This window comes from Cynocephalus volans, chromosome 2 (assembly GCF_027409185.1).
Source record: "Cynocephalus volans isolate mCynVol1 chromosome 2, mCynVol1.pri, whole genome shotgun sequence".
NCBI classification, from domain to species: Eukaryota; Metazoa; Chordata; class Mammalia; order Dermoptera; family Cynocephalidae; genus Cynocephalus; species Cynocephalus volans.
Genome location: NC_084461.1, coordinates 161123537 through 161184484, shown reverse-complemented (window position 1 = coordinate 161184484; position 60948 = coordinate 161123537). Strand labels below are relative to the sequence as shown.

The 60948-nt window shown below is 36.7% G+C and overlaps 1 protein-coding gene across 2 annotated transcripts; it reads right to left on the bottom strand.

The window, feature by feature from the left end:
* Positions 1–12153: 12153 nt before the first annotated feature.
* Positions 12154–54841, bottom strand: GCC2 (GRIP and coiled-coil domain containing 2). Of its 2 annotated transcripts, XM_063086391.1 has the most exons (23): positions 54786–54841; positions 54355–54411; positions 53226–53310; positions 51859–51926; positions 47602–47706; positions 44550–46949; positions 43594–43666; positions 41195–41295; positions 40987–41085; positions 36766–36885; positions 36157–36321; positions 35598–35702; positions 34788–34950; positions 27632–27732; positions 27460–27537; positions 26656–26793; positions 25660–25781; positions 24116–24292; positions 21354–21571; positions 19320–19514; positions 18159–18313; positions 16085–16286; positions 12154–12224 (listed from the first exon to the last, which is right to left on the bottom strand). In XM_063086391.1, exons 1-23 carry the CDS (start codon positions 54789–54791, stop codon positions 12154–12156), a joined length of 5004 nt encoding a protein of 1667 aa, XP_062942461.1. In that variant the 5' UTR covers positions 54792–54841. The 2 variants fall into 2 exon arrangements, with proteins under 2 accessions (XP_062942461.1, XP_062942462.1); XM_063086392.1 differs by lacking the exons at positions 12154–12224; positions 16085–16286; positions 18159–18313 and having other exon boundaries at positions 19326–19514; positions 21350–21571.
* Between the last annotated feature and the right edge of the window lie 6107 nt (positions 54842–60948).

The following is a 60948-nucleotide window of genomic DNA, read 5'->3' as shown; positions in this document are numbered from 1 at the left end:
AGGGGACCTGAACACTCCACTGTCAATATTAGACAGATCATCTAGGCAAAGAATCAGTAGAGAAACACAAGATCTAAACAATACTCTAGACCAATTGGAATTGGCAGATATCTACAGAACATTCCACCCAACAACCTCAGAATATTCATTCTTCTCAGCAGCACATGGATCATTCTCCAGGATAGATCACATATTAGGTCACAAATCAAGTCTCAATAAATTCAAAAAAATTGGAATTATCCCATGTATCTTCTCAGACCACAATGGATTAAAACTAGAAATTAATAACAAACGAAACTCTGGAAACTATACAAACACATGGAAATTAAACAGCATTCTACTTAACGACATATGGGTCCAAGAAGAAATCAAGCAGGAAATCAAAAAGTTTATTGAAACTAATGAAAACAATGATACATCATACCAAAACCTGTGGGATACTGCAAAAGCAGTATTGAGGGGAAAATTTATTGCATTAAATGCTCACTTCAGAAGAATGGAAAGATGGCAAGTGAACAACCTAACACTTCACCTTAAAGAACTAGAAAAACAAGAACAATCCAATCCTAAAGTTAGCAGACGGAAAGAAATCATTAAGATCAGAGCAGAACTGAATGAAATTGAAAACCAAAAAACAATTCAAAAGATCAACGAATCAAAAAGTTGGTTTTTTGAAAAGATAAATAAAATTGACAAACCATTAGCATGGCTAACAAAAAAAAGAAGAGAGAAGACTCAAATAACAAAAATTAGAAATGAAAAAGGCGATATTACAACTGATTCATCTGAAATACTAGGAATCATTCGAGACTACTATAAACAACTATACGCCAACAAATTTGAAAATCTGGAGGAAATGGATATATTTCTGGACACACACAAGCTCCCAAAACTGAACCGTGAAGACGTAGAAAATTTGAACAGACCAATAACAATAAAGGAGATTGAAGCTGTTATCAGAAGGCTCCCAACAAAGAAAAGCCCAGGACCAGATGGATTCACAGCAGAATTTTACCAAACATTCAAAGAGGAATTGACACCGATTCTTTACAAACTATTCCAAAAGATTGAAACGGACGCAAATCTCCCAAACTCATTCTATGAAGCAAACATCATCCTGATACCAAAACCAGGTAAAGATATAACCAAAAAAGAAAATTACAGGCCGATATCCTTGATGAATATAGATGCAAAAATCCTCACTAAAATACTAGCAAACAGAATACAGCAACACATACGAAAAATTATTCATTACGATCAAGTGGGATTCATCCCAGGGATGCAAGGTTGGTTCAACATACGCAAATCAATAAATGTGATACACCATATTAATAAACTCAAACACAAGGACCATATGATCATCTCTATAGATGCTGAAAAAGCATTTGATAAAGTTCAGCACTCATTCATGACAAAGACCCTCTATAAGTTAGGTATAGAGGGAAAGTATCTCAACATAATTAAAGCCATATATGCCAAACCCACTGCCAATATCATCCTGAATGGGGAAAAGCTGAAAGCTTTTCCTTTAAGAACAGGCACTAGACAAGGATGCCCACTCTCACCACTCCTATTCAACATAGTGTTGGAAGTACTAGCCAGAGCAATCAGAGAAGAGAAGGAAATAAAGGGCATCCAGATTGGAAAAGATGAAGTCAAACTGTCCCTGTTTGCAGATGACATGATCCTATATATCGAACAGCCTAAAACCTCTACAAAAAAACTCTTGGAATTGATAAATGATTTCAGCACAGTAGCAGGATACAAAATCAACACACAAAAATCAGTAGCATTTCTTTTCTCCAATAGTGAACATGCAGAAGGAGAAATCAAGAAAGCCTGCCCATTTACAATAGCCACCAAAAAAATAAAATACTTAGGAATTGAGTTAACCAAGGAGGTGAAAAATCTCTATCATGAGAACTACAAGCCACTGCTGAGAGAAATTAGAGAGGATACAAGAAGATGGAAAGATATTCCATGCTCTTGGATTGGAAGAATCAACATAGTGAAAATGTCCATACTACCCAAAGTGATATACAAATTCAATGCAATCCCCATCAAAATTCCAAAGACATTTTTCTCAGAAATGGAAAAAACTATTCAGACATTTATATGGAACAATAAAAGACCACGAATAGCCAAAGCAATGCTCAGCAAAAAAAATAAAGCTGGAGGCATAACACTACCTGACTTTAAGCTATACTACAAAGCTATAATAACCAAAACAGTATGGTACTGGCATAAAAACAGACACACTGACCAATGGAATAGAATAGAGAATCCAGAAATCAACCCTCACACTTACTGCCATCTGATCTTTGACAAAGGCACCAAGCCTATTCACTGGGGAAGGGACTGCCTCTTCAGCAAGTGGTGCTGGGATAACTGGATATCGACATGCAGGAGAATGAAACTAGATCCATACCTCTCACCGTATACTAAAATCAACTCAAAATGGATTAAGGATTTAAATATACACCCTGAGACAATAAAACTTCTTAAAGAAAACATAGGGGAAACACTTCAGGAAATAGGACTGGGCACAGACTTCATGAATACGACCCCAAAAGCACGGGCAACCAAAGGAAAAATAAACAAATGGGATTATATCAAACTAAAAAGCTTCTGCACAGCAAAAGAAACAATTAAAAGAGTTAAAAGACAACCAACAGAGTGGGAGAAAATATTTGCAAAATATACATCTGACAAAGGATTAATATCCAGAATATATAAGGAACTCAAACAACTTTACAAGAAGAAAACAAGCAACCCAATTAAAAAATGGGCAAAAGAGCTAAGTAGGCATTTCTCTAAGGAAGATATCCAAATGGCCAACAGACATATGAAAAAATGCTCAACATCACTCAGCATTCGGGAAATGCAAATCAAAACCACATTGAGATACCATCTAACCCCAGTTAGGATGGCTAAAATCCAAAAGACTATGAACGATAAATGCTGGCGAGGCTGCGGAGAAAAAGGAACTCTCATACATTGTTGGTGGGACTGCAAAATGGTGCAGCCTCTATGGAAAATGGTATGGAGGTTCCTTAAACAATTGCAGATAGATCTACCATACGACCCAGCCATCCCACTGTTGGGAATATACCCAGAGGAATGGAAATCATCAAGTCGAAGGTATACCTGTTCCCCAATGTTCATCGCAGCACTCTTTACAATAGCCAAGAGTTGGAACCAGCCCAAATGCCCATCATCAGATGAGTGGATACGGAAAATGTGGTACATCTACACAATGGAATACTACTCAGCTATAAAAACGAATGAAATACTGCCATTTGCAACAACATGGATGGACCTTGAGAGAATTATATTAAGTGAAACAAGTCAGGCACAGAAAGAGAAATACCACATGTTCTCACTTATTGGTGGGAGCTAAAAATTAATATATAAATTCACACACACACATACACACATACACACACAAACCGGGGGGGGGGAAGAAGATATAACAACCACAATTATTTGAAGTTGATACAACAAACAAACAGAAAGGACATGGTTGGGGGGGAGGGGGGGAGGGAGAAGGGAGGGAGGTTTTGGTGATGGGGAGCATTAATCAGCTACAATGTATATCGACAAAATAAAATTTAAAAAAAAAAAAAAAAAAAAAAAAAAAAAAAAGAATTTCTTTTTCTATATTTTCTTTTATTTTCAGGGACTAATTAAATTCTGGGCTTCCTAGATTATAATCTTTCTCTCTCTCTCTCTTTAATAGCTTCTTTTCTTTGTCCACTTTGTTCTTATCTTTTTTTTTTTTTTTTTTTTTTTGTGGCAGCTGGCCAATATGGGGATCCAAACCCCTGACCTTGGTGTTACAATACTGCACTCTAACCAACTGAGCCAACCGGCCAGCCTGTTCTAATTTTTTCATTGCTCATTTTCATTAGCAAGCTGATCTTGTTTCATGTATGCAACATTTTCTCACCTCTCTGAGAATATGTTTTTTAAAGTTTTCTTTTGCATCTTGAGAGCTTTTTTTTTTAACTGAATTATCTCAAATATTTGATTATATTTAGCTATCCCTTCCTATGTGAGAATTGGACATTAGAAAGAGAATTGTCAGTTTTGTGTTGGTGGGCAGGGTTTCTTGAATAGTGCACTAACTCTGGGATGATAGCAGTAAACAGGTCTTTTCATTAGGGAATCTCCAAATGTCAGCATCTGTTGGTGTTTTCTCTGGGACTGTTCAGTTTCTCAAGAATAGGATCCTGTGGTCAGAGCAACAGGGCCAGTTGTGGGTTTCTCGGAACAGAGCAGGAGCTGGAGTGATGTGGGGAACAGACAGCTGCTTCCCTCCCCCCCTTCAATGTGTGACATTCCCTTAACCCCCTGTTTTAAATACAGAGTTTTATTTCCCCTTTCTGCTGTATCTGGTACTCTAAACAGACTTGTAACCAACTCCCCTGTTTCCAGCTCCCTCCACCCCCCAACTCCCACCATACCTGATGCCTCCAGTTCTTAGGCCTTTATTGTGTTCTCTATATTTCAAAGTGTTTTCTCTTTCCTATCTCTCATTTCCTGCACTCTGCTGTGTTAATTACCTACTCCTCGATCAAAAAACTGTAGCTACCTTATTCTGAAGCTGTTTTATTTCTTATTCTTTTTCCTGTAGGTTTATGCCTTTTTAATTTTCATTTCAGTAGGCCATTAGGAGAAAGGGCATTCAATACACCATATCAAGCCCTGTTAATATAGTTTATATTAACAATGTTAAATAAATTACTTTGAAATTCATTGATTCAATTACTTTAATTCTGGACTGATCTAGAACTAGTGAATTTACATACTATGTGATCAAGAGGTGATAATTATTGCCTACTACTTTTCACAGAAGTTTTGGTCAACTTAAAAATATTATTTGAGAAATAAATAATGTTAACTTCTGCTCATCGAAAAACTGAAAAGGACAGTGAAGAGACAAATTAGGAACGGGAGAAAATATTTTCATCTCCTCTGACAAAGGATTACTATCTAATATCTAGCAGTTGTCATGAATCAATTGAAAAGGCAACCAAACCAGTATAAAAATAGGCAACAGAATACATGAACAGGCATTTCATGGACTAGGAAACAAAAATGGTTAATAACATAGGAAAAAGTGCTCAACTTCATTAGTAATTAGGAAGAATGTAATTTAAAACCATAGGAAAATTATAAATTAAAACCAGTTAAGATTCTCTGCACCAGACTGGCAAAAATTAAAAAGTAAAATAATATCAATTGTTGATGAAATGGTGGAGCAACAGGAACTCTCAGATACCATTGGTCAAAATATAAATTGATACTACCAACCCATCTGGCATTATCTTGTAAAGTTCAACACATGTATACACCATTATCCAGAATCTCCACTCCTATACTCTATACTCTTGTACATAAGAACCGCAAAACATGTAGAATAATGTTCATGGCAACATTGTAGTAAGAACAAAAAAAGTAGAAACAACCAAAATAACCATTGATAGATGGGATAAATTGTGGTATATTCATAACATGGAATACTACATAGCAATGAAAACAAATGAACTACAGCTTTATGCACCAATACGAATGAGTTAAATAATATAACATCGATTTAGAAAGCAAGTCAGATGAAAATCCAGAATATAATTCAAATTTTATAAAGCTCAAAAACAAGAAAACAATACATATAAATGTGTAGGAATGACTAGTAGTAAATTCAGGATACTGGCTATATATGGGAGTCTTGAGGCGGTCATAATCTGGGAGAGGGTCACAGGGAGCTTCAAAGGTACTGGTATCGCTTTATTTTTTAAGCTGAGTGGTGGGTACTTGTGAGTTCATTAAATTATTCTTCATTATGCATACATGCTATATTCACTGTTTTGTATGCATGATTGTTCACAACTAAAGATAAATGAAAGAAAAAATCACCACAATCTTATCTTTCCTGGTAACAATAACCTGTAGATTGATTCGATGGCTGGTATAGCTTTATTTCTACCCAGGTTGCTCAGGCGGATGTGCAGGTGGAGGAATGCTCAGACGATCTTGTTACTTCACATTCTCTCACCATCTTTGCAGTTCCTGTATTGGCAGAGTGGCATTGACACTTATCTTCCAAGCTGGGACTCTTTGGAGAGTGAAAGTGGGTGCTCTTAGTCATTATGTGAGAACCATTATGTGTAAAACCTCTGTTGTCCCGGGCAAGATAGGATGCTGATCACTTAAAAAGTCTCCTTTAAAAAAATGCATTTTGATGATATACATTTATCTCAGTTAATAGTTTTTGGGCCTAAAAATGTTTACAAAGACATTTCAATGAGAGCTATATCCATGTTCAGCAATAGTCATAACAGTGGGCTAAGTCTGGAAATCTGGTTTCTAGTCCCAGCTATAGGAAGGTATAAAGTTGTAAAAAATAAGTTATTATTAAGGGTATAACGCAGGTAAACATCGCACTCATTTACTGATTAATTCAGTCATTTACTCATGAACTACGTTTATTTAGTGCTATGTGCAATTCACTGAGGTCAGGACAAGGGACAAAAGGTGTGGAAAACCTTTTTGCAGGCTGAGAAAGTAGAAAGATAATGTTGGTGTGCCTATTTTGTGCTGGGTTTTATGTCAGCTAATGACTCATAACTATGTAATTTGTTATCTCCCTTTTACAGATAAAGAAACGGGGCCTCAGAGCAGTCAAGAATAGCTCACTCTATCAGTCATTGAAGCAGAAATTGTGTCCCGGTCTGTCTGAGTTAAGAGTTCAAACTCTTATCATCATACTGTGGTCCAGAACATCCAGTATTCACTTTCAAACCATGTGTACAAAGTTTACTATGAAGAAACAGGACATTGTGTGGAATTCAGTGCACTTGAATCTCAAGTCCCTGGAACTCTCACCCCATGATTGTTTTATCTCTGCATGCCAGCTTACCTTTCATTTTGCTCTCTGTTGAGGCTGGCTTTCTCTGCTCTTTCTGGAGATTTCAAATCTCCCATGTTCATATTACAATTTCAGTCACAGGAAGATGCCAACTTGATTCTGGTTCCAAATTCATATTCCTGAGAGAATCTGACTAGGCTCAGGTCAGGGCTCTGTGTCTGTTCAGTAGATTATGGCTGGGCCTACTGGCCCCTTTGTATGGGGGTGGGGCAAAAGTTCCCAGAGTGAGGTGGGGGTGGAGGGGATGGTTGTCATCTCAAATGCTAGGCAGACGTCTGGAGTGGGTAACCACTACATCTGTTCAGAGTGAGCCATCCTTGAAGGGAAACCTCCATTATTGAAACTTAGAACCACATTCAGTAGTTTATTCACGTGAATTTTTTTTTTTTAAAGTAACAGTTTGGAGGTCACAATTTCATTCTTTTTTATGTAATCACATTTTGAGTACAGGTGAAAAAGATTTTCTTCCTACATATAACTTATACATAAATAACCAAATGCTTTTTAATACCCATGGATGAGCATTAGCTCAAAAACAGCTCAAAACTGTATCAAGTTATTTTCTTTGCTGTGTATTACTTTTGAAGCAACATCTGATTTTCAGATACCAATGCAAAATACAAGTTTTCAACCAAGTTGAGAGACTACGTTGCAAATTAATCTTCTGTGAGCATTTTTTTTACATTATGCCATTCACCAAATACCAAAGTGTATCTGTGTGGGAACCTTTACACCCTCCATACTATATATTTTCAACTATGTCATAAGCTAACATGGGGTATAAAAAGAACACAAAGTACTGTATGCCTTTAGTAAGACAGCTTTGCTAGTAGTTCAAACTTCTGCCAAAGTTTGTTTCAAGAAATGTAATTCTCAGTCTCATACTGTCTGGAGCACAAGCAAAACTCACTGTGTACAAGAGATGCTCAGAAGAGTTCTGGAACTTAAGAGATGTTCCCACTCCTCAGGATCTGCACATATCCGGCTCTTAAGAAACCAAAGAGTGGGTTTCTGGTCAAGATGGCAGAATAGACAGTCCCCAGCGTCACTCTCTCCCACAAATCAACCAATTTACAATTACTAAAAAGCAGTGACAGTCAAACTGGGGCTGCTAGAGTTCAGGGGAAGAGGAGAAGAGACCTACAGAGTTCACGAAGGCAGGAGAAGCCACGACGAGAGAAAGAAAGGACTGCTCCTACCATTTTGAATCCCAGCCACTTCAAGGCTGGCCCTGGTGAGTACATGGAGCAAGAGCTGGCAAAAGCCACAGCTAGCTGTGCCCTTCCTATGAAGTTGCTTGGAGGTGGCAGGCGAGAAGGAGGCCTTGGTGGCCCTCAGGCCAGCAAGAACACTAACAGGGCTCCTATGGACCCACACAAGAGTGAGGAGATACAACTGAAAAAAGGAGCCACTCAGAGGCCAGTGAGTTATCACAAGGGACTAGCGCACAGCCTGTCCCATGGGAAGTGTTTGGAGTGTTGACAGTGGGGGAGATGGGCCCACTGATGGAACACTGGGACTCAGCACAGACAGCTGATCTGCCCTCCAATCAGCACAGGACCACTCAGTGAAGACTGGTCAGGAATACACAACACAGGTGTACTATACTTCACGAGATCCAGAAGCACACACAAATTCAACCATTAAAAGCTGAGCTGCACAAAAAGCCTTCCCCAGGGAATCAGCAGCAAAGCAGCAATTTAGCTCAACCACAGAGCTCAAGTGCTGGTCCCCACAGGAAGTTCCCCCATTTCAGAAGTAAGCAAAGGACAACCAATTAGCTCCAGTGCAGAGTATAAGTGGTGGGAACAGTGAATAATCCAACAAAGAACTGAAAGAAAAAACAAAGTACCCACAGATCAGAGACAAAGTTTGATATGAATTAGTACAGGTCTCACTTTATCAAAGAACACCTATAACACCTAGAAAGAACAGAAGCCCCCTGGGCCCGCAAGCCAGGGAGTGGGGAGGGCCGGGAGCCTCAGCCACGCCCCCAAACATCCACAACCAGCCCAGCAATGACCACCAAGCCACTGCAGGAAGTGCTCTGGGCCCCCGAGCTTGGGTGTTGGGGGGCCGAGGGCTTTGGCCACACCTCCCAACATCTGCATTCAGCCCAGCAACAACCAAGCCACCACTGGAAGCCCCCTGGTCTCCCCTTCAGGAATGAGGGGGGTGCCATGGGCCTCAACCATGATCCCCCTCCTTCCTTCTCCCACCCTATTTCCTTCCCCCTTCTCCCCCTCCCCTTCCCACTCAACTGCTCCACATCATCTTAGAATGTTAAAACAGATGGAGCTGGAGACTGACCCCTCCTCCCACAATCAGGCATGCCACCACTGCCACAGGCCCACCTGGCATCCTGAGGCATGGAGCTGTGGACCAACTCCTCCTCCCACAACCAGGCACACTGCTGCCGCTGCCACTGGGCCTGCCCAGGATCCCGAGGCATTGAGCTGGGGACAACTCCTCCTCCTGCATCCAGGCACACCACCACTGCCATGGGACTGCCCGGTGTCCTGAGGCATGGATCAGGGGGGATGACTCCTCCTCCTGCAACCAGGCAAGGAGCACACCAAAAACACCACTTCCATGTGACCACAGCCACAATAGCCACAGCTGCTGCAAAACTGGTTTGACACCACAATCACCATGCAGATGGCCAGCCAGTCACTTGAGTGCATTCACCAGTGGAGACCAAAGAAGAGGATGTCTCTCTCCACAAAGCCCATTCTAGAGTGATCGAAGAAGCATCTACTCTGCGATAATAGTGGGGGCTCCAAATACACCTCTCAGCACTGGACAGATCAACTAGGCAACAAATGAACACAGTTAACTGTTACTCTTTCAGAAGGAGAAATCTAGGGTTATCAGAGGTGAGAGTGGGGAGAGAGAGGTGGATGCGGAGATATTGGACAAGGGGCATAAAGAATAACTATGATTTGTAATAATATATATGCTAATAATATTGATTTGATCAACATATGTCAAATGTTAACCCCCCAAAATTTGTATAATCAATTATGATTCAGTAAAACAAACAAACAAAAAACCCAAGGAGTGATGCATGCACTGTCCACCCCCACCCCCGGCCAGGGCTCGAGAGCTATTTCTCACCAGAAGCCCCTCTTGGCCTGGCTGCCATGTCCATTCCTTTCCAGCGTTGGCTTGGTTCCTCCTTCTTATGGTACCTGTCTCTCTCTGCTCTGCTCCTCCCCATTTCTTAGTCCAAATTCCCAAAGAAGTTAATGACTTCTACCCCTAAGTGAACAAAGCCCCTCATCTAGGCCACCCTTAGGTTGCCTGCCATAGACAGGCACCTGCTTCTTGTGGAATCAACTATCTTTCCCAAAGAAAAGGCCCAGTGTTGCTTCCAGTTTCAGCTGGAAGGAGGGTGTCACACATGGTAGGCACCATGGTCTAATTGGCCTGCACCAAAAGGTCAGTCTACATTCTCTCAAGTACCTAATAGGTCCCAACTGTGAAAAGACAGTAATAATGGAGTTTGCAATTCCAATTAATGAGTTAAAACCCCAAAGAGACAGTATCTAACAGAAAGAGTAGTCATAAAAATATAATATACAGTTAAACATGTTTAATAGATATTAAAATAATCATTACATTTCCTCTCATTGCTGTAACCATGAAATAATGTTTTGTAACCAAAGTAGTAATTTTTTTTTATCATGCACAAAAGGTATTTTTTATTATATTCGTAAGTAGAGACTATATTTCACAAGTTTATATAGACTTCAAAAGGTCTCAACTTAAAGAGAGGTGAAATTTATGTAAATACTTTTATAGTTACATTGTATGCTGCTGGCATACTCGTATTCACAGTTTATAAAGTAAAAATAATTTTTTAAAGACAGCTCTGAAATAGATGCATTTTCATTAATACATTTGCTAGTTAGGTCTGTTCTTCTATGACAGGAAAAAAGACATTTTTAAAGAACAAACTCAACCTGTCAGCAGCAAATTTCAGTTACAACTAAACTGGAAACCAATGTTCTGAGTAATCAAAATACAAAGTCAGTTCCCCAGCTGAGAGTGAAAATTAAGAGTGTAAACTGCAAGGCTTAAGAGAACTTCAGAGAGCATACTGTGCAGTGATTTATTAACAAATATTAAAAATAGAGTTCTCAAATATATGATTTTCTTAAGAACAATTTTTATCTAGTCAATAAAATACATTCAGAGGCATCAAAGGCAAGTAACACGACCATCTAGGGTTATTCACAACAACTGTGAAAGTGTAGCACTGATGTACAACGTGTCTTTCTAAAATCCTTTCCATGAAAAGTTTATGGAAGGACATTATCTGCTGAAACACTGGAAGCACCAGTCTCACATTTAGATACAATGCAGTAACTGTTCTGACAGCTTCTCACTTGGGGAGATGGAGAGAATTCTCAAGACACATAGCTTGCGAGCAGAGGTGCCGTAACAAGAGCCTGGAGAGACACTATGTGATCCTCCCAACTAAGGTGGTGTTACAGCAGCCAGGACTAGGGCTTCTGACAACATAATGAGTTTTGAGATACTCAAAAGAAGAGAGAAAGAAAGAAAGAAAGAAAAAAAAAAAAAAAGAACAGTTCATTTTAAAGCAAATAACTAAACAGTTTAAAGAAAACAACTAAACAAATTGTGTTTCAGCTTAGCCTCATAATTAACTGCATATTCACTTCATAGTCCCGTAATAAACATGTCGACTTTACCAAGAAAGCATCTTCCTTCATATTTTAATTACCAAATTTTCTCAACAATTTATAACCAATAACAATCTGTTTGCAGGTCTGATGTTGCAATAAACAATCTTGAAACATTATTTTAAAAGCCTAAATCCTAGCTGGTATGATACCAAAATTTCATTTAACTTCAAAATTCACAGTACTGCCTAGGAACAGGTAGGTCCTGAGGTTCCAGAGAAGGGGAGTGAATTCATTCTTCACGTTTTCATCCTGGCAGCATGCACGAGAGTTCACAGAAACTGTGGTCTCTGTGGTGCTGAGTTAGAGGGTGGTGGACTGCTGTCCACTTCAAGCTGTTGTACTTTTACTTCATGCTGAGACTTTTTAAATATATCTGTAATATTATGTACAAATATATGTAGATGTGAACAAATATACACACTTTCTGACAAAAGAACGACAGTAATATACATAAACCATTTTTGCCAAATGGATTCTATTTGGTAAATAAAGAATTTTCTTTATATCAACCTATCGAAGTCCAGACCAACTATGCAGATAGGACGCCCATCTGGAAGAACGAGAAGCATTTTCTTCTTCACCTTGGAAAAGTTAAAAAAAAAACAAAACAGCCAGTATTAAATATTTCAATGTGAAATCTATATTCTAGAATGTCTAAGCAAATAATGTCTTTTTCACTGATTAGATGCCATCTTTTAGACACATAAGATACTTTTCTAAATACCTCTTTTTTAAGGATAGGATACTGGATTTTCTCTGTTGAGCCAATTTAACGGCTACTTTTATGTTTTATATTTTAACTTTAAAACAGTGATATACAACATAAAAGCAATCTAGAAGTTAGCCTTCAAATGGCTTACTTTTAAAAATCTGGCTATGAAAACTATGCAGAAATGATTCTCTAAAAATAATGTTATAGGAAAAAAAAACCATTTTATTTTTATTTCAGGAGCTAATACAGTCAGACACATCAATACTCATGCATATACACCAAGTTTTAAGAAACAATTCTTACCCTTACTAGATTCAATATATTCTGATGTTTGTCTTATTTTTTATTTTTAAAAAATATTGTGGATGTGACCAACCAAATTAATTTTACCATTCACTAATGGGTAGCAACCTGAACGAAAAATACCACAATAAACTTTACACAGAACTGGTGATCATAAACAGTGCTTTGAAGGAGATGAAGGAGGTAGGAGGTACTTGTGTTGTCTGCTCCGACAGCCCCATCCCTTTCACTGCCAGGAAAAAGTGGACCTCAGACTCTCTCTCCTAGCATCCTGTGTGACAAAATGTCCCTGGTATGGCCAGTCAGGCCTAGGGCCCATATCTGTAATATGGTGACAACTTTCCTCTGCTGGTCTTTCTTTTTTGCATCTCAGACCTTCAACCTAGGAAATTTTCCTTTTGCCTGAAGTACATCACTAAGAATTTCCAATAGAGGCAAATTCTTAAAGTTTCTGTTTTATCAGAAAAGATCTTGAAAAATACTCTTATAGGTTGGCAGTTACTTCTTTTAGCACACTGAAAATAGCATACCAATGCTGTTGACAAGTCCACTGTGTGTCTGTTACTCTTTTAAAAGGTAAGCAATGTGTTTTCTTTCTCTAGCTGCTTTTGAGATTTCTGGTTTTTTTTTTTTTTTGGGCAGTTTCACTTTTCTGTGAATAGAAGTAGATTTCTTTTCTTTCTTTTTTTTTTTTTTATCCTGCTTGAAGTTTTATTGGTTTTTTGAATCTGTAGATGGATATCCTTCATCAGTTCTGGAAAATTTTCAGCCATTCTCTTCACATATTGTCTCGGCCCTTTCTTTCTCTCTCTTCTCCTTTTAAAACTTCAATTACTAAATGTACATTTGATGCCTTCATTCTATCCTCTATGTCTTTTACTCACTCTTCTGTTTCATCTTTGTTTCTTCATGTTGAATGAATTCTGCATAATCCCTTCTAACCTATCTTCAGGTTTACTCACCTCTCTTAAGCCATATCTCAATCTGCTGCTAAACTATGACTGTTTTTAATTTTTACAAGTTCTCTTTTATTTACTCACATAGATAAGATATAAGAAGTAAGTGACCTTTAAAGGGCAAACTAATTTAAGTATAATAATTGAAATCTTCCTAAATATTTATAGGACTTAGCAAAAGCATGTCTTAGGAGTTCTGGATTTCTAATGACCTTCTGTATATAGCTTCTATGAAATTATTTTTAAAAATCTCTGTTATTAGGACCCCAGGGCTAGTCTCTTTTACATCTTTTAATCAATGAACCCTCAACTTATAGGAACCACACTTGGGTGTTAGCAGCATCCACATTACATTAAACACACTGGGCTTTTAAAAGAGGACCATTAAACATGCTAAATATTTTGAGTTCACATCATTGTTCTACTGAAAAGCTATGTTTTAATTTAAAAATACACATATACTTCTTAAAGTCCTGGCTAATTTTACAATTAAAAATAGGGTTAGTTTTGATAGAATAAATTAAAAACAGTTTATAAAAGCAAATTTATAATTTGGGATAGTATATTGCTAAAAATACACATGATGTATTCTTATTCTGGATCTTGTGACATAAATTCTATTGAGGTTATGGTAATGGACCCTACAGTTTGCAGAATTGAGATTACTATCAGTATTGAGAACATTCCTCCCTCATCATTAGAAAGACATATTGTAAGAAAACAGATTCAAAGAAATTATCTATACTACTTATGAAGTATTTATGCAAAAAAATTAAATATAAATCTTATCGGGACTATAGATCAGGGGTTCTCAAGGTATGGTCCCCAGACCAGGAATATCAGCATCAACTTGTTAAAAATGCAAAATCTTGGGTCAGAAACTGAAGTGGGGTACAGCAATCTGAGTTTTAATAGGTGTATCAGATGACTCTGATGCCTACTCAATTTTGAAGACCACTCTAAATCTATCCATCAGTTTAGTTAGGATTTACAGGAGATAGAGGAACATATTAAAAAGCACCAAAAAGGCAAGGTCAGTCAGTCAAAGGTGGGACATCTAGACATTTTGGGCCTACTGATGTGAAGTCTTCAAAAATACACAATACTACCTGTAAGGTATTTTGCCCCCCACTCCATCTAATTACACATGAATCTAATTGGAGATCTAACTTCCTATTTATAGGCGATACTGGAACAAGTTCAATGCCCCCTTGAACTGCCAAATCTAGAATATAGGACTGCTATAGGACAAACAACCAGTTCTTCCCATTAGTAAATGGCATATTTAAAAAAGGAACATGGGAGGATGGCCGGCTAGTGCGGGTGATTAGAGGGTGGGGCTAGTAATACCAAGGTCCAGAGTTCGATCCCTGTACCAGCCAGCCACCAAAAATAAACAAATAAATTAATTTAATTAAATAAAATTAAAAAATAAAATAAATAAAAAAAGAACATGGGATTGTTACAGCTAAACAAATATCGAAACAAAGCTTAAGGAACATCAACCTAATGCAATGTATGAGCCCTATTTGGGATACTGTAAAAATACACTTCTGATAACCTGGGAACAATGAATATGAACTAGGTAGAGATAAAAGAGGAATCTAATAAACACCGAGGTATTCATTGGGGAAATGATATGATATGTGGAATTTCCTTTAAAATCTCTAGCTCCACCCTACCCCTGCCAAAAGAATGACCATGAGCTGAAAATTGTTAGAGGTGGGTGACAGCTACAGGGGAGATTACAGTATTTTTCTGTGCATGCTTGAAGATATCAGCAATAAAAACATTTAAAAACTAAAACAAAAATAAAACCATGATTCTTAAGATGCAATTTGAAATCAGATAACTACAGCACCTGTATGTGAAGCATTTCAAAGGAGTTTATGACATTACAGTACTGAATCTATTTGACTTGAAAATATAAAATCTCTCCATAGGATAGTTTTAAAGCTGCATTCGCTTGGAAGTGGACTGCTGGATTTGGACCAAGTGTTGGGTCATATGACTCTGTTGTCCCTAGACTGTTTGGGATTTGAGGGGGGAAGAGGGATGAATAAAGTAGGAGAGGAACAAGCCAATACATGTGTAAAAAAAAAAAAAAAAAAGTAAAACCACATAAAACAAAACCACATGCAACTCAACACAAGAACATGACACCAGGACACAAATCCAATTTTCAAAGAGCTAGAAGATCAAACTAAGCATTGCATTATATTTTGCTGAATGTTAAAATTATATAAATGTACTATTGTTGCCACTAAATGTTAAGAAGCCAGTTTTTCAAATCTAGTCACAGGCTACACATATGACAGAATCAATCCAAATGAACAAACTTAAAAGTTACGATTTCAAAAGTCATAGTGTCAAGATAAAGATCACAAGCACACATACAGACAAATTCTCAACCACAAGCCCAGCAGCGGGTATAAGTCACATGACACAGGTCTAGGCTTCTTTCACCCACCTTGAGCAATTGCAGCAAGTTTTCCTTTTTCTTCAGGGCTGAGCTGCAACATTGTATCTATAACAGGAAGGAGCCTCTCCCTTTCACTACCTGGTTTTAGGAAAATGAACTGTAGCAAGACATTCTTCAAGTATTCCAAGTTAGCTACAGACTTTTCTCGCTCTTGATTTCTTTCCAATCTTCTTATTTCACTTTTGAGAAGCTGGTGTTGAAGAAATAAGTTAAAAATAGGGTTTAGAAACTTCTGGTTAAACATGACAGACTGAACACGTGCATTTTTCTTCTCTTCTCTCTTAATCCCCTCTACCCCCATCACCAATGACAACAAAGGAGGAAGTAGGAGAAGAAAGAAGAGATGAGAGATATCAAGAAATTCCAAGACAACAGGAAGCTGATGAGGTGGAAGTGACTCAGTGCAGCAGCACAGCAGGTACCACTGACAAGAGAAGAAGGTGCATCCTGTGCAAGTACCAAGAGGCTCCTGCCTCAGAAGCCTGGGGTACCACAGAAACTTGGGGCTGAATGCTGGGGGACTGATGGAAAGTCTAGACAAGGAGCAACTGGAGCCACAGGCTAGCACCATGATATTTCCTTGACCTTCATCTCTCTATAGAAACTGACCCAGTGGGACTTGGGGCTCTGGGATAACGGACACACTGTGAGGAGGGTCTGAAAATAGGGGCTGAAGTGAACATCTGTAGCCTTCATTAACCCCTGCTTGCTCCCAGAGCCCCAGGCAGTTACAATGCCCACAGTGAACAGCACTTAACCAAAACAAGAGTTGAGTTCAGGGTACAGTGAAAGTTCAGGAACATAAGACAATATAAAATACTATCAGAAAAATGGGCCAAACGGTCATAGGATGTTAGAGTCTCTGATGAAGATTTCTGGGTTGAAACAAAGCTGTAGCTTTTGTTATATTTTCATCATTTTAGGTTAGTCCAGGAAAGTTAGCTCTTTCCTAAAACTTAGGGTCATTTTGAAAAGTGACAATTAAGTCTAAGAAACCATGTATGCGAGCATAAAGTTGTGGAAATATATCATCTAAATAAGTCACTTAGGTTCAATGGGATAGTTAGTGATTTGTTACATGTGATAATGTTCTGACTAGTGGGAAAATGTTATTTTATATGGTTGCATACTGAAGTATTTAGTGGTGGGATGTCATGACATATACTGTAAATAACTGAGTAATTCTGCATTAAAAAATTAATTTGACAAGGACAGCTAGTGGCCCTGCAGAGGCAGGACAGATCTGTTTGCAGCAGCAAGTGCAGGGGCAAAAAGCATGTGCTTTTCAGGCAGACATGAGTTTGAATTTTGCTCCACCATTTACCAGTTTCAATTTTTCTCTCATGCAGTGATTATGAGGATTAAATAAGATAATATACATAAAGCCCAGGGCCCAGTTCTTAAGAACTGCTCAATAAGTAGTATGACTGTGTCCTGACAGGTGATTTATCACTGAGCCAGGGTAGAAATGTGTCATTTGAGCAATCCTCAGCTGCGCCACTACATCCCTACCTGTTCCTGGTGTCGACTTTCAACAGGAAAAACTTCCCATGCCACTTTGCCATCTCCACCTACAAACTGCATTGAGTAGTTCAGTGCTACAAGCATGAGCTGAAGGATCTGAACTAGACATGTTCCACTGTTTATCTTTAGAATTTAAGGACCCATACCTATTTTTTATTTAAGCATATGTGGAACAATGACTTGTGAACATCTCTCTAATTTCTAAATCTATTATGGTTTCTTAGTAAAAGGAGGAATTAGAGCTGGCCAGTTATCTCAGTTGATTATAGCGCAGCCTCATAACACCAAGGTCAAAGGTTCAGATCCCTGAATTGGCCAGCTGCCAAAAAAAAAAAAAAAAAGGGAATAAAAACAGTTTTTATATAATAAATATGAAAGAAATTAATATTTCTCTCTGTCAAGAATCGAACATAAAGAATCAAGATCTCAGGATGGATCTGAAATGTGAATTTTTTAACTTGGGTGCATGTATATGGAGGGTCAAGAAAACAGAATTGGTGCAGGGTATCTTCACAGTGGCCAGGTTTTCTGACCTCACCTTAATTTGATCCATAAGGATTGCATTGGTTGCCTCCGTTTCCCGAAGCAGGAGGTTCAAGTGATCCACACTTTTTGTGGTTGAACTGAGCTCCTGAACCAATTCTTCTTTGGTAAATTCAGTATGCCACAAAGGAGGCTCTGCAAGATGTTGCTCTAAGAATTAATTTTCAAAATCAGAGATTACAGATTGATTCTAAATAACAAAAATACCTAATTTTTAAATGTCTTAGTGATCCTGTATAGGTCCACTCCCTTTGCCACTCATCTACTCAATATACCTCAATTAAAAGGTTACATGTTGAATGTAACAAACATAATAAAGAATCTCTGTTATAAAGCATTTAACCTAATTGAATACAAGCCCTATGATCCCAATTCTGAAATTTGTCAGGCTTGCATTTTTAGACCATTCTATTAGTTTCATTAACACATTCTCTTCCCATCTTTAGTGTTCCAAGAACTTATGAAGCATTAACATTTACTCATCACTTATATCGTGGACCCTCATAAGAATCTTCTATGAGGTAGGGTAGATATCATTACTCAAATTTTACAGATGAGGGAACAGGCTCAGAGTTGACAAGTAATTTTGGCAAATATCACACAGCTAAGTCTGAATCTGCAGTCTGCTGCTGCTCTATCGTGATGCCTCTGTGGTACCACTTGACTTTGCCTGAAGGACCATGACTTGCAGTTTCCATCCCTCATGGTCAACCACCATAGACACAAATGGTTCTTACTCCAGGTGATCCCGAAACTTCAGAAAAACGACAGATCCCCCCTGAATTATGAACGGTAATATTCATTACAGGTGAGAATAAAATATACCAAAACTTTATTTAATAAGGCACATTTAGCATTACTTCATCAAGAGAAATAAACTGAAACTGTCCTGGAAGGATGAGGGAATAGTTTATCCTACTTTCTATCTAATACCACTATAGAACTTCCAACCATTGACTTCTGGCTCAAACCTAGGGCAGAGCTAGCATTTTGTTTTAAAAAGGATTTGCTTCATACTGCAGGAAAGTTTTCCATTTCAACAGGTGGTGGAATACTAAAAGAAACTTTACTGGAGTGGCTCAAAGAAGCAAATATAATTTATTAATTAAACAAGACAACAAAATTAAATAAGAAAAACATATTTAGAGTAACATACCAAGTTTAGTTTCAGGAGAATTAAGAAGTTGCTCCAAAGACTGTGTGTGCGTGCTGGCAGAAGACACTGATTCAGTGTCAGTTGTCTCCATCCCTTCTCCCTCTTCCCGGGTTACAGCATGCATGTCTACAAGTGGGAGGTCTGTGTTTCTTCTTTCTCGAAGGTTTTTCAAAGGTTGGTGGGAAGAAGCTGGGCCTAATAAATTTTTTTTAAAGGGTAAGTACTGTTCAGAATCGATGGATTCAGCCTTAACAAAGATACACAATAAAATTAAAATGATCCTGGGTATGGTGAATGATAACTTACAGAAATTAAATAACTAGACGTAAATGGTGTATCAAGAAAGAATTGCTAAAACAATCCTAAAAATTTAGTCATTGAACTTTTAAACACTTTAGTCCTTTCAGCAGAAGCTATACATTAATTGCTACTAGCTAGCTAAGACAAACTGTTAGATAACACAAAGCTCACATTATAGTACTACTTATTTTTATTATTAACTTAAGGTAGAGGATTATATTGTTGCTAAACATGGTAGAAATTCTAAAACTAGACTCTAGCCATTCTTGTGAATTATGTATTTCAGATTGCTGCATACTTTCTAGCACAACACACTTGCTTCAAGTCTGCTCAGTGGACATCCTCCATCACTGCCTGTACACCTTCTGCTGGATCCTAACACTGCCCACTCACACCAACAGTGTTCATCTACAGGAAGAGCCCAGCATTCAGTACAAATAACTAATCGATCACATTACTGGGCAAAGCTTTCCTGTTTGCTGACACAGAACTATAAAGTTTATAAAAACACTTTCAAATACATTACTGATCTGAAAAAATCTGAAGTGCAGAGAAATCTACTGACTCTGCCCAAGGTCTCATAGCTGAGTTAGGGACCAGAATTCTAACCCATATTTTTAAACTTCAAATTTCATTTATTTTCCATTTTATGAAGTTCCTCCCCTGTTCTTTCAAACCTTAGTTAGCCTTCCTGATTGCCCTTCCTGGGTTTCTGACAGTTTGCTAACTGCTTATTCCACTGCTGATTCCTCAACTACAATCTCTTGTGAAACTTGTTTTTCCCCAGCTGATTTTTGGTGACTCTTGGCATATGTTAAATTCTCTTGAAGTTGTTTTCTGACCTTGACAAGTGACTCATACTTCCGTTGTTCAGTGACAATGTCCAGTGATATTGGTGTGGTTGAACTAAAACTCTAACTAGTCAGAAATTTGAAAGGGAAAAAGCTGTACTGGCCATGCAATTCTACAAGTTCAGTGCTACTTGAGTGTGTTTAAGCCCCTTGCTTTATCTCTAATGTTTCTACTTAAAAAATAGATACATTTGATTACTAACCACGGAGAATACCAAACAGATCCAGTGAATACCAGAATTAGGATGCATGTTATGAGACTAACAGAGTTACGTTTAAGAGAAAAAGGAATACTACGGGGGTGAGGGAAGAAGATATAACAACCACAATTACTTGAAGTTGATATGACAAGCAAACAGAAAGGACATTGTTGGGTGGGAGGGAGGAGATGGAGGAGATGGAGGAGAGGGAGGAGAGGGAGGAGGGAGGGAGGTTTTGGTAAGGGGCAACAATAATCAACTACAATGTATATCGACAAAATAAAATTAAAAAAAAAAAAAAGAGAGAGAGAAAAAGGAATACTCCTTTACATGGAGGGTAATAAATATACGAAGATCAGTATGGTAAGAGGTTATAAAGGCTGCTGTAAGTATAATCAAGAAGGTTCAGGACTGGCTGGATAGCTCAGCGGGTTAGAGTGTGGTGCTGAGGGTTTGATCCCTGTATCAGCCAGCCGCCCCCACAATCACACACTCACACGCAAAATGAAGGGTTCAAAATAGTTCAAATATTTTTCCAGTAAGCAAATTCAAAATTCATTAGTTATAGAACTGACATTGACTGACACCTAGAAAATTGTCTACTTTCTTATGAATTTGTGAAAGAATGTATTCAAGAGATATAAATACACGAAGAACTAATATTTCCGTGGGTACATACATACTTCTTGTGGTTGGTTCATTCTTAAGCTGGAAGAGCTGAACTTCGACCTTTGAGAGCTGCTGCTGTAAAGTCTCAACTGTCTTTCTGTGTTCTTCCTGCAAATGTCGCACTTGATCTCGGAAGCTGTTACGAAGGACTTCATTCTGAGAGGTTAGCTGACTCACAGTCTGTGTGTGCTCAGACTTCATCACCATGTTCTCTGATTGCACTGAACACAACCTGAAGGGTGAGCAGAACTTAGTTCATATAACATATTTCAACTTTATCTGCTGACTCAGATTTTCTCAGCTGGGTCCTGCAAGAGAATTGGCCCTAAGACATTTACTGAATGTACGAATCAACTTCTCTCCTATGCATTCATAAGATACTAGTTGTGTAACAGCCTGGGGAGAACTGACATGGGCTGTTATCAAATTGTTTTCTGTGTTCCACAGTTCTGACGAACCTCAGTTGAGAAACTGTTGTGTGATTCAGAGGAGGAACTTTTTTCATGGTTCCTCAGAAAATAAGACTATATTTAGAGCATAAAATAATTATACTTTTAATTAGTCCAGTTCTTCAGGTCTGGAGAAGTATCTGGAGAGGTACCACTTATGTGGTAGCTCACAAAATTGTAAGATTAATCTATCTTTTTTCTCTATTACCCTGAAAACATGAAAAAGAACACTTTTATTTCATAAAAAAGTTTTAAAGGAAAGTACCCATTTTTGTCAATTAACATGAAACACTTAAACACAAAGACTTGGTTTACTATAACTATTTCCAAATCTGCTGCATACTGGAATCGCTGGGGCATTTAGTGTTCATGTTACAGCCACTGAATTAGAATCTCCAGTGGTGGTCCTAGGAACTGTGACTTTTATGTAGTCAACGTGACACTAGCTGGTGGACCTACAGTTTGAGAACCACTACATTTAATGGTTTACTTGTAGTTTTGGCGCTTTATATATATGGTTTTGGTTAAAAAAAAAATAACACGTCCTTTTTACACGAGGGATCCATAAATCCTATCATAAAAATTCAAACAATATGGAAGCAGTTAGAGAAAAAAGTGAAAGCCCCCCCCCTTTTTTACTCTCTCCCACCCCTGGCAGCATAAAACCCCAATTCCAGAGATAAACAAACATTTTAACAGTTTGGTGTGTAACTTTCTAAGATATTTATTCAACCCATAACAGATATGCACACCACACATAAGGTTTAAAATAGGATTTAGTGGCTGAAGGGAGAAATGCAATAAAAATATCTTAGGTTTTAGGAAGGTATCTTTATTGCCAAGTTCATATTGATTAATGGGTCCAGAGAATGTTAGTGTGTATACATTTTTCTGCAAATGTTTTGTTCAAACAATATCTACAAAGGAAGTAAAGGAAGAATCATTGGCAGTCACAACAATTTTCTAAGGAGGCTAAAAGTTACACTTTAGAGCTAGGGTAAGGCTTCTAATTTTCAGGCAGTATCAATGACTCTTCTGAATTTACCTCCTTGAAAGCTAGATGCCTGAACCCTCCCATCTGGAATAGGAATGACTGTGCTGATAAAAGTTCACTGTTCTATCCCAGTGGTTAACGGGGTATGTACATTAGCTGAGCACTCTGGGTAATGCAGATATTAACTGCTTGGCCTGATTATCACATTTCTCTGGACCCATTTTTACAATCTCATACAGAGAAAGTGTGAATATCAAAACATTTTAAAAAGTAGAGAATATATAAAGAAAAGGCTATTTTTCATATTAGGGCATAGATAGTAACAATACCATTAGTTTTTAATATTTCTGAATAAGAGTCCTAAAAACCTAAAATGCCGTGAACAGTTTCTCGTACTTAGAAGAGTGACTGGCACACAGTAAGTGCACAAAAAATAATTTACTGAATGACTGAATTACTTTAGAGGTATCAATTGTACTTTATTTGTTTTACCAATTTAATTTGCAATAACTTTTATGGAGTAAAGAATAAGTGTTGCAAATTTCTGATGTAAATATCAAGTAAGCATCACTACATATAAGCTAATCTCATGGTAAAAAATTGGTAGAGCTTTCCTGAAACTTTTAGTTTACATGATTAATATATACATTACACTGTTAAAGACAGTGTAAGCCAAGAAAATCCAAGTGCTTTCACTTTTCAGGTTGGCATAAGATTAAATATATAAGTGTACCTGAGATGTATAAAGTATCTTAATACCCTTGATGAATAGAATTCAGTGAAGAATTCTTTTCCTGAGTGTGAACTACAAGTCATATTACCACCCAATTTCCTCATTACAGAAGTTCAAAGTTTCTCGTTCATAATAATCTATTTATTCTGCTGATAGTCCTAATGTCTATTTAAAGTATTGTAATGATTAACAAAATCTGACAAGTCGAAGACAGAGCTGTAAAGATAAGTTGTATATTGTTTTTCAGTCAGCAGCTATTAGAATGTTTTCCCCTAGAGGAAGAAAGATGCTTATAATTTGACACCTGGGTTGGAAAGTAGAGTTTTGTTTTGTTTTGTTTTTTAAAGAAATATCCTGGAGATATAGAATATTGGATGAGCAGGTAAACATTAAAATTTAAGTGTGTTCTTAAAAACGCTAAATATAAATGCAATCCAAAGGGGAAGCTTTAAGGTACAAAAAGCAAAGGTGCCAAGCATTTAGTAACGTCTATTTCTTATGTTCAAATCTGTATTTACCCAAGGAGCAACACATCAGGAGTCCAACAAAGAATACACAGCTGCCTGGTACAAACAGGGCTAGTGCCGCCAGCAGTCTTACCTTTCCCGGAGTTCTGCCTCTTTGGACACAGTTTCCTGCAGCATCTTGTTGTGCCTTTCTAGCAGAGTGTCATGTTCACACTGTAATGTGTGAAGTTCAGATACACTGATCTGTAAGTTATTTTGGCTATCTTGTAATTTGATTTTTAGTTGGTCAATCAGCATTTCCAGGTGTTCCCTAAAACAGAAATAAATACTTAAAAAAACTTTTTTGAAAGATTTTGTTCTCAAATGCATTTCAATTATTTAATCTTTCAATGTCATACTCTTGCTATTAATATGGATGATTCTGAAGGAAATATAATAATCAGAAGAATTCAGAGACAAAGATTGAATACAAACCAGTAAAAAAAACAAACAAAAACAAAAAAAGACTGAATACAATACAAAACATGTTACAGTCAGACTTTAAATCTCAGGTACTACAGATTTACAAAAAAGGTCTCAATTTTTAATTTCACATTCTAATGGAGTAGACCATTACATGGCATCAAAATGGCCTATTTTATGTTATAGGACTATGTCATTAAGGTAATTAGTTAAAAAAAAAAAAATCATATAGTTCTAAATGAACTGTTATGAGAATGGTTATGTTATAGTGAATGACAATCCCCAAAGAAAAGCAGGTCTTTTTTAGACTTAGAAAAAAAACTAGGTGGAAACAAACAGTTAAAATCCATAATTCTGCCACAACTAGTGTAATACACTATTAGTTTCTTTTTTAAAAAATGTATTTAATGTATAAGAAAGCAGGAAGAACTTAAAGTATTCACATTCAAATGATTTGATCCCCAAATTGAGGTATGGTCAAAAAGGGCTCTTGCAAATAGTGACATTTTTTATACTTGTTGTGTCTCAATATTCAATATTCACTATTAATAGAGAAAATACCTCATCATATTTCAGCCTACAGTCCCCAGACTTAATAGATTCCTAAACAAAAACAGAAGCATAAACATATAAACACTGCAGGATAATCAGTCCTGCTTAGAACAGTAAGGCCCAAACATAAAATTGCTTTGAATACCAAATCTCTCCTTATAAAAACAAAATACACACATCACAGAATGTCCTATCTATATCTTGTTTGCAGGATACTTTTGGGTAATTTACCAAAGAGATCTATAGGCTAGTTTTAGAGTAGCATTAAACAACACACTTAATTTAAGACTTTTTGAAATAAGTAAAATATTTTTCAGCAACTTCTGTTTAATCTAATTAATGGCAAATAAGTATACTGAAAAATTATTTTTATTCTTTTACGTTTAAATTTTCACAATTGAAAAAACTAATCATAATGTAATTTTAATGCATGTATTTCTTAGCCTACATCTCAGTAACATATCCTGGCTTCACTGCTCACTTTATCATCTTTTGGAGCTTTCAACAGTTACCATTGTAGTGAAGCTTCCCTGTGACTGCCTGGAGACACCGTGAAGCCAAGAAACTCTTGTTCTCATTGAGAGTTACACATAAAGTTCCACAGTCAAAAGAAATTAAAATAGGATTTTCAACCCTGCAGGTTTCTTTTAATTTAGATTTTACCTTTCTTGTTTAGCTCCCTCAGTTTCAGCCTGAGACACAGATTTATTTTTCTGTTGTTTTAGAACATTATGAACTCGGATTTTGTAGCTCTCAAATTCAGAGGTTATAGCAGCTTGTTCTGCCTGTGACATTTAAGAGAGAGAAAAAATTTTTCATTGTAATGTGATCCTATTTTTTTTCAGAGATTAACAAATTGAGATGAATACCTGTTTTTTAAAATGGGAAAAATCGCTGACCTTTTTAGCCCCTGATTAACTTTGCTAAAATGTACACTTATGCTGGCCTAACATTTTGTTAAAGGCTTTGAATGATATAGTTTTGTCTGACAAGAGACATGTTTCTACCATGTTTTCTACCCTGGTAGATTAATTTCCTATCCATAAATTTTATAATGGCACTATCCGCTTTTGGAACTTTATAAAGATGTTCATTTATGATATCCCCTCTTATAATATGAGAAAAAGTTAACCCAAAGAAATTTAGTTACTGGAACATCAGTTTTCAAAATAGAGTGGTAAAAGTTAAATGCTACATCTTCCACTTCCCTGAAGTGATCGCAAACTCCCACAACACTTTTGCCAAGATCACTTAGATAAGAGCTGTGCCTCTAACAAAATGACTGTACTGTGTGTTGTATGTCGAGGACAAGAAGGTAGGCCCCCACAGTCATACTATGAGAACATTACTTTATAATAAGAACTGTAAGACTTCTAATAAAAAAGGTTTACAAATAAGTGACGTTCTTACACACATAAACTGCAAAACAAAGTTGAAACGAAAACATGTGCTTATGTTTTTCCTTTTAGCAAAAAAAGTTATCCAAGTGATGATTAGGGTTGGTATGGAGTTGGGGTTAAAATCAGATGAACTGAACCAGGTGTTCATCTAATATGTAAGTGCTATTAATAACCACAAAACCCTAAAAAGGGAGAACGCAGTACTGGTGTAAATGCTTGCTAGCTGATAATAAAATCCTTCGGGCCCTGAAGAACACACCTTGGCAGCACGGCTCTCTTCCTGAAGCGCCGTCACTCTCTGTTGGTAAGTGCTCAGTGTGCGCTGGTGCTGTTCTGCAGAGGTCTTCAGGTGCTCATGAATTTTGTGTTTCTCAGATGTTATTTCAGCCAGCTGAATCTGTGGGACAAAATCATTAAATTTGGCCCCAGTAAATCAGATTTTCACTGGTTAAAGAGATTTTCCTTAAAACACAAACTGAAGTTTGATACCTACATTTGTATAAAGGACATAATTAAATAGTGGAATATTCTCACGTGTTACTATTGGAGGAGCAGAGATAATATGAGTGAACATTTTCTCACTAAAATAAGTTAACTTACTTTTTCTTAAACAACATTAATTGAAAAATCAGTCATGAAAAAAATCCCAGACTACATATTCCATGTTTAATGTTTGTTTGAATACCTCGAGACATTATATATGACATATATATAAATATAATAAACATATAAAAACATTTTATAACCTGCTTCTTGTGACTACATATCATTCAGCAAGTTCAGATGCAGGTTTGGAGCCATGTTTATTTTATTTGGCTTTATTTGAGTAAGTGTGTTAGCAGATTTCCAAACACATGAAGATAATCTAGGCTGAGTTACGTAGCACACTCCAGTTACATTGCCTCACTTACTGTTTCCAGTTTCTCAAAATGTGGCAGAATCTTTCTAAACATCCTTATAGGATATATCCTCATAAGATAATTAGAAAAATCCCTAAATACGGTATCTTACTTCTATATGGAAAAAATTTTGTTTAAATCTTAAAAAGTACAAAGAACCTTACTTTATAGACTTCTACTTGCTGCTGGCTTGCCTCCAGCTCGCCACTTAAGGATGCTTGAAGTATTAAGTGATCAGTTTCCTAAAAATGAGAATCTTAGTTAAATTTTAAAAAAAATTATTCATAAACAAACTATGAATAAATAATAAAATATGAAACTGAGAAAATAACATACTGCTTGCTTTGAATCTGCCAGTTCTTTTTTGGTTTTCACAAGCAACTGCTTGATTTTGGTGTTTTTTTCTTCGTACTGTTGCACTGAAGACTGCAGTGAAGCTAGTACAAGAAATAATTTCAGCAGAAAGAGAAGAAACAATTTTTATGAGTTAATTTAAGTACACAATTGCCGAGTTTTTTCTTTGTGTTAGCTTACCTTTTAAAGAAACTTGTTTTAGTTTTTTATTATGGAATATTTCAAACATATATGACAGTAGTGACAAGATTACACTCCACTCCACTGCAGCCATCACTCAGCTTTAATCATCACCGACCACAGACAATCTTATTTCACCCAGACCAGGAGTCAGCAAAGTATGGCCTGCAGGCTATTTCTATAAATATGGTTTTACTAGAACACAGCTAAGCTCATTCATCTATGTATTGTCTACGGCTGCATTAGTGCTACAATGGCAGACATGAATAATCACAACAGACACTGTGTGGTACGAAAAGCCCAAAATATTTACTATCTGAACGCTTTATAAAAAAACGTTCATCCATACCTGACCTGTATCCTCATCCACTCCCTGAGCCCCCACAAAACTATTTTGAAGCAAATCCATTCATCTGTAAATATTCCAGTATATATCTCTAAAATAAAGGTATGGTTATATTTACTCTATTTGTAAAAGATCAGGTCTCTACTTTTAAAAAAAGTTTCTCACAGGTGGTACTGTGTGTTTCCAACTGCATTATATCAGAGGCACGTATCCAGTCATCTGTTTTTGTGATAGTAACTCAGGTGTAATAATTTTTTTGTAGGAAGGATTGTTAATGAAAAATAGCTTACTAAGGAACAAACAGAAACACGATAAAGACAAAAAACTTTTATGCTAACAGAGGTAATGAAGAAACAAATATTAAACAGGAATAAGTGAACTCATTTTCTAGACCACAGGTAGGCCACTATAACTAGCAATCCAAATCTGGCTGCAGTCTGTTGTTAAACCAACCAAGAATATATGACAGAGACCATGTGGTTTGTGAAGCCACAGAGATTTACTACTTGGTCCTTTACAGAAAAAGTGTGCTTGAGTCCTGGTCTAGACCAGTTATATGTGTGCTATGTAACTGTGCTGCTGAAAGGTCTTATAAGCAATGATTAACTTTATAAAGTTAAATTCACACACAGATTATACCATTTGGTAAATACAAACAAAGGTATCTTAACTATGCTTTTTATGATAAACCTACTTCAGTTACTTCCTGGCAACTATTTACCCAGTTCTAAAAAGCATTTTATAAGGCACAAATTACATATGAAGACTTGCTAGATGTTCCAGTAGTTATGATAGCAGGGTACAGGTTTCTGAGATCAAAGAATATAGAATGTAACTAGGGGATAACATTTTACAAGATAATGTAAAGCAAAATATGTTAAAAAAGAAATACAAAATGCTATGGGGATCCATACTGTTAAAGGTCATATACACTTCACATGGAACAACAAGGGAGATTTCATCAAACAGAAAGCACTGAGGATGAGGAAGGAGTCCAAAAGGTGAGCACGGGGAATGGGAGGGTGAGGGCGAGAAAGGAAGCACAGCAGCAGGTGAAATACGCACTTGTGGAAAAGCACACATCACGTCTCAGGAAAGATCAGTAGCCTTCTTTACCTGTGAGAGGGTGATGAGAATTCAGTTGAAAAGTCAGATTGGGGCCAGACGATGGAGGGGTTCAGGAGTAAGAAGATGTGAGTACATAGTACATTAGGCAAAGTGAGCCAACCCAATTTTTGTTTGCATGGAACACTGCCCTGATGCCTCCTCTTCTTCCTACTCTGTCAACTCTTCAGCCTGCCTTCCCAGGCCTCTGTTGCCAGGAGGCTGGGCACTTCACAGATTCTGCACCCTTCTAATTAATCTGACACACTAGACAGTAATCTTTCCCATTGTCTTTAAAAATCAATCAATGTGGTATTTAGGTCCTTCATGAATTGGACCAAAAATACCTTTTTAATTTTACTTTACTTCTCCCTAACATGTCAAGCCTTTCACTCTTACTGGTCAAAACTTCCAAAATAATATTTCTCTCAGTTTTTGCTCACATCACAGATGCAGAAAGGAATGTTCTTTTCCAATCCTCTTTTTCCTTCTAAACCTGACCTTTAAGGCTCAACTCGACCTCAACATTTAATTGTTCCAGTCTATAGAACTCTCTCCTCTCTAAACTCTTAGCAATCATTGCCTGTACCACTTATTTCTATACTTATGTATCTGTTAGAAGTGAGCGGCCTTTTTGGGTAAGCACCTCCTTGCAGTTTTTCCAAGGTATCAAGCCTATCTCTGAGCTGACTGTCAGAAATATATAGATTCACTAATCCACAAAACCAAATGTTTGCACTGCAGAAACATAACCTAGTGCTGTGCTACTCAATTTGCATCAAGAACTTAATTGGAAGATATGGAATGTGCATAGTGAATTATCTGGAAACTATACAATCCATTCAGTTGTCTGATATTCTAAACTTTATCCCTCCATACAGGCAGATAATCAGAATTCTGTATACTTGGACTTTATGTCTTTGTTTACTCAGGAAATCGCCGCTCTTGAGCCGTGACGTGGCCACTGGCCGATAATCAAGTGTGCACTGTAAAACAGCCTGGAAGATTTTCTATTTTATTATCTGCAGGAATGCTGCTGAGAATACCAGTCCAACTTACCAGTGGTTCCTAAACTAGCATTAACCTCAAAATCACATATGAAGCTTTTGAAAACACAGACTTCAAGGCCCTACAATCTAAGATTCTGATTCACTGCATCTGCGAATGGACTTGTCCAAAGCTCTCCAGGTATTTCATAGTGTTTCCATTATAAAAATGTCTAAAATAATGCTTCCTTACACATCCTAGTAGCAGAAAAAGCTGTGTTTCTCACAAGCATCATACTTGCTCTATTACTGTAGATACTATAAACCTTGTAACTGGCGATGTTTCTGTCTTTGCTCTTGTTCCTGGGAAGCTCAAAGCCAAATTTATGAGAGATCATAGTGACAGCAGAAGCACACAGCACATACACTATGTCTTGATCTTCTATCTGACTTATTGTATAATCCATCTTCAACATTTCCTTTTTTCCCATTCCTTCATCATTTATATATCTAAAATCTTGTTGTATGGTAATCTCTTTGTAGCCACCTCATATTATTTTATGGAACTTCTGCTTCCAGCAATGAGGGAATAACAGGGTCTTATCTACCTTTTAAAAACAACTAGAAACCTGAACAAAATATGCATATATTTTAATGACATTGGACAATAAGCAGTGCAGGACCATGATCTCTGAGATGAAATAAATGAACAAGGTGAGACCTGTTATTATCATGGCTTTCTGCCTAGATGGAATTTCTAGACTATGGTGCTGGGATGGGAATCCCAGACAGAGCTAGGGGTCTTACTGAGATGCGAAGAACTGCTTGAAAAAGAACAATCAATAGGAGTTGCAATCTGAATGATTACCAAAGTTCCCACAGAGCTATAAGTAATTCAAATTCCCACCAGCCAGAGTAAAGAGACTTTGTTGAGTACATAGGCACCTAAGACTCCCTCTGAAGATCCCCACCTTATTAGTGGGGCTGAACTAGACCTGTAAGAAAGGCTACTCTAGACTTGTCCTAAAAAATATAAAAAAACTTACAAAAGGGTAAAATTGATCGGCAAATTACTTGATTGTCAAAATTTAACTCTTTGAATACAAACATATCTACCATTCAACAATAAAAAATTCACATCTAATTAACAAATTATTTTCCATGCAAAGAAGCAGATGAGTATGACTTACAACGAGGAAAAAAAAACCTATCAACAGAAATAGACACATAAATTACAGAAATTGATCACCTTAGCAAACAAGGGCATTAAAACAGCTATTAAATATGCTCAAGGATTTAAAGGAAAATAGCATAATGAAGAGAGAAATGAAAAAACATGTAACAAAAAACCAGATGGAATACTGTGGATTGATTGTCCCCCCCAAAACTAATTGAAGCTTGTTAATCTCCATTGTAACAGTTTTAGGGAAATCAGACTATGGCAGTGTTGAAAGGTAGGGCCTTTAAGAGGTGATTGGATCATGACAACTATGCCCTTGTAAATGGATTAATCCATTCATGGAATAATGGGCTAATGGTTTAGTGGATTGTCATAGGAGTGGAACTTGTAGCTTTTTAAGGAGAGCAAGTGAGAATATTAAAGAACTTTTGCCATCCTCACCATGTGATAGCCTGCCTCACCACAGTACCCTATAAAGCATTCCCACCCAGAAAAAGGCCCTCACCAGATGCACCCCCTGGACCTGGGACTTTCTAGCCTCCAAAACTGTAGGAAATAAATTTCATTTCTTTATAAATTACCCAGTTTCAGGTATTCTGTTATCAGCAACAGAAAGTGAACTAATACATGAAACTTCTAGAAATGAAAAATGCAATATTTAAAGTAAAAATTTCATCGGATGGGATTAATAAATTACATACTGCACATCAGTGAACTTGAAGACGGTAATAAAAACTATCCAAAATAGAAGCTTGGAAAGTACAAAAACCCCTCAAAACCAAACAAACAAACTGAACAGAGCACTGTTAACTCATAGGACTATATCAACTGGTCTAACGTGTAATTACATGTCTCAAGGGAAAAGAGGGTAGAAGTTAGACAAAAAATATTTAAGGAAATAATGGCCAAAAATGTGCCAAATTTGAAAAAACTATTTAAAAAACCCTATACATTTAAGAAAAAACTATTAAAAAAACCTATACATTTAAGCTCAATAAAACACACTAAGATATAAATAAGTAAAAGCACATAATGGTATAACATACAATTCTATACCCAACAAAAGTATCTTTCAAAAATAAAGGCAGATTAAAGACTTTTTCAGACAAACAAAAGCTGAAAGAATTCACTACCAGTAGCCTACACTGTAAGATATGTTACAGGAAGCTGTTCAGGGAAAAGGAAAGTCATACCTGATGGAATTGCATTTGTGTGTGTGTATATATATATATATATATGTTTATGAAGGAATAAAGAGCACCAGAAATGGTAAATATGTGGGTAAGTACTTTAAAACAGTTCGCTAATTTTTCATTTCTTTAAAACAGGGGTTAATAAACTTCTCTTAAAAGATCAGAAAATAAATATTAAAGGCTTACAAACAACATAGTCTGTTACAACTACACATCTGTGCTGTTGTGGCATGAAAGTAGCCACAGATAATACAAACAAATGGACATGGCTGTGTGTGAATAAAACCTTTATTTACAAAAACAGGTAGCTGGCCTGTGGAATTTGCTCACCTCTGCAATAAAAGATAATGCATAGTGTCTACACTATGTGTAAAAGTAAAATTTATGACAAAAATAGCACAATGGGAAAAAAAGGGAGGAAAATAAAGTGTGCTACTGTAGGGTTCTTATAATATATATGAAGGGGTATAATTCAAATAAAGGTAATCTATCACAAGTTCAAGATGTATACAAAAACCCCTAAAGCAATCCATGGGTCAAAGAGATATAGCTAATAAGCTAATAAAGGAGACAAAATGTCAACATAAAAAATAATTCAAAAGAAGGTATAAAAAGAGGAAAAAGGAAACAAAGGACAAACAATTAGCAAAGTGGCAGATCTAAACCTAATCACATAAATAATTATATTAAAAATAAATGGCTTAAACACTTCAATTAAATAGCAGAGACTGTCAGCTGGGAGAGAAAGAAAGACTGCACTATATGCTATCAAAAAGAACACTTCACAGACTTAGCTTGGTTAAAAGCCAGAGGATGGAAAAAGATATACAGATATACCATGTAAAAATAAATACGTAAATAATACTTGAAAGATACAGTGGTTATATTAATATCAAAGAGGACTTTAGAAAAAGGTGTATTATCAGGGATAGAAAAAGACATTCCACAATAATAGAGGGATCATATCTTCAAGAACACATAATAACCCTAAATGTGTATGTAGTCAATACCAGAGTTTCTACATGCACAAAGCAAAAACTCACAGAACTGAAAAGAGAAAGATATCCACAATTATGGCTGGAGATTTTATTTTATTTTATTTTACTTTATTTTATTTTTTGTTTGTTTTTTTGTTGTGACCGGTAAGGGGACTGCAACCATTGGCTTGGTGTCATCCGCACCGCGCTCAGCCAGTGAGCGCACCGGCCCTCCCTATATAGGATCCGAACCCGCGGTGGGAGCGCCACTGCGCTCCCAAGTGCTGCACTCTCCCGAGTGCACCAAAGGGCCAGCCCTGGTTGGAGATTTTAACATACGTCTCTAGTACCTGGTAGAATGGGTTGACAGAATATCATTAAGGCTATAGAAAAACTTAAACATCACTATAACTGACTTGATCTAATTGACTTTAGATAGAATATTCAAAAAACTAATACATTCTTACACATTGTTTTTGAGGGCAAAAGAACATTCACCAAAAGAAATCATATGCAGGGACATAAAATAAAATTCAATAAATTTAAAAGGAATAAAATCATGCAGAGTGTGTTCTCTAACTGCAAAGGAATTAAATTAGAAATCATTAACAAAAATAACAAAAAAAAAATCCTTTAAATATTCAGAAATTAAACAACACACTTCTAAGCAACCTATGGGTCAAAGAAATCACAAAAGAAATTTTAAAATATTTTGAACTGAATTAAAATAGGAATAAAACACATCAATCTGTGAGATGCAGCTAATAGAGTGCCTAGAGGGAAATTTAAATCTAAAATGCTAAAATTGGAAAATATTTTATGGATAAAGTGGAATAGGATTACCTTAAAAAGAAATGTTTCACTGCTACTGAAATGTTCTCAACCTGCTGACAGTCAGCAAATTGTGGACGAAGACCATTTGCCTTTGCATTACTCATAAAACAGGTACTCAAGAAATGTGAGTGAATGAACGCATTGAGCAGCAACACGCACTATAAACTATAAACATCTTAACAACAAATAGTTTTATCTTTCTGGTCCTTAATAATGTTTAGCACCGTGCTAAACACCTGGCTGACAGTAAAAGATGTGAAATGAACTACTGCCTGCCCTTGCCCCCACTTCTGTTATGATGAATAATTATAAGGTGAAGGGAATTTTGTTTTACTCACTTATTTCTTCTTGTAGGGTTTCTTGTTTCTGTTTTTGAATTTTTATTTCTTGCTCCAAATCTTCCACCTTGCAGTTTTGATTAGTTAACTTTTGATTTAGTTCTTTCATTAAACGTTCATAATCAGCTATTTCCATATTCATCAATTTGGTTTGCTGGGCATCCTGCACATTTTATAAATAAAAGATTCACATAATACTAGATCAGTTAATTTCATTTGTAAAATTGCTGAAATGACGTCATAGGAATAAACAGGTTCTATTACGCCTTTCTGTAATACAGAAATAGTTTAAGAGTAATGAAGAAATGAGAAGTTGAATACTTCCTAGATTTTAATTTCATAAAATATTTTCTAATAGTTTAACTCAACTTTCTTAGTTTCACTGTATTTCATTACAAATAACTGGTAGTTCTACTCTTGTGGGGCTCTTATTTATAAAATATTAATATTTTAAGCAGCTCTTATAATATTTTTAGCCTAATCTTTGAAAAAGTGGAGAAAAATTAGCCAAAGTTCTAAGTAAAATACAAATTTCAAGCTCTGATATTAATTAAATCTTCATGTGTCATGTAATAATCACGTACAGAAAATGAAACATCAACCCCAAATCTAATAATTTGTGAGCTTAGATTCTTCTGAAAAGACAGGTACTTAGTGAAATAAGTTAAATTTTTCAATTTTTTGAGGCTAACAATTTATAAAGGATTATTTTAGTACCACAAATAACATTTTGAAATATTCCTTTTCAATGTGTATAGAATAAACAATGTGAATAAAGACATCAGTTTTGACTCTGGTGTTTTATTTTACCTTTTTAACCAGCTCTAATTCTTGCATGGTTTTCTGAAGCTGTTTGTTATCCTTTTGAAATTGTAGCTGAAGTTCTTCAAGTTGCTTAACAGTACTGGCATGTTCCTGAAATTAAAAACAAAAACAATCCCCAAAACCCAACTAATATTAAAAAAGCTCTTTGTAAGTGTCTATGAAAGAATCTGACGTACTAAAATATAAGTTTAGTAATCTTTCTTTTTCTTTTTTTTTTTGTCTTTTTCGTGACCGGCACTCAGCCAGTGAGTGCACCGGCCATTCCTATATAGGATCCGAACCCGCGGCGGGAGCGTCGCCGCGCTCCCAGCGCTGCACTCTCCCGAGTGCGCCACGGGCTCGGCCCTAGTAATCTTTCAATATGTAAAAAATACACATCCCGAAATCATAGCTTTAAATCTCAAATACATAGTCGGCATACATGAAAGAATTAATGAACACTGTTGTATTCACAAATGCTCTTAGTAAGTCTTTCCTTCATTTAAATAATATTTTAATAACATCACTATACATATGTGAATTGATCTCACAGGACTGTTTTTACCTTTATCTTCTGCTCTTTCTGAAGTTTTTCAGCTTCCAATTCTTTGTCTACCATTGCTTTGGCTCTCTGGACTTCTAAAATCTGTACTTCCAATAACTTGGCATTAGACTGTAGTGTCTCAATACGAGCCAGGAGATCTTCATTATCAGAATTTAATTTTTCACACTGGAATAGACAAATGATTCATTACTGTATATATACAGAAAATACACAGAAGAGAAAGGATAAAAAAATGCATTAATGACAATACTGGCAAAATGTAAAAAAAAAAAAAAAAGATCTCATAATCAATTCCACAGAATGACAATGCTACATAGAGAATGAGTTAAAAAACTATCATTGTCGATATTAGCATGGCAAACCCTCCAAGAGACCAGGTACACTGGCAGAGAAAAGGGCAGGAAAAAAACCCCGAAAAAACAAAAAAATCCAGGGAAACTGTGATTGGAGTAATAAGCAAGACAGGATGGTTGCTGTTTTGCCATAGTCTTCTCTCAATAGTGGGGGAAAAAAAGAAATTCTATTTCTATTTATTTTTTATGCAAAAAAAGTATTGAGGTTAAAATATACTTAAAATTCTCATTCTGAATTTACTTAACTTAAAATTACCTGAAAAGCTGAATTTCTTAGTTGTTTTGTAAGGTCTTCTACTTGATGTTCAAAATTATTAGCACGTTCTTTTTCCACATCCAACTGCTCTGACTGCTTATCATATTCTAATAAAAGATTCTTCAATAAAGAAAGAATTTAACTTTAGAATATTATGCATTCAACAGGTAAGACTGTATCATCAAACCTTCTTGATATAAAATTTATAAGTCCCTTCCAGATGCTTAAAATATTTACCCAAGTTCAACATTTGGCGTAATACTTAATTGGCATTAGATAATAAAATAAGCACAATTTAGATGACTTTTAGTATGGAGGGGCAACTATATTAAAGGGGAAGAAAATTTTAAATGTTTACAATATAATAGCTCCAAGGTTAAATATTCTATTCATCAACAAAAACAAACTTCTGAAATGTAAACAAAATTTTAAAAGGGAGGATAAAAAGTCTAACCTGGATACCTATTAACTCCACCTAAATTGTTCTGATGAAGTAAAGATTCCAGGCCTGGTCTAATATAAGGTGGAGGTGCTAAAGGAAGAACACTGGGAGACATTGCATAAATAAAGTCTCTCACACTGTGCAGCAAAAATTTCAGTATTTTCTGAAGAATCCAAAACCAATTTAATTTTTTTTCTTTGATATTTCTACTTGGCCTACTAAAGGACAGAATGCCCAGAGTGACTTTTTTGCTGCATACCAGCTAATTAGGTTATTACTCCAAATATGTAAATGAGATGCACTATTTCCAGACTGCCTGTAGTTTTTTCCCTCTCCCTTCTAAACACTCGTTTTGCCTTTGTTCCTAGACAACTTCTGACTGTTGTCCTTTCCATAGATGAATTTGTGTGCAAAATAACCAGCAAAATGTTTCTGAGTTTTCATTGAAAGTTTACTTTTGGAAGTCCCACTGAAATACTGCTCACCTGGTTCCTACCATCAGAAACAAGAGGACTGTGAAGCCTGGAAGTGGCTTTTGTCCAGACTTGGATCGTTAGCATCCTTTGCTCACCTTCCCATGCTCCTCTGGTGGTCTCATGTGTGGCACTTATGCTCTTTCTGGCTCTTGTTTGCCAAATCTGATTCTTGGCCAATCTAATTTTGTTTCTAATTCTGGTTTACACATGATCAATTATTTGTCCATGCTGGTAGCTGAGTGTCAGATCTGAGTTTTGATTTCATGGTCTGCCCATTTAGTGATTTGAGTGGCAGAGACAGGAAATAGGAATTGGGAATCTGGCTTATATATTTTTTTGTCCATATTTATTTGTCTGAGGATTGTTACTTCCTCGCACACATAAATACAGGGTTGAGAAATCATTAGTGTCTTTTCATTTCCCAGAGAGAAAATTATGTGCTTGTTTTGTATTTGTGTGGACTCCTCTAAGGATCTTTACCTTCTTACGGTCTATCTAGCCTTTTTCATTTTTACTCATTATGGTTCTAATAGTTGCCCATAGCTGTAAAAAGTGAATTGCTATGCCAAGCCTCCATACAGAAAATTCTTACAGGAAATTCTGACTTTAGTCAAGCATTATTCCCAAGGGGAACGTTAGAACAAAACTGCATGTCACACACAGAGTGCTCTACTTTCCTTTATAGGTATGCAGATGCTTGTAAGCGTATGAACAATTACAAATTATCATCCCTTTAAGACTCCTGTGTGTTCAGATATTTTAATAAACCTATAAAAAGTATTATAAGTGATAAGAACATCGAAAAAATAAACTGTCTAGCAAAATTCAGAACTACAAAATTACTCAGCATCTTTATAATGATGCTCCCTGAGGAACCTAATGGAGCTTAGTTATATAACTATGTCTACTTTTTAAAAAATGATCAACATTCTTAAACATATCAGCACCTCTGATTCTATCTTAAATCCTGTTTTTTTTATCGCAAGTGGAATTTCTAGCTTGCAGAAAGGTTGAGAAAATTTTATAACTATGAAATCTACTTTTTAAACAAAAAAATTGGAATACCTGGTCTACCTATAGAGAATCTTAATATATTAAGTTACAGGGTCTCTTAAAACAAAGAAGCAAGCTCCTAATGTAACTGGTCCTAAAAAACAAATAAGCCTATAAATAAATTTTAAATAAGTGTTTTAAAAACATGAATTTATAAGGCCTGTTCATATATTAAGGACATTAATCCTTTGTCATATTTTCATTATGCAAATTTACATACAGAAACATGGCAATGAAAATATGAAAAAGTAAATTTACATATGAAAATGACACAAACCCACAAAAATGTAAATTTACATTTATAAAAATATGAAAATGTAAATTTAAAGTTACATAAAAAATTTACTTACTTGAAATTTACATATGAGCTTATTTACCTTTTATAAGCCAGTGAGTTACATTAGGAGTTTGATTTTAAGAAAATCTATAACTTATTAATTTCCTCCAGAGGTAGACCAGATACATCAATTTTATATAGTTCAATCTATCAATGTTTTCCTTTGTAATTTCTTAAATTGCTCTTAAGTTTGGAAAAGTCTTTTGTATTCAGATGTGAGTTATAGAATCAAGTATTTTATTCTAGGTTTTAGAAAACATTTTTCATAAAATATCTAATCCATCCAGAATTTATTTTGGTCTGTTGAGTGAAATAAAAACCTGACTAGATTTTTCCCAGATAGTTTTCTAATTCCTTCTTCATTGTTTTCTGTCTTGGGATACTACAGCTTAGTTGGTGAAAGAATAGACCTGGAACCAGAAAGCCTGAATTCAAATCCAACTCTATATTACTTGTTCTGTAACCCTAAAGTCTCTAAAGAACTTCAAGTCTGTGACTTTGAGTCCCTTAACCTCTTTATGCCTCAGCTTCCTCACCTGTAAATAGGAAATGCTGATTACTTCTTGGGGTTGTTTTCAGAATTAAGCGTATTAAGACATGTAAAGTGTTAAGAAAAGAGCCTGGCATGTGTATATTGTTGTTATGCATAAGTCTTTATCTCTTCTGTTACATTAATCTGTCTGATTCTTGCATCAAAATTATACCACGTTAGTGTAGCTCTATAATAAATTTTAGTGTCTGGCAGAGCAAGAGGTCACTTTTTTCTTTTCATTTTCAAAAAACTTAGTTGTTCTCGCTAGTTTATTTTACATTTAAAACTTTAGAGTAATTGTCAAGATACTACCCCCCAAAATGTAGAATTTTTAATGAAATTGTTTTAGAATTTACAAACCAATTTGAGAACTAATATTTCAAATAATTTTCAGTCATACTATATAAGTCTTACAGTTTTCTTCACTAAGTACAAATACTTATTAAAGTTCTTTCTAAAATTTTACTTTTTGGATACTATAGGATTTTTTTCTTTCACTCGATTACTGCTCACTCTCTTATCTCTACTACCTGTTACTTTTCTACACAGTTGAGTGTCTTGTATTTTTGTCGGTTTGCCTGTTATTGCCACTGGAATTTAAGTCCTAAGAGGCCAGGAACTTAGTATATTTGATTGACCCCCATCTGCCCCAGTGCTCAAAACTTGGTTTGGCTGTATAAATAAATGAATATATGAAGAAATGTAATGTTATTTATTTTTTATTTAGTGAATTTTTTTTTTTTTTTTTGGTGGTGGCCAGTACAGGAATCAAACCCTGGACCTTGGTGACTTTACTTTTTAATTCCTATATTTTTTATAATAGAGTCTCATGTTATCAAGGTAGACAGGCATGTTACCTCCAGATAACAATGCTTTCATTTTTTCGTCATACCTCTCGTCATACCTCTTCTCTCGTCATACTTCAAGCTTACGTACTTGGCCAGAACAACAGTAAATAATAACAGTAATAATAGCCATCTTTTTGTTACTCTTTTATTAGGAATTCCCAAAATAGAATTTTACTTTTAAAAAACAGTAGTTTAAAGACATTATTTAAAGATTAACCACTTTAAAATCTTGATATTAGAATTATACTACATTGCACAAAAAAATTGAAAAGATTTACTAAAAAATACAAGATGATTATTTTATAGACAAGATTTACATTTCCAGTACATTTCTTAACTTAGAAGTTACAAATATAACTTGTACTTTTTAAAATTTTAATTTACCAATATACAGTGTAGTTGATTTTCATGTCCCTTTAACCAATTCCTCTTTCCTCACTCCCCCCCATCAACATCATATCTGTTCACTTGTCTTAACAAGTTCAAGTAATTGTTGTGATTGTATAACTTGTTTTTAAAATAACTATTTTTACCTTATAGCTTTCTGCTCCTTGAATGAGATCCCTCATGGACGTAGACAACTGATCCTTTTCTGACTGAACAGACTCAAGTTCTTCCCTTAGAGTCTGGGCCTATTTTTAATATAAAGTAAAGTTACGAGATTTTGCAAACAGCAAAACTCAAAACTCTTGATTTTCTAAAATGTAAGATTCCTGAGTCTTGCATTTTAAGTTGGCTTACCTCTTTTCTGCTAGAATCTAGTTCTTTCTTTGCCTTCACAGCAACTAGTTTAATCTTATTTATTTTTTCCTCCTTCTCTTTGGATTCTTTCTCCAGATTTGCTAAAAATAGAAAATAAAATAATTATATATGAACTCAAAAGGAAAAAAAGGGAAAATATTCAAATTTCTTATTTTAACCCTAGAAAGTGATTTTTATTCTGGAACACAAAATATGCAATTAGAAATTGAAATAAGTAGCAAAGCCATTAATACTTTTTTTTTAAGTGGAAGCTTATTTATTATGTGAGGCAAACAATGTAAAAATTTTCCATTTTCTTCAATCCTCTAAAATATTCTACATTTCAGCCATTTCATAAGTGTCTAGGAATTGGAGAGGCTGTTAGGACTCCTTTAAATGTTAGATTTCGTGGAAACACAAGTATGCTAGGATTTTAGGTAGCAGTTTGTAAATCAGGATCAAGTAGATGAGATATCAAATAGAGACAAACATTGAGGTTCTGGAGGCACACTCCTCCTCTTGGTTGTTGGGTCTGATTTTTACAACTAAACTTGTCATGTTTTAACTTTGCAATCTTGACCTCTCTCTCAATCTCTTTAGCTACCTCCCCATCTGAACTCCAGTGTTCAGGATTTTACTTCTTTATACCTCTGCTCAACTTCAGTTGTGATCTGAAGTTCCGCCCCTGCCTATTAATCTTCATGCACTTGCACCTCCCTCTGGCTGCCATGGTGAACTGTGTGTGTAGCAAAGGTCAACTGCTTCAGTTCCGTATTTCATGCCACGACTCCTCACCTACTCAGGCATCTGAGCAGAAACCACTCCCCTTCTTCTGCGGCAATTTCCCCCTCTTTAGAGGATTTTTTCTAACAGTTTATAAACATGCAACAAGAAAAATATCAAGAAATTAAGGTCAGGGACAAATAGTGGAAGCAGCTAAAGAGGGTAAGGGAAAGATCATGATAAACCAGATCAAACATCTCAAACACGGTGTTATTTTTTCCCATTAAAAAAGCCAACATGCTGCCCTTTTAGATATTGTCCCATCTCTTCCTTTTATAGAAAAATCCTTTAAAAGAGCTGCTTATACATGCTCTTCCCATTTTTTCCCCTAGAACTCACTGCAATCAAGCTCTAGCTCTAGCTACAGCACATCGTGGATACTGATTTCTATGTTGCTTAATCCAATGGTTAGTTCTCATTACTCCTTTTACGTGACCACTCAGCAGCACCTGCCACAGGTAAACATGTCTTCCCTTGTAAAGCACTTTTGACTTGCATTTCATTTGTCTCAGCTTTCAAGACATTTTATGCTCCAGGTTTTCCTGCCTCACTGGCTGCTCCTTCTCAATCTCCTTTGCCATTTCTATCTCCTCGATCTTTAAATGATGAACTGTTTCTGATTCTCATCTTTTTTCTATACTCCCTTGGTGATGTCAGTGATTTTAATCTCACAGTTTTTGAAGCCCAATATTTAACTACAAATTTTTATCTCTAGCCTAGCTTTCTCCGTAATTCCAGACCTCATAGCATTCTACTTCACATGTCCACTTGGATTGGTAATTAAACTTCATTTGTCTAAAACTAAGCATCCTAAGCCAAAAACTGGGAAAAACTCTTTCTGCTCACCCTACCCCAATCTAATTGGGCATGAAACTGAGGAACCACAGGTATTTTATGCAACATGTCTAAGTCTTCGTTTCCTCATATTTAAATGGGAATAAAAGAGCTACCTCATAATATTACATGAGAAATAAACCGATAAGATGAAGTCCCAGCTCCTCTGCATATCACTACCATTTATGAAGCCTTCCTCCTCTCTGGGAACTTCATAGTATGCTCCCTGATGTTATGTGTTAACATACAAGCACCTGTTATTCCTTCTTGCTCCAATACCTTTCTTCTTGTGTCAAACTTCTCATTCTTCAAAAGCCAACTGAAGAACCTATTCTGTGATGTGTTTTCTAACTCAGAACAGGAACTTCCTGTGCTGTTAGCACTGTATCTTGTCCACATCTCAAACAACTACAATTTACAGCCCCTCCTGGCAGTGAGCTTTTTGAGCACATGGTGTATACCTTAATCATCTTCCCATTATCAGTGTCTAGAATAGTTGGGCATTCAAATAAAGTTTGCTAAATGAATGAAAAATTCAAAACAATCATGGAACCATTCATAAACAGAATCACATCAGTATTCTGTTTGGATTAAATAGACAAGTCACACTTTTGAAAGGGAAGGCAAACAGATGGCAGAGAAGCAAGAATGGGGGCATGAGAAAAAGACAACTTCTTACTGTGTTTTTAACAACTCATTAATTGGCTACTGTATTTCCCAACTCTAACACTAACAAGCACCTGTCTAATTAATTGTGACAACATATGTAAAACCACAGTTACCTATTTTTTCTTCCAGATCTTTTACCGAAGAGAGTTGATCATTTTTTACAGAAGGTAATTTCTCTAAGGAATCCTAGATTTTATAAGGAAAACAAAACAAAAACAGAATTCATTTCATTCCTCATGATAAGATGGCCATCACATAAAGCATGAGAAAATAACTATCAAAGAGAATTCATACAAAAAGCAATTTGATCAAGTGTTTCCCTTGATAGACTAGGTAATACTGACCTTATCATGCATATGGCACTTACTATAAAAAACAGAATTACCCAAGGCCAAGATGAATAACCTGACAAACAGCAAATACATATGTGATAAGGAAAAGATTAAATGATAATTAGTTTATCATACTTTCACAAGTTTTTGAGAAAACCCTCAAATATAAGCCAAAGTGAAATACCACTACAGCCCACTTTTTTTTTTACTCTTTAAGAATGATACTATGTATACAAGAATGAAACTCAAGGTTTTTCACGTTTAGTTTGGCTAGTGACTTAGTTATACTTTTTTTTTTTTTTTTGTCTTTTTTCGTGACCGGTAAGGGGATCGCAACCCTTGGCTTGGTGTCATCCGCACCGCACTCAGCCAGTGAGCACACCGGCCATTCCTATATAGGATCTGAACCCGTGGCGGGAGCCTCGTTGCGCTCCTAGCACCGCACTCTCCCGAGTGCGCCACGGGGTCGGCCCTAGTTATACACTTTTGACCAAAACATTTAAACCCCTAATCATCTAATCTTACGTAAGTTCAAGATTTTAAAATGACCTAAAACCCAACAAAATGATCAATGTAATAAACAAGATGCACAACATAAAAATGTTTAATGCACTTTTCAGAAATTTGCAATTTGAGCTTAAATGCTAAAAATTTACACCTGACATGTATATATTTTCTAGAATCTATGACAGGAACTAACAATTTATTTGAACCAATAAAATGCAACTTTATAGTACCTTTAATAACATCAACTCTGCTCTCACATCTTGCAGTTCAGATTCTTTTCGTTCTAGTAATGGCCTTAGGTTTTCATGTTCCTTTATAAGAGATTTTTCTTTCTCAGTATGGATTTCATTTATGCTGCATGTTTGAGATACTTCTTCAATCTGAACTAAAAGTTTCTGGTTTTCAAGCCTTGTTTTTTCATTAGCACTCTTCATTTCTAGAAGGTCAAGCTGTAAGGCCTCTCTTTCTAACAGGGTTTCTTCTAACTCTCTCCTTAAGAGAATTTTCTCTTTTTCTAATTGTAATACCCTTTCGTCATATTGAAAAACCAAATTGTGTTTCTCCTCGTTTATTTTTGCTAAGGATTCGCATACAGCTTGTAGGACATTTACAACATCTTGGTCTTCATTTTCTTCTGACACATTTGACTCCATCTGTTTAAGAAAATCATACAACTGAGTTTTGACAAATAACTTCTGAACTTGCTCATTTTCAAACAGTTTACTTAAATTATCTCGTTCTTTAACCATTAACTGAAGTTTCTCTTCTAATTCAGTAATATGTTCTTTAAGGACAAAATCTCCTTCTTTTTGAGACAGAAAAGCTTCCAAATCCTTACTCAACTGGTTCTTTTCTGAACTTAGTCTGTTATTTTCCTCATAAAGAGACTTCACTTCAGATGACAATGCCTCCTGATCTTCAGAGAGAGTTTTGATTTGAACCATAAGTTTTTCTCGTTTTTGGTCATTTTGATCTTTTTCTCTTAATGTCTCTTCTAGTCCTACTGTTAATTCATTTACCTTTTGTTCTAGTTCACTGTTGTACTGGGTAGTCTGCTCTACTTTCTTCCTAAGTTCAATAATCAATCTTTCTTCTGTTTCACATTTTTTATGGAGACTATCCATCTCCTCAGGAGAATTTGTTATTTTCCTTTTGAAATCATCTTTTTCCTTAGTAAGAGAATTTATCTTTGCTTCTAATTCTTGTAACATGGTCTCTCTCTCACTGAGTCTAAGTAAGTACCCTTCATTCTTTTCTTGAAGGTTCCTTACGGTATTTTCAAGTGTTGGTACTAATTCTTGTTGCGATAACAACTTTTCATTTTCTCCCTGAAGACGATTCACAGTTTCAAGAAGAGCATCTTTTTCATTAAAAGCAGTTCTGAGCTTCTGCTGAAGTTCATGAACATCAGAAGCCTGCTGTTGCTTCATTGATTCAAACTCTTGGCTTATTTTTCCAGCAGATTCTCCCAGTTCTGTTTGTAAAATTTCCATAATCTCTCGCAAACTCTCATAATTTAGGATAGCTTCCTGCTTTTCTTGGTGTAGGTTTTCACATTGTTCCTTAAGACCCTGTATTTCAAACATTAATGTTAATTTTTCCTTTTCTGAATTTGACAAAAATGTCTCATTTAGTTCTGTTATTTCTTTTTGATGTTGTTCCTTAAGACTCTGTACTTTTTTGTTATGTTGTTCTACAGTACAGCAAAACTGTTTATTTAAGTCTTCTAGTTCAGATTTTAATTTTTCAATTATACAACTTTGTTCTTCTTTAGCTAGTAATAGTTCATTAATTTTAAACTCTAAGTCTTCTCGTTCATGAAAAAAGTCATCCTTTATATGTTGAGCATCCATTTCAAGTTTTAATTTAAGATTATTCATGTAAGTTACCTCATCTTTTAAGATACTATGTTGAGATTCCAGTTCTTTTAAGGTATCTTCTAAGTGTTTGACTTTTTCATTTACTACTTGTTCTACAAAAGTATCTTCTTGCAAGAGCAAAGAACACATCTGCTTGTCTTGGCTTGCAGTTGAGGTGGCTTTCCTTAAATTTTCTAATTCACATTCATATTTTTCCTGAATGTTCTTCTCACTTGCCTCACATTGTTTTACTAAGTTCTCTTTTAGCTGGTTTAACTTACTTATTTCTGCTTCATGTTCTTTAGCTGATGCTTCAATCTGGCACACCAATTCTTTCACCTCTTTTTGGTGTGCAGCTTTCAACTGGAAAAGCTCTTCTTGCAAACTATTAATATCTTTTTGGTAATGCTGAGAATTAGCCTCAATGAGTTTTTGAAGATGAGTAATCTCTTGATTCTTTTCATCAATGGTAGCTTCTAACTGCTTTTGCAGATATAAAATTTGCTCCTCAAAGGCTGGCCTAATATTCTTAATCTCTTCTTGTAGTTTTCTAACATTATCTTCACAGCCACTCAGAAATTTCAGTTGTTCAGAAAGCTCTAATTGTTTATTCGTTGCTTCTTCCAGTTCTTTTAGTAGGACAGCTTTATCTTCACTGTGTCTGGAATGTACTGCCATCAGCTCGTTTTTCAGATTTTCAATTTCTTTCACATAGTTTTTATGTGATTGTTCAAACTCCTTGTGCACATCTTCCATCTTAGTTACAGAATCCTATTACAAAAACAAGCATGCATAAATTAAGACCAAAAAAACCCCTGCTGTCAGAAAAAAGTATTAGCCACAGACTAACTAAAGAAAAAACATAATGAGCAGAAATCTACCTAGAGAAATATATTGAAATTCTAAGAACTCTGCTTAGGCTCTCCCTTAAGTATGACAAGATATATCAGCAATAATCTATTACTCATAGTAATAACTAAAAACTAAGAAATCTTTAAATGTAATTTTCCTTTAAAAGGTGATAAATTATATAAATTGTATAAGTCACAAAATTTTAACTAGTAACCCCTGAATAGATTAGTAAGACACTTTTGGGAGAAAATTAGCCCAGACGTAACAGGCAAAAAAGTAGAAACGTGCCTCTGAATACCCTACAACTGAAGATAATAGTATTCAGAGTCATCAACCTACTTTTTTTCATTTTTCTTCACGAATGACATTACAATTATAAGTAAGACTAAACAACACAGAAGTAAATGTTAGTTCTATCTCTGTACAGTTGGGTGATTTCAGTTCTTTTTCTTTTTAAACGTTAATCTGTTTCTTTGTTCATAAAATGTTAAAATCGGATTAGATATCTTTAAAGGTCTTACGTAGCTCTAAAATTTATCACTACGCTATACAAGAAAAAAACTTGCCTTACCTCAACCTCTTGTTTCATTTTAATATTTTCCTTCTTCAGAGAAATACACTGTTGCTCAGTCTCTGCTTTTTCCAGAAGAATAGTATCCAAACGTTCAGTCAATGCCTGTTTTGAAACAGAATGACTTGTTTGTCTGAGGTTAAGAAAATGGTGGACTGAGCACATGCATAATTATCTCCTCCTCTTTTCCAAATCATGCTAAAGTGAGAATAAAAGACTTAAAAAGGTATAAACATAAGAACAAAGAGAAAAGAAAAGAAGACATAAAGATATAAGAAATCTCAACACGTTTGGAAAACTAAAAGCAGAGGAGGAACTCAATTAGAAATAGGAAGAAAGTTACAATCTAAGGGCTTGCACAGGGAACATGTATGAGGAGCTGGCAAATACTCTTCAGAAATGAAAATGTTCGGGAATTAGAGGCATCAGATATCGTCGAGGGAGGTGTAATGTGTGGGGCTGAAAAATTGGGGATCAGTTGGCAATCTGGATAGGGAGCAGTCAGAGAAGGTTATTCACTGAAAAAATTGAATGGAAGAGGAAGTTAATAAAACAGAAAACAAACAAACCAAAAATCAGTTCTTTGTAAAAAACTAACAAAACAGACATTCTGTAGCAAGACAAGACAGAAGTCACAAACAAAATTATAAATAAAAAGGGAACACATCTATATACATATAAGAGGCTAAAAAGTTAGAGAATATTATAAATAGTTATTTATATTCATCATATTGAAAACTGAAGTGAAATGCATAAAAATTCCTAGAAAAATATAGCTTTACTGAGTCAAGAAAAAAAACTGAAAAGCATAATAATATAGCTACTTAAAAATCAAATAGCAGTTAAAAATTGTCCACTAAAGAAAACAGGAAGAATAGATGGCTTTATAGGTGAGTTTTACCAAATCTTCAAAGAACAGATACATACAATTTCATATAACCGTATCCAGACAAAATGAAAAGCAAGAATAATTCCCAAGTTATTCTACAAAAGCAGCATAACTTGAAACCAATATGCAAGTACTACACACAAAGGAAAAATCATTTTACCACAAATCTAGAGGCAAAAAGTGCTAAATAAAACATTAGTCCACTGTCAACATTTCTAACCAACACGGTATTGAAGATCCCAGCCAGTGAAATAAAATTTTTAAAAAGATATAAGGCATAAACATTAAAATAGAAATAAAATTGTTTGCAGATATGACTATTTATACAAAAAATCTAGAAGAATCTACAGGTAATTAGAAACAACTGGGAGTTTCACAAAGTACCTAGACATAAGATTAATATACTAAGTCAGTTCCATTTTGGGTACCACTAGCAAACAATTACAAAACATAATTAAGAAGATCTCATTTAAAATGGTATCAAAGAATATCAAGAGCCTAGCAATAACTTTACCAAAAGATAGGCAAAGAACTTCCAAAGGGCGAATTATAAAACCTTACAGAGATCCCATTTAATTTCAATTAACCACAATAGAATTTTTCACTGAATCTGACATGATTCTAAATGTAAATGGGAAAGTAAAAAACCAAGAGTGACCAGAATACTTTAAAGAGAACAGAGAGAGGACTCACTGTAAAATAATGAGGACAATATACTATTGGAATAGAAAAAATAACCAACGTAATAGAAAAAAAGAGTCCAGAAACAGACCCAAGCATGTTTTGAAGTACAATATTAGATCAGTGGAGAAAGAATATTCAATAATTAAGGTTGGAAAACAATAGTTACAATATTACAAAAAGACTTCACACCTTATTAAGAAGAAATCAACTCCAGATGAATTGACTTAAATGTCAAAAACACAGCTTTAAACCTCTTAGAAAATACCTTTTAACCATTAGGCTAAAGAGATTTCTTTAAACAAACAAAAATATGTATGCACACACACACACATAAAAGCACTGACTATTAAAAGAAAGATCGATATATAGGACTACATTAAAATTAAGGTCTTTCGTTCATCAAAACATAGGAAGTGAAAAGACAAGCCACAAACTGGGAGGAGATATTCACCACACACATAATCAGCCAAGAATATATATATAAACATAAACAAAAAATTCTACAGATCAATAAGAGCCCCATTGGCTCATTATGAAAAAGGGGCTGTGGATACAAAAACAGTAACTGCAATCAAGACCACAATAACCTTCACTTTACAGCCATTTGATTAGCAAAAATTAAAATGTAAGACAATACCTAGTGCTGGAGAGGATATGAATTTACAAGACCCCTTGTAGATTGCTAGTGAAAGTGTAAGTTATTTTAAATACTATTCAAAGTGGTTTGGCATTATCTCCTAAAGTTGAAACTTCATGTAACTTTTGATGCAGCAATTACACCCATTTACTTATGAGAATCCTCCACACATTCATAAGATGCATACAAAAAAGTTCACAGCACAGTACTCTATTGCATAAACATGAGCATAACCCCAACACCCATAAACAGTGTAGACCATGAATGATGTTACAGTAACATAATGGAATATTCTATAGCAGTCATGGCAACATGAAATGATACAGGCGAACTTCAGAAAAATAATATTAAGTGAAAAAAGTCCTAAAACATTACCAACATGAATGTGAAGTTAAAAACTAAAATTTCAGTAAAATTAAAAACTTTAGTGAAATTAAAAACTAAAACTTTTAGTGAAGTTAAAAACTAAAACGAAAAAATTAATGATACTTGTAGACACAATAAAACTTTATGAAAGAAAAGGAAAGAAACAACAAATACGGGATTTAGAACGATGGTTACCTGGGGCGTGGGAAACTAGGGGGGTGCAATAGGAATCAGGTGGGGGCTACATAGGAGGACATATTATTTTCAAGATCCTAGCTTTTTTGGGAGCACAGGTGATTACATTAAAAATAATTAAATTTGAAGGAAACAGAAACAATGCAAAAGTATTAGTAAACTTCAGGACAGCATGGATTTATTTCCTAAGACAACAGAACATGTCAAATCTTTAAATAATAAGATATATAAAAAATGAATATTCAGATATGAAGAATGAGATCTTTGGAATTAAACATTCAGCACCAAAATAGAAATTTCAATATAATGGTAGAAAAATGAAAAGTCTTTGACATTCCTTAGACAAAGAAGAAAACAAATTCTGGATGAGAATTCTAGAAAGTTTGATGGCATACTCCTTCAACTTCTATAATCAACCCTTTCTTCCTTACCGGCCTCTTCTACAGATACTATAAAAGCTAAAACCTGAAAGCTCTGATTTCCCAGATATAGGATAAGGATGCAGGAGCACGGAGATGAAGAGAGTCTGTGTTCTGATGACATCAGTGGGAGACTGCACCCGCCTGAGAACTGTCTACCTTGGAACTTCTTATGTGAAATAGTACTAATAAAAAGCTCTGTTGTTTAAGAAAACAAAAACAAAACAGATGTAAAAAAATTCAGAGTTCAATATCGGCTTACAGGTATAAATCAAACATTGGAGTAGAATAAAGGCATTTTTAAATAAAAGACAACACAAAAATTTACCTCTCATGCATCCATTCATAGGAAGCCACAGGAGGTGCTCTACTGAAATGATATGGTTAGCCCACAAAGTGAATGACATGTGACCTAGCAAATGGGGAGAGGGAAGGACAGAGGGCAATATAGGAAAGCAGTGTAAGTTCATAGGATCATCAAAAAAGGTCAGTTCCAGAACTGTGCAGCACATATACAGAACAACCAGACCAAATTAGTGTAGGCAGGCAGAAGGTTTCAGAACAGAGGTGTCCAGGAAAAAAGGTAAAACAGAGATTATTTATCTGTTTGATCATGTGGACAAATGGAATGTGTGAAGAACATTTTTCCCCCAGGCAACTAGAAATACAACTGTGAGATCTGTGTCAGTGGTCATGTCCAAGAATATAGATATATCTATAGATACATATATAATATATAGATCTTCAAAGTCCTGGGTGTGGCCAGGTTTTCTGAGGGGGACAGGGAAGAGTAAAACAGAGTCTGAGATAACAACCATAATTGGAAAGCATGAGGAGAGTGAATACTCACTTCAGAACAGAAAAGGACCTAGAGGTCATTAACTCTCTCTTTTAATGGTGAACCAGAAAAGTAAAAAAAACAACCAAGGCCAAAGAGGAAGTCGCAGACCAGGAACAGAAAGCCAGATAGCCTCCAGCAGGCTGACAACCCTCAAGGAAATTCTATTTACCATTAGACATTTGTAAATAAATAAAAAGTAAAGCAATATTCACAACTGTTTCATTACCTTAATAATATCATCAGTTCCTGCAGCAACAGGCTTTGATCTGAGTTCTCCAATTTCTTTCTCCAATTCTAAACAATTAAACAAAGATTGCAGTTCAGAAATGAAGAAAATAATTACTGGCTAAAAAAACCCCAAAACCTACACATTAGAATATATTTTTAAAAATCAGGTACTTTAGGGCTGGCCCGTGGCTCACTCGGGACAGTGTGGTGCTGATAACACCAAGGCCATGGGTTCGGATCCTATATAGGGATGGCCTGTTTGCTCACTGGCTGAGCATGGTGCTGACAACACCAAGTCAAGGGTTAAGATCCCCTTACCGGTCATCTTTTTAAAAAATAAAAATAAAAAATAAAAAAAATAAAAATCAGGTACTTTGAGAAACTACTAACTTCAGCCACATAATAGTATTACCATTTTTTTCGTTTTTATTACGGAAAACTTCGAACAAATAGAAAAGTAGAGAGAACAATATGGTTAATCTCTATGCGCTCATCCCCCTGCCTTAGCAATTATTACATGGCCAATTTTGTTTCATCCCAATTTCTATTCACTTCCCCTTTTCTTACCCGTCCTGCGAATTCTGAAGCAAATCTCAGACATCATATTATTTCTGCTATGAATACTTCTTACTGTACAATCCTAAAGCAACATCCCCAGGTTAACTGTAAATGTTAATCTGAATATTTCATCAATATGTGTCAAGATCTGGAACCTAGAATATCTTTCCAAATAGATGACTGTCTTTATTACTAGCAGATTCAACTTCCCAAAACATAATTTGACATTTTCTAGTAGAAAATGTCTTGGTTTTTAGGCAGGGCAGTTAACATACTTATAAATCATAGGAAATTCAAGAGCTCATTCACATATACTAAAAAAGCCTACTAACATCTTCTTCATTTTGGAAGAAAAAGAAAAGGAAACTAAATAGGGAATTAATCAACTTAAGTAAATAAATGTACTTCAAATTTCCAGGAACAGAAATCTTTTATTACTTTACTTGAGTTCTCTTTCTTCTTTGGTATTACAACCTGGTATTTCAACTGACTCTTCTAGAAAAAACTTTACTCAGAACTGACAATCTACATGAAGGAAAAAAATGCTTAACTTGAACAGAAAAATTTTTTTAATCCTCCTCCCTGATTTTATTTTAACAACTCAAAGATAACTGTAGTTTAGAGATGCAAGATAATGAAAAAAAAAAAATCAGAGGTAAATGGTTAGAATGTTAAATAACAGATTCCACTACACTGAGATGTATTTGGAATCACTGGAAAACAAAACCAGGCAACTACTAAAAAACTACCATTTTTAACCGCGGTTAAATGAGACTGTGGTCAAGATGAATATTTTCAGCCCAATACCTGTACACCTTGACTTAGCTTTCTGTATTAGCATCATCTGCTTCTTGGCAAACTTGATGAGATCTTCTTTGGGCAATGTTTCCAGCTGAAAGATGTAGTCATGTTACCAACTTATAACTCACGCTTCGAGTATAGCACAAAAAAGAAACAGAATGTCTGTCTAAAAAAAACCATTCTACTGAATAAATCTTTATGTCAACCAAACACCATACTTTGTTCCACATTTTTAAAAATTAGCAAATGCAACTTCAATTCAATAATAATTAGTTATGCAACTACTGAAAATGTAAAAATTAGTTTTGAAATGTAAAAAAACAGCACAAATCCTCATACTGACACTGTTGCTATAGGTTGACACTTTCTAGGTTTTAGTTTCTTTAACTGTAAAATTAAGGGGTTGGAACTAATGCTACTTAAAGTTCCTTAGAGCTATAAAACTATTTCTATTCAGGCTGAAAGAAATCTTTGGCTACGTGAAAACTTAAGCATAATTAAAGTAACAAGATGAATTAGATTACATTTAGGCTTTAAAATATTGTTTACCAAGTGGGAAAATTACTTAAACCCTGGGGTCTCAGTTCTCTCATCTGTAAAATGAGGATAACCACAGTACCTATGTCATTGCTACCAGGAAGCGTAAGTGAAGTGGCTGGGTGCTTAGGCAACTGCCTGAAAGTTAGCATACAAACAATAAACCTTAACAATAAACCACTATCTTTCAGAATCCTTGAATGTTAGACGTTGTACGGGGCCATAATAATTGCCTAATTCAAGGCAGGAACTGGAGCCCACAGAAGAGTCAGTCCCTTGATTCCTATCCTATGCACTACTCCTTCCACTACATCACTTCAAAAAACTTCATAAATTAGACTGACGTGTTTACTGTTCGAAAAAGTGCAGGACCTCTCAGTAGTACTAACCAGAAGCAGGAAGTAAACAAAAAGTCACGTCAGGAAACTTGAAAAAAAGTAAAAGAAAGAAGAAACAGGAAACAGTTGGGTGACGGGTAAATTGAGATCCTTTGGAGAAAGGCTATTTCTTTTAAACTGGCCACCCCTCTCCCCAAGCCAAAGTTTTCCAATTCATCATCCTTCCGCTCTTCAGCCTGCTAGTCACGTATTGTCTTCACCTTAGATTTCCCGGTCCCAGGGGTGGCTGGTGAAGCCACCCCATCTCGAACGGGATCCTGCAAAACAAAACCAAGGCCAGGTGTCGGAAGAACTTCCCTAGTCTCAGACACCACGCGTGGAACCCTTAACAAGTACAAACCCCTCTGTGGAATCGAACTGAGGAAAGACCTTCGGGTAAGACAGAAAACGAGGGAGGGCGTAGGCTGTCGTGTGCCAAGTGATACACAACCGGCTCTCGGGGAACTGGTCATCGCGAGGGACAGAGCTTGGGGACGGTGGAGAGCCGGCTGCAGCGCGGGGGTCGGGGACCTCCGTGCCCTCCCACGGGGCCCGCCCGGAGCCCACCCCCGCGCCCCGCTGCGCGGCGCGGAGGGCTGGGCGGCGGGAGGTGGTGCGCCCGGGCCCTGCCCGGTCACCAGAGCCGCGTTACCTCCATCGCCGCCCGCCCGCCGCAGCCCCGCGCCCAGGATGCCCGCCGCCGCGCAGCCCGGCCGCCGCCGCACTTCCGTCTGCGTCGCCTCGGACGTAGCCGCGAACCCCGGTCAAAGGTCGCGCTCCCCGTGGCGGCCCCGCCCCTGCATCTCCATGGCTACGGCCCGGCGACTCTTCCGCTTCCGCCTCGGCGCCCGGGAGGCGGTTCCCCGCGCGTCAGTCCCTCCTCGCTGCGGACAGACTAGCGGAAGGCGGGGCGCCAGCCCCGGAAGTGGGAGTCCTTCCCCTGCGGCTCGCTGCGGCAGGAACGTGGCCTCGGTTCCACGTCTGTAAAACCGTGTAAGGGTGAAGTGAACCCGGTACTGGAGGACAGCCCCCCCCGAAGGCGTCTTTCGGACTCCTCGCTCCGTAGGGAAGCCTCCGCGTCCTTGCCGGACAGCTGCTCCCCAGCGGCTGCTTAGGCTCTCGTGGCCGAGCAACGGGCCCTGGGGCCCTCCCCGCGCAGGCCGGCCGGGGAAGACAGAGATGTGGGAGGGTTCGCCTTCAGGTCCGCGCAGTCCCGGAGCTGCTGCGGTGCCCGAGTGCGGTTCAGTGCTGGGAGAAGCCTTCCCGTTTAACGGCTGGAATGGTTTGCTGTCACCCTTACCTTTCCCTTAATGTTTTCCACACGCTCCTGTGAACTAAGGCAATCTGAACACACTCGAATAACTCAGCTCCCTGTAGTATGAAATGGTCAGAAGGGTGGGAAGAGGCATCACACAGCGTGTATCATGTAAATGGTAGCGAATTATTACCAGGTAAAGAAGAGTTATACAACCAATAGAGAAAGAACAATTGCTGCGGACGTTATGGTGGCCTCCCTGACATCTACTCTTCTTCCTCTTTGACAGTGTGTAGCTTCCGTGGTGTTTGGCTGGGATTGGTTCAGGGATGATACGTGACTTAAGGTGTACACTAAATGAGGTTTGAGGCTTCTTTTTAATATGTTGGTTTAAGTGATAATGTTTTCTCTTTCTTTGGGTATGATTGAAGAATTGAAGAAACGTGCAGCTCTAACTGCTGTTAGCAGACGTTTGCCACTATGATAGAAGGAAGACTGAGGACAATTGGTAAGAGGAAAAAGGCAGAGCTAAAGTAGCCACAGAGGTATGAAGCTAGAGTCTTCAATCCATGATCAGTGAGTCAATAAATTCCATTTATTAAGTGAGCTATTTAGCATTGGGCTTTGCTGTTACTAGCAACAGTGTACATATATTTTGGGAAAAAAAATCTCTACAATGAGATGGGTTGGAAAAATGTCCATAAGTCTGAGCATTGTGCAGTGTTGTAAAATGAGTAAGTTTCCTATGGGACTGGAAAAATAATCTCAGACAACTTTCTAGAAAACTAACTCCTAAGAGCCACCAAAAATTATAATGTTTTTATGGCAGCAAATATTATTAAAGAAGAGTAGATAAATGGTTTGGCAGATGGTATTTGAAAAATTCAAGACTTGGACCAGCCTTAGAGGAAAAGAGGAATTTCTGCTGCCTTATGTCCATCAAGTACGTTGCCTTTTATGTAGCAGGCACTCCATGTATACTTAATTGAATCTTTTCACTAATTAATGTAGAAAAGGATCAAAGTGACAGAACTTTAGATCACTTGTCAGGTTTTCCAGGTTTTAAGCGATGGTAGAACTGAAGCTTCAGAGATATTTGTTCCATTTCTTAATATAAAAGATATTACAGTATTTTTTTCCCTTCCAGTATGGGATCCAGTCTAGGATCAGGTGTTGCATTTACTTGTCAGTCTCTTCAGTCTCCTTTAATCTGGAGCATTTCCACAGCCTTTCTTGGTCTTTTATAAAATTAACATTTTTGGAGACTATAGTCCTCCCCACCTTTTATTTTATTTTTTTCCCATTAACATATAGTAAAAATAGATCTACATTTGGCATGTAGTTTTTTGAATTTTAATACATGTGTAGATTCATATAACCACCAGCACCAGGTTACAAAAAAAGTTCTATTTCCCCAATTCCCTCTATTATGGATTGAATTGTGTCCCCACAAGTTTAATGTGTTGGAGGCGTGGTGACAGTGACAGTGGTAAGAGGGTGGGAAATCCTGTTGTGGTATTTGATAGGGGGGCCTTGCAGAGGTGATTGGATTGTGAGGACTGACCCCTCATTGAATGGATCGATCCATTCTAGGAATAATGGGAGTGGTGCTGGTGGCTTTAAAAAGAGAGTGAGTGAGGAGGTTAGTTTCTCTCAGCTCTGCGACTTCACAGTGTGACACCCTGCGTCATTGAAGTCGCCACCAAAGAAAGCTCTCACTAGTTGTGCTCCCTGGACTTTGGACTTCCCCTCCTCTGAAACTGTAGGCAATAAATTTCATTTTCTTTATAAATCACCTAGTTCCACGTATTTCTGTTATAAGCAGTGGAAATGGACTAATACACCCCCATACTACTCCACTGTGGCTACACTCCCCTTCCATCTCTAATGCCTGGCAACCATGATCTATTCTTCATCACTATAGTTTTGTCCTTTCACAGACATCATATAAATGGAAACATACAGTATGTAACCTTTTGAGACTGGCTTCTTTCACTCAGCGTAATGCCTTTGAGATTCATCCAAGTTGTTGCATTTATCACTAATTTGTGCCTTTTTATTGCAAAATAATATTCATTGTATGGATGTATCACATTTTGTTTATCCATTCACCAATTGCAGGACATTTGGGTTTGTTTCCAGTTTTGGGGTGATTATGAATAGAGCCACTATAAACATTGACGTATAAGTTTTTGTGCAAATATAAGTTTTTTTTCTCTAAGGTAAATACCCAGGAGTGAGATTTGCTGGGTTCTATGGTAAATATATGTTTAACTTTTAAAAAACTGGCAAACTATTCATACCGATTGTTACCCAGGACATGACTGAGGGGAGATGGTCTTTTTCTGGGGATAGCTGCATTTAGTGACCAACTGCCTGAGCAAGGTGCATAGACATGAAATGAGGGAGGCGATCAAAAACCTTTTTGAGTTGATTTTTGTGGAGTCTCTTTCAGCTCAACACTACCAGATGCCTGCGGATGGTAGGGAGCATGGAAGGTCCATCAAATACCTCGATTATCAACCTGTCACTGAGTGGCTTTTGCATAAAAGGTGCACCATGGTCAGGTTGCAGATCATCCAGAAAACCAGACACATGACACATATTAGTTTCAGGCCACAGAAGTGTGACACTGATTGGACTGAAAAGACAGCACCATAACCTGAAAAAGTGTCAACAGTGATATGAGGTACCACTAATAGCTTAGGAGGGGTCAAAGATTCAGTGTAGTCAGTTTGCCAGGAGAGAACCACACCAACTTTGGGCAGGAGCCACAAGTCTGACATGCAGTGGCAGCCTTTGCAGAAACAGGGTCCTTCACTTTGTGCCTTGTGGGCCCTGGTGGATGTGTTGTTATGATGGATTCTGGCAGCAACAGAGTAGCAAACGGCAGTGCAGGCTCAATTAGCTTGATTTTGGTTGGTCTCATCAGAGAATGGGCCCTTCCTGTGGGCAGCTACTGGAAGGTCCCAGAAAGTTTAATCAGCAGTTGCAATTGGTTTCCACAATTCACAACTCCATAGAAGGGTGTCTTTAATCTGCCAGCCTGTAGTTTTCAAAATGGCAGACCAAATATCAATGCCATTGACAACAGCACAATAGTCAGTAAACATATAGCAAAGTTCATCAAGGGGCTTATTGGCCAGAGCTCTGACAAAGGCCTTGATTTCTGTCCTTGAGTTTAGGAACTACATCTGTTTTTGGTTCTGCAGAGCTGGCACTGAGGTTATCAAGCCACTATAGTCCCATAGAAGCCATCAAGTTTCAGTTTAGCCAAACCAGGCTCAGGATTTAGGGAAATCTTTGTGAATTGATGGCTTCATTGAGCCAGTGAAGTGGCTTACGTGGCTGAGTGGAGGATAAAATTTTTCCTAGAGAGATAGCTACCACTTTTTCATGTAAAGCCCTGATGCCTGTGAGACCAGGCCAGCTGTGTTCTTGAATATACCATTTTCATTTGACAAGCAAGGTTTTGTAGGTCTTTGTCACATCATCAGTTATAGAGTCTGAGTTGAGCCACCAAAAAAAATGGTAATATCAGGCCAGAGATTTACAAGGCCTACATGTGTCAGACATTCAGTTTTGACGAGAGCTCTGCAGCAAGCTAAAAGCTGCATTTCAAAGGGGATGCATCTGGTACCTGTGGAATATACTAAAAAGCATATGTACTTCACAGGGCCTGGTTTTCCAAAGCCTTGCAGTTTCAAATATTGACCTTGCGGAGGACTGGAAATTTCCCTCAGGCTATAAGTCTCTGTTGCAAGATAAGGATTGTGGCACAGCAAGGTTGCTGGCTCAAAGACAGACTAGTTACTGATGGTTATGTAAAGATACTGAGAAATTGCTTTAGGAAGGAATGTTTGCTAAGATCAAATTGTTATTGATAGGACCACTTAATTGCCTTACTGGAATGTCATCTGGCTTGCTTCACTGGAAGTTAGCAGCCTATACTGTTAAACTATAACCCCACCTATGTCTCTTCCTATAACTTCCTGGCTTGGAAAATAAATGCAGGAAGAGAACCCCAATTTGGCGTTAATTCCCGAGGAAGGGAAGTTAACCACTTCAGGGCCACTCACTGCTCAGAAGAGATGGGCTTTGAGTAATCCTTTCATCTCCCAGGGGAAGTGGGGTGACAAATCCGTGGGGGGTGAAGCAACGCAAAGCAACAGGTACCCATGCCAGAGAGGCAATGAGTCCAAAACCCAAGGGGCATTTCCAGATGGAGGCTACCTCCCTTTACCAGAGGTTTTCAGCAAGGAAATCATCAGTCCAGACACTTTTGGCTTAAGGAGGTAATGAGGGGTGTGGAGACCCCAAAGTAGCGAGCATGCAACAACTAGACAGCTTCCAGTGAAGCCTGTCAGTTTGCACCCCACTCAAATGATACCAACTTATAGGTTAGCCAATATAAAGAACCAAGTAGAATGTCCAAATGAAGCAGGTACTGTCTCCAGTACCCAAACAGTCCAGTAAGGTTCTGGGCCTCCTTTTGATGGGAGAGAAGGGCAAATGCACAGCAGTCTTTCCTTGACTTCCAGAGGGATTGAACAGTGTGAGTCTGCTCAGATAGTCCACATAGTTCCAAGAAATTTGACTTGTTACCAGGGCCCTGAGTTTTGTGAGGCTTACCAGCTACCCCTACTGGCAGAGATGTGGTAACACTGCATTTAGGGCCTTTGGAACCAAGGCTTCTGACTTGCCAACTGACCGCACATTATGGCCACTGCTTTGGCATTTGCACTAAATCCTGACCTACCCACTGGTAGCAAATGGCAGAAGAGTTTGTCCCACTAGCCTTTTATTACATGAAGCCCTTTCTTATTGGAAAGATCCACTCTGGCACTTATGGGACAGGGACGTTCCTGTATAATATTCAGACATAGAAATAACAACAAAACAACAGTACGTTGAATCAACTGAAAGGGCCTTCCCACAAGCTCACTTCAGTTTGCCTTCCCCACCATGAACTCTGTCCCAATCCTATCAGTTGAATTTGGTTGTTTCCTCCCCCAAGGGGACCAGGTAGGATGGTGACTTGAATGTCTTTATTTAAGAGTCATGAAAATTTGAGTCCCTCACTCTAGAAGTTCCCTAGCATATTCCGATAGGTGCAAACAGAATTATATCCCTCTTGCTGAAAGGGAAACCTCTGCCCAAACCCTAATCATCTTTTTAAAGCAGTTGAATAGAGAGAGTAGAGGGGGAGGGAGGGATCATTAGTGCAGAAGGAGAGAGTGTCTTCATATCAGTAAACAAGGTATTTTATTACATTTTGTTTTGAACAGAGTGCTGACCTCTTGGGTCTCAACCAAAGGAGCTTCTAATGTTTATGATCCACCAAAAGCTCTATATCCTTATTGCTATCTTCTTCACCAGCTTGGCATGGTGCCACCATTCCATTAGTTCCAGAAGAGCCTTACTGAAATGTACCTGTTACTTAGAGAGACTCCAGAGAGACATCTGATCTTTTTTTGTTACACTAGCAAGTTTTATTTCAGAAAAATGGATCCTTGGCTCTTTAGAGCTTCAGTTATTACTCTAAGTAAGCATGGAAAAA

Excerpts from the sequence above, each read along its gene's own strand:
- GCC2 (XM_063086391.1), bottom strand. Across the intron at positions 35,703-36,156 it reads AGAAAGAGCAGAAGATAAAG|GAACATGCCAGTACTGTTAA; the intron begins GTAAAAACAGTC and ends TTTTAATTTCAG. Across the intron at positions 19,515-21,353 it reads GAATGAACCAACCACAAGAA|GCCCAGCTTCTTCCCACCAA; the intron begins GTATGTATGTAC and ends AAAATTTATTAG.